The 72089-nt window shown below is 26.7% G+C and overlaps 1 protein-coding gene and 6 long non-coding RNA genes across 8 annotated transcripts; 1 reads left to right on the plus strand and 6 right to left on the minus strand.

The window, feature by feature from the left end:
* Window positions 1-8209: 8209 nt before the first annotated feature.
* Window positions 8210-11842, minus strand: LOC135927735 (uncharacterized). The gene is made up of 3 exons (XR_010572166.1): window positions 11822-11842; window positions 10076-10132; window positions 8210-8377 (listed from the first exon to the last, which is right to left on the minus strand). It is a non-coding gene; the product is annotated as an uncharacterized LOC135927735 (long non-coding RNA).
* A 7756-nt stretch (window positions 11843-19598) lies between these two features.
* On the minus strand, window positions 19599-20656 carry LOC135928113 (uncharacterized). Its single transcript, XM_065464467.1, has 4 exons — window positions 20414-20656; window positions 20135-20192; window positions 19936-20035; window positions 19599-19764 (listed from the first exon to the last, which is right to left on the minus strand). The coding sequence occupies exons 1-4, from the start codon at window positions 20654-20656 to the stop codon at window positions 19599-19601; spliced, it is 567 nt and encodes a 188-aa protein (XP_065320539.1).
* Window positions 20657-28293: 7637 nt separating this feature from the next.
* LOC135928901 (uncharacterized) lies at window positions 28294-29230 on the minus strand. The gene is made up of 3 exons (XR_010572404.1): window positions 29010-29230; window positions 28497-28601; window positions 28294-28399 (listed from the first exon to the last, which is right to left on the minus strand). It is a non-coding gene; the product is annotated as an uncharacterized LOC135928901 (long non-coding RNA).
* Window positions 29231-29346: 116 nt separating this feature from the next.
* LOC135928902 (uncharacterized) lies at window positions 29347-29562 on the minus strand. Its single transcript, XR_010572405.1, has 3 exons — window positions 29504-29562; window positions 29409-29448; window positions 29347-29366 (listed from the first exon to the last, which is right to left on the minus strand). It is a non-coding gene; the product is annotated as an uncharacterized LOC135928902 (long non-coding RNA).
* A 232-nt stretch (window positions 29563-29794) lies between these two features.
* Window positions 29795-35848, minus strand: LOC135927796 (uncharacterized). Of its 2 annotated transcripts, none has more exons than XR_010572183.1 (3): window positions 35666-35848; window positions 33867-33924; window positions 29795-29914 (listed from the first exon to the last, which is right to left on the minus strand). It is a non-coding gene; the product is annotated as an uncharacterized LOC135927796 (long non-coding RNA). The 2 variants fall into 2 exon arrangements; XR_010572182.1 differs by having other exon boundaries at window positions 35636-35848.
* A 2582-nt stretch (window positions 35849-38430) lies between these two features.
* LOC135927795 (uncharacterized) lies at window positions 38431-39980 on the minus strand. Its single transcript, XR_010572181.1, has 3 exons — window positions 39847-39980; window positions 39739-39799; window positions 38431-38756 (listed from the first exon to the last, which is right to left on the minus strand). It is a non-coding gene; the product is annotated as an uncharacterized LOC135927795 (long non-coding RNA).
* A 5926-nt stretch (window positions 39981-45906) lies between these two features.
* Window positions 45907-46894, plus strand: LOC135928994 (uncharacterized). Its single transcript, XR_010572447.1, has 3 exons — window positions 45907-46039; window positions 46112-46169; window positions 46784-46894. It is a non-coding gene; the product is annotated as an uncharacterized LOC135928994 (long non-coding RNA).
* Window positions 46895-72089: the final 25195 nt, after the last annotated feature.

Here is a 72089-nt window from a genome sequence, read left to right on the forward strand (position 1 = left end):
GTTTAATCTTTTTTTCCCATCTTACTCAGACTATTTTATATATTTTCTAAGTATTAAATAATTTGATTTAATAAATAATTTAATAAAAAAAGATTTGCATGATGTTAGAAGTAGTAATTTATATCGAACCGGTATCACAATTCCTCATTTTGCGGAACGTATTGGTGGCTGATAGACCTCTCAACCCGATCGAGGCTTTCGGATAATGATTGCAGCACAATAGGGAGATTATTTTAATTTACCCCGAAAATTTATATTTATTTATATTAACGACGATATTTCAATTAAATATCGAAAATGACTTAATCTTGATATTTATTTTCTAATTTCCCTAATAAATATAAGATTTACATTATCGGATAATAATTAAGTAAATTCTATATATAAATATTATATTACTTATATATATATAATAACGAAAGATGTGTTTTGTTTCCACAAACGTGTTTTTTTTTACCGCGTATTTATTTTAGATTTAAAAATGTTGGGAATGAGTTTTGGTGCAGTTAAACGGCTCGTCTTGCCCCGATTTTTTAAAACGGCCAACTCAATGTTTTAGCCAAAAAAAATATTGACTACACCTCGGGATTTCGATAAAATATGTCTAGACCTTTGTTCCTTCTATTAGAAAAATCTTCAGGCTTGCCTAGTATTTTTCTGGATAAAATATTGAGTTAGCCGTATACGTTATAAATATTATAACATGAGATTATCATACTTGAAAAATTGTTTGAAATAAATTTATTCAAATCTTCCTAATATTATTACCCTATGAATTCTCCACTTTTTTTTTTCGTAGTGATGAATTAAAAATTATTTTAGAATAAAGAGAAAGTTTATAAAATATTTAAATTTAAAATTAACTTCTTAAAAAAAAACTATAAAAAATTCAATACTATAATATAATACTAATAAAAAATAATTTCTCAAAAGAGTGCCTAACCTGAACTCTGCTGAGAAGGGGTTAGCTACCCGTAGCTGTCAAGTAGGTTTTCAGATCCTATCTCAAAAAATATTATAAAATAAAAACGGTTTGACTAAACTGCAAATGCTAAGGTAAACTGCATATGCCAAGGTAAACTACCCGTAGCTGTCAAGTAGGTTTTCAGATCCTATCTCAAAAAATATTATAAAATAAAAACGGTTTGACTAAACTGCAAATGCTAAGGTAAACTGCATATGCCAAGGTAAACTGCATATGCCAAGGTAAACTGCAAATTTTTCATATATTATCTATTATTTGTAGTGAGATTCATTTTCTTATGATATAAATAACTTATAAAAAATTAAATTATTAGATATATTCAATAATAAAGAAATATACATTAATAGTTGAATTTTTATTTTATCTCATAATAAATCGTTTAAATCCTTTAATATAAATTTTATTAAAAATATGTATTATTATAAAATACTATTATAAAAAAATAAAATCATTTAAAAATGTTATTTGTCAGAATTTACTTACTAAAACATTAAAGGTTCATTTTAATAAGCTGAATTATCATAATACGCATGGTGGAGGGCTATGTATAATATTTAAAACAAAGTCATTGGCCTGTAAAGTATATTGTTAAATATTACAATATAAAATATTATTTTGTGTCAAATGTTATTCAATAATACCAAGTTACTAATTAAATAAAATAATTTAAATATTATTTATCTTTGATTTATCTAAGTATTATAGTAAATGATTAATTTATATAATTAGAATCATATTTATATAAATATTTCACATGATGGCATTCATCCATTTACCTTTTTTTTAACCTCATTTTATTAGATTAAAAGATTAAGATCTTATAAATTTTTTTCTAATCGTCATATCTAATAATACACTTAATATATTCAATCAGAAATGGATAATCACGTAAGGAAATATTTATATTACATGGGTAGATCCTCAGGAATAAGAATCTAGATACAGATGAGAAAAAATTAAACTTAGATACAGATTCTAGTATCCTTTTTAAAATATCAAAAAGATACTTGCATCTAATTATCATAACCAATTAAATTAGAATAGTTTATAAAATACAGTTTTTATTAGTTATTTGTGAAGAACATAACATATTCATTTAAGAATTAATATTTACAATAATTAATAAAATATTTAATGATGAATTAATATATCAGGCATTTTGCATAGATAGGAAAGGGAGACTAGTACTTTTAATGGGAGTTGAAATATTAATTTGTAAAAGAGTATTTAAATAGATTTATTATTTTATAAGATAATCAAAATTTTAAAATAATTTAGTATTAGACCTTTGCCATTTTGGCATACATAGCATTGTACCAAAACTAAATAACCTTTCAATTGAAGCTGATGAAGATATTACAGTACTATATTTATAAAAAAAATTCCTTAATGGAAAGATAATGATTAAGCATTTTTTCAACTTTCTCATAATATAATTTATAACCTCCAGTTCAATGTTATTTGTATTATTGAACTCAGCAACACTTAAAGACCCTTTTTATGGTCATTTAAACAATTAAATTATATTACTTTAATGATTAGCTTAACCCACCAACAATTTTCATTAGATATTAGCCTACGTTAAAACCCCAAGTAATTATATCTCAGGATAGCAAATCAAAGTCTTTCGAAATCAACTGAAAATTCGAACAAATACACCTACCCCTCCTCCCTCTACATTCTTTACTTAAAAAAATACATCATTTAACAAAAATATCCGGAATCCCATATCTAAATCATATTTTCCCCCTAAAAATGGATCTAGATACAGATACACTGTCTAAAATAATATCTAGATACAGATATTTTAATCAAAAATCTATCTAGATACAGATACCACATTTTTATATCTAGATACAGGAAACAACTCTGGAATTTAGCTTACTAAGTAATAATGCAATATGATTTTAGAATATAATATAACAAAAAATAATTTTTTTAAAATAATACGCCATCTTGCGGAGTTAATATTATTGAAATTTAAAATTTAATTATAAATATTTTTAATAAAAATATATTAAAGGATTTAAACGATTCATTATGAGATAAAAGATAATTTAACTATTAAGGTATATTTCTTTATTATTGATTATATCTAAAATTTACTTCTCTTAAGAGAAAAAGGCAATGCACCATATAATATTATAAAATATAATATTGCTTTTAATATTTTATCATTATACCATTTAATGTAACATGCATTTTGATATTTTTATTTTATCATATTTACCAGCTGGTTAAACTTACTCACCTATAAATTTTTATTATGATATCCCTATTTACTTAATTTATTAATTAATTATTTATTATATTTTATCGAGTTAATTAATATTTAAGTTGATAATATGGCCATCGGCATATTTTTCTTAACCTTCAAAGGTCACGGTAAAAAAAATATATATGTGTGTATATGCACAAATTAAAAGAAAAGAAAGATACTTCTTCCTCTTCAATTTGGGGTTGGTGCGAGCTCAGGCTGTAAAGCAGCTGCTTATATAACTCGTATTTATGCTCAAAATAATACAATTGCTCAACATCTTGTAAAAATCGATATTACATATGCTTACGATAGCATTCACAGAAAAGTAATAATTTCACAATTTGCAAAGCATTTCCCAATTTTTACAAATTATATCCTCTCGTCCTATAAGAAACCATCACATTTGGTATTTGGCCATCATATCTTAACCTCTTCTGAAGATATTCAGTAAGGTTCCCTAGGCTTCATATTATTTTGTCTTGGTATCCATGATTTGATTACATAAATAAACAATGAATGCAGCTGCCCTTACACTTATGGTTGGGGTCATCTCTGGCGAATCCGCAGAGGAGATAAAGGCTATCAATATTATTAAGGCTTCTACTGATAGCCTCGGACTTGCAATTAATCAAATCAAAACTGAGTATTGCGATATCAATTCAATTCCACAAAATGTTTTTGGTTTTAAACATGTCCCCTTGAAAAATCTATCGCATTTGGGCTCTCCCATTGGTGAGGAGTCTGTGAATTCTTTTTTTTAGCGATATGGACGATATCTTTCAAAATTTAAAACGCTTTCTTTCTTGTCTTTCGGCTCACTAGGCATTTTTTTTTAATTCGGAATTTCTTCCACATCCCTAAAATCCTTTATATGCACCACGGTCGAGCCCATTATTTTTAGTGAGGGAGCATTTAGTGAGATTCTAAACCAGAATAAGAGTCATCCTTAGCGACTGTTTAAATAACAAATTTACAGACATGGCATCAACTTCCAAATATGGCGGCCTTGGTATAAGATCTTCGATGTCAATATGTGCGTTCATTGCTAGCTACCTTCAGGCACGTATATTAATTGACCAACATCAACAGGCTATGACGGTAATCAACCCAAAATATTAGGTACAACGCAAATCAATATAAATCACGAAGGTGTAACTAAAAATTTGCAAGATATCGTTGTTAATTACAATAAGAATCCGTTGCTCGTCAGAATTTGGCTAAGTGCTTTCAAGAATATTTTAAAATATTTGTAGGAAATGGATATATAGATGATGATTATTATAATGACAAATTTACTAAACTTATACAAAGTCGCGAATCTAAAATGACTAATAAACCTATCAAAAACCAATAGTAAACTTCTTTTAAGACAAGATGCAATACCAAGAATGATACCGCTAAGAAGAGTACCATAGTCTAGAATAGATATAGTAAAGAACTAAAAGATGAATACAGAATAAAATAATTGAGCCCGTAAAAAATGTACTTTGGGTCAGTCCGTTAACTCCAGTGTTTAAGAAAGATGGGAGTCTCAGGTTGTGTGCCGACTTTAAAGCCACAGTTAATCCTAGATTTTAAGTACCTGATACCAAGAAAAGATGACTTAATTGCAATACTATCAAAAGAAACTAAAATTCACCAAAATCGACTAGAGTGCATCTTTGCAAATTGCCATAGATAAAAACTCTAGGGACATGCTAACCATAACACATATAGGGTACTTTAGAATTACCAGACTATCCCTTGGTCTCAAAACTGCTTCTGCAATATTTCAATAGGCCATGGGCCAAATATTTGGAGATATGAAGTATGTGTGATATTTTATATTGACAGTTATGTGGTGAGAATGACGAAATACATACAGAAAACATAAATATAGTTTTTGAAAGAATATTGACGTATGGTCACAACCAATTTTGCAAAGCGCGTATTCACGCGAACCAATATCAGAAATTTAGGGCATAAACATAGGCGTGGATAGGTATACGCCCTAATCGAGATAAAATCAAAGCGGTAAAATGTGTCAGAGCCAGAATCTTATGGTGAACTTTCTACATTTTTAGGAATTACAAGTTACTACAGAAAATTTTTGAACATTTTTGCGGACCTAGCAGACCCTTTTACAAAATAGTACAAGAAAAATGGAAAATGGGAAGCCGAACATGTTTAAAGTTTAAATGAAATGAAGACATTAATCAGTCAACCTTCTACCCAACATACACTAAATGATTATGAACAGCGAGCGATGAAGCTAATGATGATGATCAAGTTAATGATATGACGATGATGATCAAGCATGACAGGAACGAGCACTACAGGAACAGCAGTGAAGAATCAATGGAGGTATGATTATTATTATATCAAGAGATTATTATATTATTAGAATATTGATATTCGAAAATTGTTTGAAATAGATTAATTTTAAGTCCCTATCGTTCATTTACATAATTATTTTTTATTAATGTATTCAATTTTGTGAACTTATATTTCAATTTAATTTGCACATTATAGAGAGATGAAGAAACATTGTAATATACTATTTTTATATTTTATTCAAATTATATTATATATACTTTAGTAATTTGAAATAGAGCGGTGAAATATTAAAATATTTTGAAACCTTTTCTTCATTGTTTAAAAAAAAATACTACCCCCTGTCTATCCCATTTTTCAATAAATACAAATTCATATCAATTTTGGGTATTACATAGAGAGTGAGCGGCTATTTCGCATCCCCCTTTAGTACTAAAGCATAGTTGATATGTTTGGAACATTTTTGAAGCATCAGGTTTGATGCGCTCAACGATTATCTTAGCTAATAGTCTCCTAAAAAAAGACTATATTGCAATTGGCCGAACTCCACCATCAGGCTTAGAAAAAGCAATTAATCTTGCGCCAAAAAGAATTTGGTGAACTTGACTAGGTAAATCATTGTTCAATTTTCACTAAGTATTACCAATGAATTTACAAATGAATCTTGATAAGGATTTTTAGGGTTAATTAAAAATTGGAAATAAGAGGGGCGAAAACCGTCAATTCCCCCTTCAGAGTTTTTATTAAAAGTTAAAACTGGATTAATTAGTTTTTCCTTACCTATTTCGATTAAATTAGATATTATAAGGATGGGAAGATCTTTAGGAAAAGCCTGGGACAATTCTTTTAATAAAGTGAAAGTATGTTCATCAAATGGAGCCAATTTATCATTAGATGAAGCTAATTTAAGAGCTCCACATACGTCCCCTTGGTCTATTTTTTTGGATATAATTTTGCATTTATGGGCAAAATCATATGTAGCCCTTACATCAGGAACGTAATATTCCATTTCTAAGTCATAAAAATGGTCTATTTTATACATGCATGCAAAATATTTTTTTATTTTTATTTGTAGGTTTAATTAAGACTTTAAAAGGAAAGGTTAAAAGATTCTCCCAAGCTTTAAGGGAATTTAAATTTGAATTAACTTCCATAATAAGTTGTTGCTAAAAAAATTAGAAATTAAAGACCTTGATTTAAGGGGTGGATTAAGGTTGGTGGCTTTTCCCACTTTAAAAAAATTATTATAAAAATCAGGATAAAAATTTTGAGTTACAATGGGGGTAGTTTACCAGAGTTTATCAGAGTTGTTAAAAGATACTTTTTAAATGGATCTAGATACAGATACAACGTCTAAAATAATATCTAGATACAGATTATTTAATCAAAAATCTATCTAGATATAGATACAGATACCACATTTTTATATGATACAGGATCTAGATACTTTCCTTTAACAACTCTGGAGTTTATACATGGTTTTGACCTGGGCCCATGTTTATAAAAACAAATAGCTTGGGTCAAGGTTATATTTCTATATGGCAGTCATTACAAATGATTGACATACCCATTTTAGAAGAGACAAAAAATCTTTATTATTTATTTTGGCAAGATTTATTGTTTTTTATATATATCAATTTGTATTTAAATTTAATCGGTGAAAATTTTATATTAATTTATCTTTATATATCTTTTTTTTTTAAAAACAATAATAATAAAAAAATAACTAATACAAATTGATGTCATCATTCGTTCTAACTATCTAAGCTTCATCTCTTCCATTGAATAACCTTCCATTTTATCTCTTATCCTTTCCCGTAAATTCTATTTCTACAATTTTTCACGTCTTTTTAAAAAATTAATTATTTGCTAGTAACCCCATGACCGGAAAAAAAAATATAAAATTTTCACCGATTAAATTTAAATACAAATTGATATATAAAAAAAAAAAAATTGATTGCCAAAATAAATAATAAAATAACATCGATCAAACATATTCAACATGGTATACATGAATGAATGACTTATTTTCTAAAATTCCAAAAATGTTATTTAAAAAAAAAATAATTAAAATTATAAAATTAAATATTAAAAATTTAATTTTTGGGTTTTAAATAATCGAGTAACGTTTAAATAAAAATTAAAATTAAAACTTTTTCATTTAAAAAATAAATAAGATATTTGCCATAAAATCATTATCAAAGTTCTGATGAGTTTGTATTACATTTTATCGTTATAATATTTTATACAAATATTAATATCAAAAACCAATATTACATCCCACGATACATATATATATCGTATGTTCCATATGGATTTTTCATATAAATTTTTTAAAAAAAATATTAAAATGTCCGTGGCTGAAATTGCCTAAAATTTAAAGGGTAAATACTCTAACACATGCTAGAATACACTTCCGGTTTAATAGGATTTCAAGATTTAAAATCAAGAGATTCCGAATTCCCATACGGAGACATTTATATCAAAATAGCGATATATTTAAGATTTATCTTTTATTTCTTCATATATAAATATTTTACAACCCATCATTTTTATTACATTTTTATACATTTAAAATTCCATCTCTCTCCTCGATTTAAAACTAGTATTGTTAATGGGCTCGTTTAGAGCCGATTTTAGTCCTATTAAAAACAATCCTAATCTTCTGTGAAAATATTGAAAAAACGTCCATAAATGTCAATTATTTAATCGACAGGTACAACAAGAGTAGTTGAAAGGGTTGCTATCTATCTATCTATCATAAAATGCGCCCCAAATTCCGTCAGGTGTAGAATGGGTCAGATATGTCTGGACATTTCCTGAACATTTATTTTTTTTATTAAAAAATTGTGAAAGAAATGTTAGCATTGAATAAGCAAGTGTATTGGTGGTGAATTTCCCGTTACTAAATCAAACAAATTTAAAAGACACTATTCTTAAGCCGACCCCCTCAGATTTTTTCTAAGATTTTTTACTGAGAGTTTTGCATATTAAATGTTTTTTTTAGCTTTTTCCAACTCCAAAGAGCGGCCGAGAAACGGTCCTCTAAAGGTTTAAAAAAATGGGGCATTTTGGGCCTTCTAATCCCTTTGAAACTTAAATATTCTTTGAATAGATTTGAGCTAAAAGCGTCATATAAATTTTTTGTTGTTGTTGTATAGCTTAATGGTAGGCCTTTAAAGTCATAAAAATGTAAAATATTGTTAAAAAATTATTTTTTAAAATCAAAAACCGGATATAGAAAACCGGATATGGTCCAAATCGGTATATTTTTCTTTTTTTTTCAAATATTTTTTATTATGTGCAAAATTTCAAATAGATATGGCGTTTTAATCATTAGCCTATTGCAAATATTCTTAATTTGTAATATAAGTCAAAAAAATATATAATAAAAAAAAGTTATTCCACAGATCATAAAGTAATACTGGGGGGGGGGGGGGCTTTGGTTAATTTATTTTATAAATTGAATTCTCCTCAAAAAAAAAAATAACTAAAAAAAATCGATTTTTTGAATCATACACAATTTTATTGAAATTTAATTTTTATATATTTGCAAATTCAATAATATTTCAAAATATGAAAATAATTTGATTTTCCCTAAGTGGCGCAAAAGTATGAAGAAGAGAAGAGAAGAAGAAGAAGAAGAAGAAGAAGAAGAGAAGAGAAGAAGAGAAGAGAAGAGAAGAGAAGAAGAAGAGAGAGAAGAAGAAGAAGAAGAAGAAGAAGAAGAAGAGAAGAGAGAGAGAAGAGAAGAGAAGAGAAGAGAAGAGAAGAGAAGAGAAGAAGAGAAGAGAGAAGAGAAGAGAAGAGAAGAGAAGAGAAGAGATTTTGAGTTTCGGGAATGGGTTTGACCTTTTTAAACAAAATATTTTTTTTCATATTCATCATCTTCCTACACATGCCTAAATTTCAGTGATATTTTCCTTATAAAAATTAAACTAATTCTGATATGCATAATATTTGATTCTCATATGAACGTTGAGCTTTCTGCTAACCTTTTGGTAATGTTTGTAGCCGAATAAAGCCGTGCTTCGGGCCTAAAATAATTTTTAAACCCGGGCCTCACCGGGCTTGGTATCTTTTTTTTTAGAAATACCAAAGTCTGTGCTCGGTCCAAAATTAAAATTTCGTACACTTATCAAATTCTGTAGAGAGGGGAAAAAAAAATACCGATTATGACCATTTCCGGTTTTGGACAGTTAAATTTTTTTTTAAAAAACAATATTTAGCATCATATATTTTTAAAAACCTGCCATTAGGCTATATAAAGAAATTTAAATGACGATTTTTAGCTCAATTTATATCCAAAGATATTTAAAATTAAAGGAAAAGAGCTTTGCCCAAAATGCTTCATTTTTTGACCTTTTAGAGACCTGTAATCTCAGTCGCTGTTTGGAATTGAAGCCTGTGCAAACTTTAGTAAAAATTTTAGAAAAAATTATGAGGGGATCGGGTTTAAAATTCATGTTAATTTGTCGTAGAATTCACCCACTATATAAATTATAACAATTGTTTACCATGTCTACGTAATGGACCCCAAGACGTCCATCCAGCTTGTCTAACATTGTCCGAATCTTCCATTTATTTTTTTTGTATCGAAATTGTAAATTTTTTTATTTAGCAATGATAAGTAAGTTATAACTACTAACATTTATGTCAACGAACAGCTAGGTCTATTTTTTAGGCTAATCCCAACTATTAGAATTCCCCTAAGAAAAAGAAAACAAAATAAAACCTAACGAGATTAACATGGGGAAAATTGAAAATGAATTAAGAAAAATATTCTAGGAGAAGAGAAACGAAATGGTTAATTTTATTTAAAAGCTTTAAACAAGATTCCCAAATATAATTTAAGCTTATTTATTTTTCATTTTGACTAAAAAATATATGCAAATAAATTTTTTTAATATCAAACTAAAATATTAATATTTAATTTAATATATTTTATAATGATATTTTAATTTTAATTGTTTTTTTTTAATGAAAATTACTTAAAAAAAACTTAGAATCTTTAAATTTATCGATAAAATTAATTTTTTTTTTAAAAAAAAATTACTTTTATATTTAGACCTCTATTTTACGTGTGGACCAACTATCACATATAGTTGTCCAAAAGTCCCGAAAGATATAAATGGGTATTAGTTGTTTTTTTTTTCAATTTAATTCTTAGCGTTTTCTCGCATATCAAATAGAAGATAATGAATTTGTTGAGATGATTTTATAGAAATAGAAGTAGAAAATTTGAGGGGAGTTGTTTTGCCATATGGATCTAGATAGAAATACAGATTACATCGTATAAAAAGTTATCTAGATACAGATACAATTTTTATACTCTTATATAAAAGACTTCCAAACATACATAATACGAATCTTCGTTTGATTTTTCTATTCAAACTATTAATACTTTTAAAAAATAAATTTATATAAAATTACCCCCTGGTTTACCTAAGTTTTAACTCAAATTATGATTGCAGTGTTGGGGATCGAATATTTTTTAAAAAAAAGTAATAGATTGTCACTTCAAATATTATGACTTTTAATGACGTGTATTGATTCCCGTAAGGTTTACAATGCATATTTTTTCGATTACTTTTAAACGGTGGAATGAGTGGCATGGAATTTTTTTCTAAGAAATATATAATATTCCAGTAAATTTTTTGAAAAAAATAGTTCATAAATTTTTCTGGAAGAATATCAGGATTATTAATGCAAAAATATAATCAATATTTTTTATTTTTTTCCCCATGATGGCTAGATTGAACGTCTAAATCTTCCAAAAAAAAATATTAAAATTATTTACATATATTTTCGTTATACGATATCGTAAAAATTGGAGAAAATTTCACTTTTTCTACTCTCAAAATTATTATATTAACTATAAATAACTTTTATAATAAAATTAGGGCTTTTTTTTGACAAAGTTGATTAAAATTTGGCAAAAAAAAAATTGTTATAATTTAAATTTTCTTCATCAAAAATGAAGGAGGTATATACTAATTCTATATCTAAGGAAATATAATAATATTTTATATATCTTGCCAATATATATATTTTTTTTAATATTAAGGCTCGTTATGAACGTGGGCCTGACACTAAATAATTTCTGTTTACTGAAGAGTTACATTCAAAAAAAATTGATTAGAGCTAAATGAAAAGTTTAAGCAAAAAACAGTGTTTTGGATAGATTAGGGGGGGGGGATTAGGGATGCGAGATTCTTAACCACCGATAAAAAAAAATATAATTAGAATTTGTATATATTTACCTTTAAGTATTCCGCACTGCGGCTATCGTCGAAATTATTAAAGTTAAAACAAGGAACATCTGTTTTTTTTTAAAAAAAAATAAAAGCAAATTTGTAAGTGTTTTAATTACTACACTTGACCCAAATGCACCTTCTAATCACACAAAGTCGATGCCCTCGCCTTCGAAGAATCTCGAAAAATCATCAAGTACAGTTCCTTAGACTCTTCTTTCTTATTCATACCCATCGCCTGCTCCATTCTCACCACCTTCGGTAGCAAAGCTCAGACGTTTTTTTTTAAAGAATTAGGCAAACGGATTCGCGAAAAATCCGATCAGCTTAAGGAATTCCTCTTCTGCTCCCGCCATTATTATCTCAAACTAACTAAGTTTTATCACTTCCATTGAATAACCTTCCATATTCTTAGCTTTCTTTTTTTTTTATCCCCTATCCTTTCACGTAAACACTCTATTCCTACATTATTCATTTCATCTTTTTTAAAAAAAAATTTAATTTATATGCTTATTACATTATGATGACATATTATATCAGTAAAATATACAAACAAAGTAACCTATGACCGGAAAAAAAAATATATATATATATATATAAATTACTTACCAAGAGGAACATAGGATTTGATTTGTATTTATCGAAAGTGTTATGCCTATATTTGCAGTATTATCGGTTTACGCCTCCATGCCCCCCCCTCCCCTTCACTACAATATTTAAATATAATAATTTTAAAATAATTTTCTAAATTTATATATTTTTTTTAAATATAAAATTTACGTTTTTTTAAAAAAAATGAGAAAAATTGCCCTGAAAAGTCATTTACAGACACAAAAAAAAAATAAAAAAAAAATGATGCAATAAATAATGGTTTTTGAATATGAAAAATATCAAAATTTGAGGATATTTTTTATGTCAACGCGAATTAACACGGTTATAATTAAACTTGAAGAACACAATTAATTATTCTTTCTGTTATCCAGCATAGCAAGTTGTGCCTTATAATAATAAAAACCATTTGCAGTGTTAAATCGATGTTATTAATCTTTTAAAAAATAAATTCATCACGATTACATTACATTATATTAAAATAAATTGTCTAATTTAAAGATTTTTAAAAATTTTGTATTATAAATATAGCTATTTTTTTTTTATGTATAATGTGAAAATTTATATTCTTCTAACAAAATATCAATAATTTTTTTTTTATTTTTTTCTCTTAAGCTTTCACTATTTTCTGGTGGTGAGCTCTCTCTCCACTTTATTATTCATGCTATCTATCTCTGATGCCCCCCACCGGAGTTTCCTTCTGTATTCCATTTGGATCTTCCGTCGGAGTATCGCTATCGAGACCGTTGTATCTTGTCCTCACACTGAAGTATCGATATCGACAGATATCCCACCGGAGTATTCTTATCGATTCAATCTATCATCCTTGAATGGCCAACGAGGTCATTCATTTTTGGTTTATTATACAAGTATCCTAGCAACCGGCTGTCCAAGCCTGTCAAAAACCGGGGTGGCATTTCTCAGCTCAGAAATTCTTCCTAGCATATGCCCTTACACATAAGTCATCAAAGAAAAACCTGAAAATTCCTGGGACCTTCTCCAAGCATACATCATAAACCAACTAGGCCACCTATCAATAATATTAATAATATCGAAATAGACTCGGAGTCTCCCATATGCATATTGAATAAAGATTTATATAAGAGAAATATAAAAGCGACAGATTAAAACCGTCTACTACCATTCAAATTGTGCGTGGGCCATGATATTATCATATTAGGAAACGATTACACCCATACAATCAGAATATGGAGCTACAATATCCTACAACAAATAATAATCTATATGTAAAGATTTAGGAAAGATATTTCCAATATATTTTCTCTAATATTCAACTAAATCTATTGGCAGATAAAAATAGCAATCTTTTCCAGAGTAAAGGATACCCAAATACAAGGAGATACAATTTTAAATAAAGACACCATGTTTACAAACATGAATGGTTATTTGTACAAAACATAAAACAAATATTGTTCCACCAATCCCCGCTGACTATCGTGTTGTATTTTATTGTTTTTATTTAACATCGATCATTTTATGTGCAAATTTATTATTTTGTGTTTTTTTTTCTTCAATTTTATTATTTTTCGACCTATTTCCAAATCTTATAAACCATTTTTTTTATATATAATAATTTATTTGCCGGCAGCAATCATTGAAAGCATTTGGAATCACGGGGAATGATAACCCCCCCTAAAAATCTTAGTAGATGTTTAGTTTTAAACCGAAACATTTCCAAAAACGTTCTTCTTTATTTTACCAAGTTAATTTTAATTTTGCTATCAAAAGGAGCACAATTTTATGTTTATATAATTATCTTATATTTTTTTTTACACCCTTACAATTTAATTTTAAGGTAATTCTGAGTTAGGGTGGAGGGGGGGGGGGAAGTTATAAATTCTCGATAATTTTATTTTTTTGTAAATTGAACGATAAAATTGTATTTTAATTTTTGAGTTACGAATAAATCTTAAAATATTTTGATAGACATCACTCTTACAATATTCACAAAGTTTGGATGATCCTTCAAACGACATTACCATGTAGTGACCCTCAGAGGACTTTACTCCTACCCTGGAAACCTAGTAATTTCTAACAGCAATTACTGAAAAAGAAGTTATTCACGCTAATCGAAAGAGATAATAAGAGTTCAGGAGTAAGTAATCAGATCAGGCTTGTCGCTGAGATAAAATATTGACATAATATGCTCAATGTTGAACGATTGTTTAGTAAAATAAGGCTAAGTGCTGTTTTTACAGTTGGAAATAGAAGAGGTTAAATGTCTATTCCATGTGCATTACAGCAGCTTTGGAGAGTGTACTGTTTCTCAGGTCTTTTCCATAATTTATATTAAATAGCTCCTATTTACCCGCTTCATTAAATAGAAAATAAGAAATTTTCTAAGATGATTTTATGGTAGATGTAGTAAAATTAAGGAGTGTGTTTTTATCAAATTTAAAATAAATTAAAGCAAAATTATTGCTAGATTTACTATAAAAAATATTATGAAATTGAGAAATTTTACCCTGAATCATATATTCCATGGTGAGTGTTTCAACTTCCAAAAAGCCTCTCCAAGCCAATTTCTGTTACTGTACTTATTAAAGTCACGATTTATAATTTTATTTAACAATATATTTTACTATCATTCATTTTCTTCGGTCATTGTGTGATTTTGTTTTTTTTTTGAAATTTTGTCATGAACCTTTGAACGTAATATAATTTATATTCGTTTTTTGAAAGAGTTTTTTATATTATATAAATTATAAATTATTCAAAAATTGGCAAAATTGTCCAAAATTGATAGAGTAGGTTTAAACATTGTTTCAATAAATTTTCGTAAATAATCATATTTTTAAATCATTTTTTTAAAAAAAAACACATTGGTAATAAAAGAAAAAAATATTAGACGTTACACACATATATATATATTAATATAATATTATATAGAATTTACTCAATATCATCTGATAAGGTAATAAAAATTTTAGAAAAAAAAATAATATCCAAATATCGTAGATTTTATAAAAAAATTTCGCAGTAAATCATATCCCCAGTATGCTGAAATGATTATCCTAAAGCCTCGTTGCGCTGAAAGATCTATCTTCCAAGACGATTCAATTGAGGAATCGTACTACCACTTCGAAATACGTGAATAATTCTAACATGATCCAAATCTTTTATATATTATTTAATCAAACCTAATTAATACTTAGAAAAATATATGTAATTATTTTAAGTAAGAAAAAAAAAAGTTAACACGTGTAACTCGAAATCTAAGCTTCCAACTCAGATTACAGCTGCCGTGCTATAGCTAAAATCTGCGAAAGAATAATTGTCAAGTGCATCCAAAATCTTACGCATTTTTAAATAAATGTATAAATATCCAGATGGTTTCTTGAACATGAATTTTGAGGAAAGATTATTATATCAAAAATGTATATTGAAGAAATCAGGATGATACATGCAAAAATATAAATCAATATTGTTAATTTTTTTTTACTAGATATAGTTGTTTCTCGATGATCGTTAGACTGAACTTCTAATTCTTCTAAGAAAATAAATTAATTATTAATTAGTATATCAATTTTCTGATGCAAGTGTAATCCTGAAAAATGTCCACCCTTGTCTTAAATTTATTTAATAAATACAATTACAAGGAATAATATTTATTTTTTTTTGACTAAGATGCTTAAAATTTGGGAAAAATTGTTTTTCATAATTTCCTTACCCAATTATAAAATTTAAATTTCTTCATCAAAATGAAGGTATTTACTAATTCTATATATATAAGGAAATATAGTAATATTTTCTATATTTGTGTCTTGCCAATATTTTTTTTGGTATTAAGGCTAGCAATAAACGCTTACAAGATAATAATTCTTGTCCTAATTAAGTTATTGAAGGATTACATAAAATAGGGGTAGTTTAAAAATGTGAGATCATTAACTGATAATAAATAAATTTACATTTATGCAGACATACCTTCAGGTACTCGGCATTGTGTTATAGATGAAAAAACGAAAGCTAAAACAAGGAACATCTGTTTTTAAAAAAAATTAATTAAGTATCTTAATTAGTGGGCAATATATAAATAGGATACTTACCATAAGGAATGTAGAATTTATTTGTACCATTTAATTATTCTTTATTTATCGAAAGAGTATACGCCTATTACTTGTAGTATTATTATTTTTACTCTACAATGTCTTTCTCCCTTCACTATATAATATTAAATAATAATTTTAATAAATTTGCAATTTATATTGTTTTTTTTTGTTTAAATTTTAAGTTTTTAATGAGAAAAATTGCCCTGAAAAGTCATTTTCACACATAAAAGTAAATATTATTTATTTATTTTTTGTTTTTGTTAATTTTTCAACTCTATAAAGGATATTATTTAAAAAAAGGATAAATATAGAATTATGAATATGAATATTTATTAGAATTATATTACTAAAAAGCTCTTAAAATATTTTTTTTATTATGTCCTGGCTAATGACATGTGGGTGTGACATTGTAAAATTGTATGAATCGAAGTAATTTTGATTCCAGAGAGAACCAGTAGTACCTAACCACGCTAGAAATTTGCGGCCACCGTTAAACCTTTAACAAATTTCATCCTGTTTAAGACCGACATCGAATATTATATCTATACTCATGTTCTTTTTTTTTACTCTAATTTTTTTATTTTAATTATTAAAGAAGCAGCTTTGGGTTCTGTGTTTTAGCCCTGCTCCAAACAAATTTAGTACTTTGGACACTCTATTTTAGTTTTTTATTTCAGTGTGTTTATTAAATAAGTATTTCCAAGATCCTTTTGCGTATGTTAATCTAAAAAGATTTTTCCTTATTATTTTATGTTATATAAATAGATGCTATATAGGCAGCTAAACAATCTACTATTTTAAAAAAAAATATGACAAATCACGTCCTGGTAAATATTAAAAATTAATCGTCACAGTAAATGGTAAGAACTCTCTTTCATTGTTATCATGACTACAACTAGCGTATATTATAAAGACCGAAAAAAAGTAATTACTGAGCTTAAAAAAACGATGGTTATTTTCCTTTAATGTCTTGAAATCAATCATTTTTTAATCTGTATTAGAATAATTCATTTTGTTAATGTATATCCCTTCCCACTACTGAGATATTTTATAAAATTAAATGTAAGAACGAACTCTCTGTCATTGCTATCATGACTAAAACGCGTATATATAAATACCATACCCGTCAAGATCAAGAATGAATGCTTTCAGTCAAAATATAATAAAATTAGCTATTGTTTTATACCCAGTGATAATACTACTGTAATTTTTTAGTGATCCCTTTAAAACCCGCGATGATCCCGGATAGCGGCACATATATTAGAATAATAGTATCTTTAGCATTCCCTGATGAAAACTAAGTGAATGTCAACGGGCAGGTTTCTGTTTGGATAAAATTCTTTAGTAATTAATTCGTTTTTAGCAATCAGTTTTAGGTTCAGAGCTTAGTCGTAATCGATAAAAGAATTTTTTTCAAAAATTGAATAACTATCTGTTTTAAAATTATCAAAATAAATATAAACAATTCATTCAAATTCGGTTGCTTGGGAAAATTGAATATCCAAAGAAGCTAAAATAAAAGAAATCGTATCAAGCACGATCTGTCATGTGTAATTGATTCATCTCTTAATATTATTTTTATCCTTATCTTAGTTAAGTTTATTTTTAATTTTTTTTTTATCTCTTTAGCTTTCACCTTTTCTGGTGGTAAGCTCCTTCAACATCTCTCTCCACTTTATGTTATTAATACAATCTCTTTTATCTAATTTATACTTCTTTATATTGGCTCTAACTTTATGGCCCCATTGAAGTTTTGGCCTACCTCTTTTACGTTTGCCCATCACTTCCAAACTCTTAACTTTATTTTCTATGTAGTTCATAGGCCTTCTCATTGTGTGCCCATACCACCTAAGTCTATTTACCATTAACTTAGTCTTAATAGGCACTACCTTTAAACTACTTAGTATTCTTGCACTGCGCACTTTATCCTTTCTTATTACCACAGCAATCATCCTCAGCATTCTCATCTCCATGGTTTGTAGACTTCTCTCGTCTGATTCTTTGGTTGGCCATGTTTCCGAACTATATAGAATAGTTGGTTGTATTATGGAACTGTAAATTTTTCCCTTTAATTTGTGTGGGATTCTTTTATCAAATAGCACTCCAGATAAAGATCTCCACTTTAGCCACCCTTGATTAATCTTACTCTTTATTTCTTTTTCTATTGTGCCGTTTGTTTGTATAGTGGAGCCCAAATATTTGCAGCTTGCAATTGCCAATATCTGCCATTCATTTATATCAATACTCTCTGTTTCATCTTCTCCTATCACCATATACTCCGTCTTTTCTCTATTTATTTTTAATCCCTGCTTTTCTGGGATATTTATCCAACTCACTAATCTTTCTTTCATTTCATCATTGGATTCGGCAAGTATCACAATATCATTTGCAAATATCATATTCCACGGGACTGTTTGAGGTATAGACTGTGCTAATACATCTATTACTGTAATAAAGAGAAGTGGGCTGAGAGCCGACCCTTGATAAACTCCTTTGGCTATTGTGAAGCCTGCTGAGGTACCTGTTTTGCTATGGACCATTGTTGTATGGCCCATATACATATCCTGTATTATTCTTATATATTTTTAGGAAACCTTTTTGTGGCGTAGCACCCACCAGATAAGTTTTCTTGGAATTCTATCGAAGGCCTTTTCTAGATCGATGTTCTTTTCCCTGTATTTTTCACTCATTTGCCTAATTGCATGGATAGCATCGGTTGTTGATCTTCCAGGCATAAAGCCAAACTGAGTCTCTCCGATTTCGATTATATCTCTTAATCTTTTTTCTATTATTTTTATAGTTTTAGACAGTGTGACATTAGTTTTATTCCCCTGTAATTTTGACTTGTGTGGATCTCCTTTATTTTTGAAGATAGGAACTAGATAGCTCTCCATTTTTGGGGAACCTCTTCATTTCCAAGTATTTTATTGTACAGATTTGTGAGGAGATGTATTCCATCATCTCCTAGTGCTTTAAGGCTTTCTATTGGAATATCGTCTGGACCCCTAGCTTTGTTGTCGAGAAGCTACAATATTCTTTCCATCTATACATTATTTCTTTTTCCTTTATTATCAATTTCCATCTTTATTTTTGATTACTTTTGGAGCTCAGTTTATATCCCTAGAGTTCTTTTCTCGCTGTTTGGCTAATCTGTATATTTTATTTTGCCCTTCTTTGGTATGTAGTTCTTTAGACATGTCATCGTATGCCATAGATTTGGCTCTAGCCACAGCCTTTGTAGCTATTCTGGATTTTTGTAATTTGTCTTGTAATCTGGGTTTTTAGATTTGTACCATATTTTATAAAGGGCTTTTTTTCTCCTGTATACTAATTTGTACCTCTTCATTCCACCACCATAGTTCTTTGTATGATTTGTTACCTCCCCTTGTCAAGCCTAGTGTCGATTTGGCAGTGTCGATTAATCTGGATGAAAGGTCTGTCCACATTTTTTCACTGACTTTTGAGGAATCTAATGTTTCAATGTTTGCATTGATTCTGTCATTGTTTTTAATTTGCCCCATTTGATGCATGGTTCCAGTTTTATCTTGTTTTGAGTGGATTTATTTAAGATGTGTAAATCCACGACTAGTAGCTTGAGTTGTGCGGTGATATCTTCTCCTGGGATGACTTTGCAGTCTATTACATCTTTTAATCTTCTGCGAGAGATTAGCATGTAATTTATCTGTGTTTTCCTTGTACCACTTTCGTATGTTATTAAATGACTGTCTTTTTTCCTATAATAGGTGTTAGTTAAGGCAAAATCGAAGGCTTGCGCAAATTTCAGTACGTGCTCTCCTTTATCATTTCTTTCTCCATATCCAAAACCACCATGATGCCTTTCGTAGCTATCTCTTGCTTTCCCCACATTCGCATTTAAGTCACCACCAATTCTTACTAGGTCATCCTTAGGGATTTCCATTACAGCTTCATCAAGGATAGCTCTAAGGTCATCTTTTTCTTCTTCCTTGCAACCCGTTTGAGGAGCATATACTGATAGGATGTTTAGTATTGATTGATTAATCCAGAGTTTTATGCTCATTAGGCTATCAGAGATCCTGTTGACTTCTACTACTGAGGAGGTTAGATCTTGACTGAGGATGATGCCGACACCGTTCCTATTGCTAACAATTCCATTATAGTACAATTTATACCCATCTCCAATCATTAAAGTCTTCTGACCTTTCCATTTTGTTCTCTTGCATGCACGCTATATCATCTTTTCTCTTGTTCAACATTGATGCCAATTCTCTCGTCTTACCTTTAAGCGTCCCAATATTCAAACTTGCTAATCTTATCTTCTTTGCTTTGACCTTATCTTTTCACAGGATGGAGGACTACACCCTGCGCGTCGCTTGGAGCTAGCTTTCATATGCATATTTCTATTTTTTTCCATCATTTTGTTTATTGGACAGGTATCCTTATCACCCGGCTGTCCAGGCCTGTCGGTGACCGAGGTGTCATCTCTAAGCTCCGAAATTCATTTTACCATATGTCTTTACACATCAGTCATCGAAGAAAAACTCGAAAGTTTTTTGCTCCTTACCAGGATTGAACCTGCGTCCTTGTTCGTCATTCTGTTTCCAATCATACATCTAACCCATTAGGCCACCCCAGCGATAGTGTATATATATATATACAAACAAAATCAACAATATATGTGGAATTATTGTCATTTCTCATTCGAATAATATTCCTTTTTACGATTCGTAATAATAATCTTGAGTATTAAATTGCGATTAAAATTTTTTTTTTGAATTATTAAATATTTGTTAGGACCACTTAAATAAGTTAGATTTTTTTTTAAAATTTTATTAAAAAATTATTATTTAGATTATGTTTTGATGGGTCAAAACATTTAATAAATAAATTTTAAAAATAAATTCAATAATTTAGATTAATTTATGAAAAAAAATTATCATACTTTTAGGTGTATACTGCACTGCGTTATCAGGGAGGATATGAATAAAATAGCAATTAAATATCTGAATTGTCATTATAAATAATATTATTAAACATTATAATGTAACTTAAATTTATTTTTGAATACCTACCTATAGGAATAGAGAATTAATATTAGATTTTTATAAATATAGGAAAGACTGGGGTTAGTCGAACCAATTTTACAAAATTGGCTATAGCTCTTGTTGTTCTATAGATAATATAAAAAATAATATATGATTGGATACCTAAAACTATACTCTATAAAGGTGCCTAATGTAAAACTAGTCAATATAATTATCTTACGTTTTCTTATATAACATGAAAAATAACCCTTATCATATATAAACGCAGATTAGTTAAAGACAAAGCGAATATATATTTTTTTAAAATGTATATTATTATTTTAGAATGGTATCAAGTGCCCTTTTTTCCTTAAAAGTATTAATCTAAGAATTGTTTAATTGAATTACGTTTAAAATACCCACGCCTATAAATATGGCAATTTTATTTAAAATGAATCTAAGATAAATAATTAGTTTGTTTCAACCACTCATATGATAAAACAACACAAGCTATATATATATATAAAATCATAGATTCAAATTTTTCATAATTTTCCACGTAGAAAGTGTAGTCACATTTATAATTTTATCTTCATCTTCGGACAAATTGATTCTCAAATGACACGTTATGCTATAAATTATACAATTATTTATCAAAGTAGTATCGATAATGTTATTTTGATGATTTTTAAGGGTCAGCGTTGCATTGTTTTGTTCGATGATTGCCTTAAAAATATAAAATAGTAAAGAAGATTTATATGATTTTGAAACGATAATTCGCAGTTAATAATATATTTATAATTACATATTGATTCCTTCCTAAGTTAATCGTATATTTTAGACCATTATTGATGCTAAGAAGCAGGAGAGTGCAAAGAGCAGATCTATTGCTGTTCACCTGGATTGTCAACTTATTTTATATTTTATTAAAATCATTTTTGGTATTAGAAATTTTGAAAATAAATAATATTAGAACTAATTCCTCTGAGAACTCTCTAATATAAGAAATATGAATGAATAACTCGGCTTAAAAAATGTATATGGAATATATAATATAAATTTTTGGTGGCTATTACATAATTGGCTTAAAGAGTGATAGGAAAAAAATTACAAGGAAACCTCTCGCAGATAAGAGATGTAAAAATAAATACATTGAAAATAATACGAATTTTTCAAATTAATTTATTGGCACTATTTTTGGGGAATAAATTTAGAAATGTATGCTTTTTTAGTTACAGCAAAGATAGGTGGGTCATATCACGAAATATATACCGAATGAACATCGAAATTAGATGAACCTCAAAAAAATTATTAATTTATTGATGACCTTCGTATTTTGTGAGATCGAAAAATTTCCCCAATATTTTATCGCGTTTTTCATATCTTTAAGAGGCATCTCAAACATTTTCAATTTGTAGGTAAGCGGATAATAGTAATAATCAATAGCTGACGCGTATACTAAGTCAGTAACGCACAAACTTGAATAGGGCAAACGAATGCAAGGATTCAAGGGTAGATTTCTGTAAAATGAATAACAATTTTAACGCTAGTTTTTATATTCTTATTTTTATCAACGTATACTTTAGAAAAATTATTGAATTCTCTTCAGTGAAAACTAAATTATAAACTCCTTGAAATAACACGTAATCGCAGGCTGCTTCTCGGTGAACGTAAATTGCTGTAAAAATAATTAAATTAAATTATATACAAAAATTAATATCTATCTAATTTTTACGTTTTCCGAAACTGAATTTAAAGTTGGCCAAACCATAGCCTATATAAAATGAAATTAACAAACATTTTAATAAAAATTTGAATTGAGTTAATTTTTTTTTTACTTTCAGTATTGTTTTGACAATTTTTAAGGATGATATTAACCTTGGGCCTGTCCTTGGCAAAAAAACTAAAGCTATTGTTCAATATATTGGAAAATGTGACAGTCAATTTAAGGAATGGGTGGTCCTTCAGCATCAAACCTCTGTAGATTATGTATGACTCGTGAAACTCATAAACATTAATTGATCTCTCGAAAGGTTGAACCAATCTTAACTATAAAAATATTGAATCTATTTATATTTTGTATACTTACAGCAGTGACACCATCGTCAGTAATGTATCTGTTATAGTTAATATTATAAATGTGAGAATGATTTACTCCACTAGTTGGATTCAAATTAATATCATCATGGGCGAGGATGGCTTTTAAGGTCTTGGGATTAGTATCTATATAAAACTAAGCATTATAAAAATTCTAAAAATTTAATAAGAAAAAAAAATAAATTACCGAAGCATTGAGAGCACTAGTAATTAATCTCAAATCATTTATGTATTTGTCATCAAGGAAATAAACGTAAGTTGTGAAATTGGAATAAAAAAAAAGATTTTGTGGCATCTCCCAAATGATTAAACCATCGACCAAATTCAACGAAGAGTTAGTTAAATAGCTGTTATAAAAAAATAAGTAAATTTTTTTTTATAAAAAAGTATAGATATCATATAATACATAAATAATACTTAAAATAATAACTAACTAATTCACTAATTTATTAACAAATTATTTTCAATTTTTAATTCTTAGCAATAAATATTGTATCTAATTCATAATCTCTGTTTTAATGTAACAATTATTAATAAATGTCTAACTCGGAAGAGTTGAAGTGTCGATTGAAGTCGTAAATTAGTGGATATCGCATATGACAAAAGTCAACTATAATATGGCATATATATTTATACAAATTATATCCTTTTTTTTTACCTGTGGAAAATGTTATTTGTACCAAAGTAATTGTCCACAATAAAATAAAAATCATCCTATACTTTTCAGTTTTATAAAAATTTCAATACGTTATCAATGTTGGAATATTTAACCTTTTTATTTAAAAAAAAAAAAATTTTTTATAACAGAAAAAGAATTTTTTTTAATATATATATAAAGTTTCTTCAACTTTAAAAATCAACTACGAAAAATGTTTGGTAAAACATAATATATTAACCCCGTGTTTTTTTTTAAAACTATTTTAATAACAAGTAATATAAGATACATAAAAAAAGATTATTATATTATTTTATTATTTTTTTGAGTTAACTATCGCCACGTTAACAACTAAACATTCTATGAGTTGAGTTAGAGTTTATGATTATATTTTTATCCAGCCTCTTCCAGCTTTGCTGGATTTGATATAATCACATCGCTTTCATGCCTACATTTAGATTCGTTTCGTATTCACTCTTGACCCTGTTAATGATTAAGGTCTAATTGTAGCCACTCTGGTATTGTGCTTCAATTTAAAATCTGTTAACGAATATTATGCACACTTGAGGCCCATGTTCTCGAGTTTTAATTTAAATGATCAATAGGCAACCTTGAAAACGCTTTGATCAAATTATATACTCTTCCAGCTAGATATCTTATACACATGAATAAAGGCCCATGTTTGAGCCTATTTTTTCAAAATGTTAAAATTCATCTTCAAAGAAATTGTCCACTTATAAACACTAATTAATCCTTATGGCAGGTAAAGATATAGAATTACTACCCATTCCTAATGCCTCATTGTTTTTTGTATATTCCAAAAGCAAATATTATTATTTGATTTCATTGCTGAATTTAGAATTTATCCAATAACATCAAACTAAAATCCATGTCCGAGAAGAGTTTCTTAAAGTATCTTTATTGTTTCTTATAAGCCTCAATGGCAATATTATTTACTTGTTTTAGCCATATCACCCAATCTGTTCCAATTTTAATTAAAGAATATAAAAGTGGAAAAAGTTTCTTAAATTTTCTCTAATCTAAGACATCACATTTATCTTCTTTCTCAAATTATGTGTCCAGCGAATATAATATAATATGAGATATGGGTAAATCACGTATTTTGTCACTCCAGTCAATAATGATGATAACCTCATACCACTCTCCTATTCCTTCCATTTGCATCCTAACCTATTCTACTTCACTAACTAAACAAAAATAAATAAAATAAGGAAATTAAAATTAGCGTTCTTCACTCATACCCCTATATTAATTATATTATTTTATATATAAAATTAAATATAAACAAAATCATGGAGAATGTGTTTAAAATTTCGGGGGCGTCGCTAGCATATACAATCTCAGGGGGTTCAACTAAAAGAATTTTTATGGGGGCAAAAATCCCATGTCCCCTAATTTGTGTCGGTCCGCTTTTCCCCGGCCTTCGGCAGGCTTTATATTAATATATTATACTTTTTTAAAATCAGCTAACTCCGAACAATTATTCTCAATTCCATATTTTGTCATTTATTATATTATGCATACAAATAATAAACTGGCATATAAATAATTAAAGCCATACAAGACATTTCTAAAAATAATATTTTTTAACACAAAATCTATTTTATTACAGTATAAAGTATTTTCGATTTCTGATATAAAAAAAAATTTGCGTCTAAAGAATTACAAGTGATAAAAAAGATTAATTAAATCATACATATGCCTCAATTGATAATGGTTTTCTAAAAACCACTTAATATAATATAATTTTTAGCAACTTATATTGACAAAAAGTTTAGAAACTAATATAACTCTCTGTTACCATTTTAGACAATGTTTTATAGAATGGACTAATAAGGAAAATTTTATAGGCCTTACCAAATCAACAATTCTTGAAGAAGAGATTATAAACGACCAATTTAAATCATAAAACTATATTGTGGTTAGCCTCTCAGATGATATGATGGAAGCTAGATAAGTAATCGAGATAATTATTGTGAGATTTTAAATTTATAAAAGATTATCTTCCATTTTTAATACATAAACGACACAATTGACCATTATTGCTTATCCAAAATATGCAATCATATGCTCTCAGCAGCTGTAGTAATAACCTTAACTTACATTTCCACACAAAGCTGGTTAATTTGCAGTCATAGTCATGATCACGATGTTAACTTATATCAGAATTTATTATGTTAGATAAATTGATAAAACAAACACACTAAAAATCTTAACAGAAATAATGTAAATTTATTGAAGCTTTAAGTTATTTACATAAAACATTTTGACCAGTGTGATGAGATGATGAAAGCAATCAAGATTTTATTATTGCCACACCACCTCGAGTTGGTATATTATATCTTAAGATAATAGTAGTTTGTAATAATATCAAAAATATACTCGTATTGAAAATTTATATCGAAACTGTTTTTCAAAAAAAGAAAATAATAGCTAACCTAAAAATACGTAATAAAGAGAAGAAAAGATATTTAATTATTACATCCATCTTGTGGGATGAATAGTAAGTGTTTAATTTTTACTAAAATTTTTAACTAAATAAATATCGTCAAAGAATTGAATGCAAATTATTACTAATTATCAAATTTTTTTATTATAATATTAACTTTAATATTTTATATAACTGTCAAATACGCCTGTAAAAGTGGCATTTACCAAATATTTTATTACCAATTGTATATAATAAAGGATTATAAACTATATGTCTACTTTTTATAAAGAAATCTCCTATTCTTATTTGGAACTTAAAATAATTTTTAGGAAGAGGGCTAATTTAATTTAAAACTGAATAATATAGTTGATTTGTAATTTTTAACTCGGTTATTTACAATATTAAATTTGTTAATTTTAAATAATGATTATAATTATTTAATTAGTATTATTTAATAATCTATAAAAGTCAATTATACTTAAACTGTTAAAGCTAAATTAATATTTAGTGAGTTATTGATATTATATTATATAATACAGAATTTGATTGCAAGCTGACATAATGAAAATATAATTTATATGTATTAATCTAAATTTAATAATTAAAATAGTATTTCATTTAATAAAAATTTAAATAGTCTTATTAATAAATAATAAAATTAAATCTATATATTACTTAATGGAATTATAAAAGAAATCCAGTAGGGGGCAATCAAAAAAATTTATTTTTAGTTCAAGGGGATATTAAGGAGACATTAAAAATAAATTTTTTGTCAGGGGGCTATTCAAATTTTTCAGGGGGCTCACCCCTACCCGCCTCACCCCCTCCCTATTAACGCCACTCCCTTGAAAGATTCCTTTCATAATTCTATTAAGTATTACATATATATATTTGATTTTATTATTTACAAATAATAAGACTATCTAAATTTTTAAATGAGGGGTTAATTTAATTATTTGATTAGATTAATACATATAAATTGTATTTTCGTTCTGTATTAGATATGGATATTCATTTAGCATTAACAGTTAATGATTTTTTATTATATAAATTATTTTATAACCCTAATTAAATATAATCATTTATTAATTGAAAATTACTGTATTTTTTGATAAAGGAAAAAAATATAAGGACAACGTAAAAATTTTAATTTCTGATGATCGATTGTTTTGTAATTGATAATTGAATAGTGATAAATATTGCCAAAAATTTAATTTTGAAGAATATTGTCATTAATTTAACCTTAGAAGAATATTGTAGTTATTTGTAAATTAGAAGAATATTGTAATTATTTTATATTGTAGAAATATACTATTATTTTAATAAATAGTACTTTTGGATATTTAATAAGGCAAACATATAAAATAATATATATATTTAATGATTTTCTTTTTAATCAGACATTAAATAGGAAGGCGAATGAAACAAAAAAAAATTTTATTATCAATTTATTAACATTGAATAAGAAAAATTTAAATTGTAATAAAAAAATAATTATAAAAATTATAGATACAAACGCTTCATAATTTTCCATGTAGAAAATGTAGTCACTTTTATAATTTTATCTTCATCTTCCGACAAATTGTATCTCAATTCACACGTTATGCTATAAACTATAAAATTATTTTTCAAAGTAGTATCGCTAATGAAATTTAGATGATTTTTGATGGTAAGCGTTTCATTGTTTTGATCGATGATTGCCTTTAAAAATATAAAATAGCGAAAGATAAAAGATTTATATAATTCTTTGGTTATTTCACAGTCGATGATATTTTAATAATAATATATTTTTCATTACATATTGATTCCTTCCTAGGTTAATTTTATGTTTTAGACCATCATTGATGCCACGAAGTCGAATAGTGCAAAGTGCGGACTTATTGTAGTTGACTTCTATTGTTATCTTATTTTATATTTTATTAATAATTGGTATTCTCAATTTTTTAAAACAATCAGATCTAATTCTTTTGCTAATTGTTCTAATATAAGAAATATGAATGCCTTACTTGGCTCAAACAATATATGTAATATATTATACATTATAGCTAAATTTTTGGATTACTAAGCGTAATAGGAATAAATTACATGGAAATTCCTAAAATAAATAATTCTTGGGTGAAAAAAGTGTAGAAAAAAATTACCTCGAAAATAATATATATTTTTTTAATAAATTTATTTGAATCATTTTTGGGGAATAAATTTAAATGTGTACCTTTTTATAAAGATAATATCATGACATAAAAAACGAATGTATATCTAAATTAGTAAACCTTAAATATAATTTTTATCCAAATTTATTATTTATGATGACCTTCATATTTTGTGAGATAGAAAAATTTTCCCAATAATTTAATGCCAGCTTCATATCTCTACGTGGTGTCTCGAACATGGTCAAATTGTAACTAAGTTCGCCCTTTTGGTATTGAATAACGGATGTATATATTAAATCTATGAATAGGTTGGAGTTAGTGTCTACATTATTGGAAGGATATTAGGGTAGATTTATGTTATGATTATTAATATTTAGGACAGGTATTTTATTTATGAGTCTTATATATTTTTTATAATAACTTTATAAAAATTGTCGAATTTTCGTTGGAGATAATCAGATTGTAAATTCCTTTGACTAACACATAATCAAGAACAAACGGTTGATCTATGTAAAGGGCTAAAAATATATGCATTTAAATTTTATTTAAAAATATTTTACTTTTTTCCAAAATTAGTTTTAAAGTTAGATAAGCCAAAGACTACAAATGATAAATTTCAATATCAGTATTAAAAATGAAATTTAGATATATTTACTTGTGCTATTATTCTGACAATTTTGCAGAATGACATTAACTTTAGGAATGTAACTTGAATCGTTGCTCAATAAGTTGTAAAATATGGATCTCAATTTTTTGAATGGATTTTTCAAGAAACCTTTCACAATTATATATGATTCGTGGAATTCATGAATTTGAAGTGAGTTTCCGTAAGGCTGCCTAAATCTTAGCTATCGAAAAAGATTTAGATATGTTAGAAGATAAAAAAAATTAAGATCATTTAGATACTCACATTTGTGATATTATTATCAGTAATATATCTATAATCGTGAATATGATGAATATGAGAACTATATGATATTGATAGCGTCCCATAAGATAAGCTCGAACTAACATCTTTATCCGCGATGATAGCTTGTAATAACATAGGATTCGTGTCTATATAGAACTTGTTCATTACAAAATACAAAACTCAATAATAAAAATAGATATAGGTATTACATGAGTTTTTATTTATTTTTAAATATATTTTTTTTTACCGTAGTTTTAAGAGCTCTAGTAATTAATTTTAGATCGTTATAGTATTTTTGTTGAAGGAAATAAGTGGAATATAAAATGGGATCATGATATAAAATTTGTGGCATCTCCCAAATGACTAAACCTTCTACCAAATTCAATGAAGCGTTAGCTCTATATCTTAAAATATTTTATTTGTATTTATATATATATTTTAAACAAATACACTGTAGAGTTGAAATGGCGATTGAAGTCATAAACAATTGGAAATTCCATTTGACAAAAGTCTACTAAAATGTGATATATATATATTTATAATATTATCGTGAATAAAATCATGTTACATGTGGAAGATGTTATATATATCTTAGCAAGTATCAAAAATAAAAGCATCGTGTATTTAGATTTAATAATGAAATTAAATTTTTTAAAACTATTCTTATGATGTTATTTTAAAATTTTTTATATATATATAAATTTCTTGTAACTAATCAATAAATTTATTAGATAAAATAACTTCTTATTTAAAATTGTTTGAATTTTTGTAGTATATTAACTCAAATTTAATCAATTAGATAAAAAATAATAATTGTTTAATAAAGATATAAAAACCAAGAAAATACTAATTGAAAGACCATAATTGAATATAAAGCTGAAATGATAAAATTTCCATATCAACTTCCATTCCGTTAACATTTGGTATATTATTGGGATAAGGAATTTTTCCCATAATCGAAATTTAATAGTTTAAAGAAAATAATCTCTCACTTTAATTAACAAACAAGCATTTAAATAAATAAATAAAATTAAAAATTATTTATATACATCCACCTTATATGATTATTTATCCAAAGCAATTTGTCATAAATTTAGCTTTAAGTAAATCTCTCATGTAGGATTATTATTTCTTACCACTAACCCAATAAATGTTATACTAAAACAATTATTTGAGCAGAAATAAAAAAGTAAATAGATAGAAAATACTCACGATTCTCCTAAAACATTCATTTTATTTAAAGATTTGACTCATAAAATAAGAATCAAGGCATTGGAGAGCAAAGATTTACTCTATTTAAGGTAAGGAAAAAAAATACAAAAATATTTATATATATATATCGTTTCTTTTTAAGCACTAATTAATGTAATTACTTAATTGAGAATCCACCCCTACCCCATTTTTTAGCATATTGTATTATATATTTTTAATTATATTCTATATTTTACCCTCTTTTTAACACAAAATTATTAGCAAAACTCCCATAGGGATAATTTTTAAGCCTTGATTTAATCCCTGTCTTCGTGAAGTTATTGTACTAAAAGAGATTTTACTCGATTTTAGCATAATAAAAAAATTTAATTTATATATCGTGCCGAACCTTTAGATTTGTTATAATATATATATTGTCCTTATTTGATATTCATAAAATTTTTCTATTTTACGTATTTTTAATTCAATATATATATAGACCTTGTTTAAGTATTTTTATTATTGCCCAAATATTAAATTAAAATAATCTTATTCCAATTTTTTCTTTAACCTATAAAATATTTTTACGAACAGTAATCAATTTAATGTACAGCGTTAAAGTTGAAAATATTGAATATAACTTATTGTAATATAAATGTAATTGTAAATTGAATTTATATTGAATATAATATTAACTTTTAGTTTGTAAATTACATAACCTGAAGGATTGAATTCATTATATATATATACGTGATATTTTGTATTAAAGATACTTTTACTTACTTTACTTATTTTACTTATTTAATAAAACACTTTATTGGCGACGATCATAGGGATAATTTTTAAGCCTTGATTTAATCCCTGTCTTCGTGAAGTTATTGTACTAAAAAGATTTTACTCGATTTTAGCATAATAAATAATTTAATTTATATATCGTGCCGAACCTTTAGATTTGTTATAATATATATATTGTCCTTATTTGATATTCATAAAATTTTTCTATTTTACCTATTTTTAATTCAATATATATATACCTTGTTTAAGTATTTTTATTATTACCCAAAGATTAAATTAAAATAATCTCATTCCAACAAATTTATAATTTTTAATATCTTTAACTTATAAAATATTTTTACGAACAGTAATTAATTTAATGTACAGCGTTAAAGATGAAAATATTGAATATAACTTATCTTATACTCAAATATTATGGGGATAAGTAAATTATAAAGAATTTTCAAATATGAGATTTAACATAAAAAAAGAAGGCTATTTACTAAAACATGTAGTTCTAATCACGATAATTAGATGAGTTTAAGAGTAAGCCAATAGCTTGTTTAAAGTGGGCCTGGATAGTTTTTGAGTAAATTTAAAGAATAATTTATAATAGAATAATAATTTAAATTGTATTTTTCATGATTTAAATAATATATATTTTTGATTATAATTTATAAATTAAAAAAGGTTTAACACCTCAGCATGCATATATATATATATAAATATAAACAAGTAAAGTTATTTTTCTTCATCCAAACTATTTGTAATTAAATAGTTTAAAATGAACGTACTACCTTTAAAATAATTTTATAAAATTAATTTCTCTAAACATTTTTGTTGATCAGTTTGAAAATTTATTAAAAAATAAATATATAAAAAAACTTTATCATAATAATTTATGTTTTTTTTATGTTCCACTTTAAAAATCTAAATTACACGATGCTATTATTGTTGATAATTACTATGGTAAAGGTAAATTTTCTACAGGTTTAAATGATTTTAAATACATTATAAATATACTCGTTATATTATATTTAGATTTTTGTAAAATGCGATACTCAATTAGTTATAACTTCAGTCAACATTTCAACTCCTCTGAGTATACTTTATATTTGATTTTATTTCTTAGATTGTATCATTATTCGGTTTTGATAAACATATAGTAACAATTTTGTTAATTTTATATTTTCATAATGGTGTTTGTTAGCGGAGATAATTTTTATAATATTAATACGTTGTAATATAAATCATTATAGTTGCTAGAACATAGGTCAGGAATTACATATCTAAATTTATAGAATATTTTGAAAAGATAGTATGGTATTTAAATTATAAATTACAGAATAATTATTTTTAAATTTGAAAAAAAAGAAATTTAAAGTGGATTTTAAAGATGTGAATAAATGTTTTATAATTCACATTCAAAACGGTTTAATTTGAGTGAATAAAATTTTTATTTACCTATATTTATAAGTTTATTATTATAAAAATTAAGTTATTTTAGTGAAACTTCATTGAAATTGGTGTATGGTTTAATGATTTGGAAGATGCCATAAACGCTCTTTATCGATTTCATAAATTCTTTGTAAAACTTGATGAAATTTACTCAAATAATTTGAGATTAATTACTACTGCTTTAAAAGCCAAGGTAACGTCCTGATAAATCCCCCACCTAATTCAAAAAAATGTATACAATATATTATTATAGGGAAGAATTTGAAAATAGAAATCAGTAAAAAATTAAAAAATTTTACAAATAACCATTACAATCCAAATATTTAATAAAATAAAGAATAGTAAAAACCCCAAATTATATTTTATAAAAGTCTAATATATAGATAAAGGCCCACAATAAGTGGACGTAAAGATCTCTAATAAAATTAATGGGGGATAAAACATCATTCTAACAGTGCTTCCTTCTCCCTTCTTAGCAAAATCTTGAATACTCCTATGAACCAGCTAAATATCTTCTTATTGGGGGTTGGGAAGGGGGGGGGTAAAAAAATTTTTAACGGTTGGCTGCCCGGTTTAGGGTAAAGTAGATAATATAAGGGAATAGCGGTTTTGACTCCGGGGTTATATGGAAAATTTGAAATGATTACTTGTTAAATAAATTTTAATATCAATTATATAAGCATACCTTTAGTTACCCTGCATTGAATTATCGGCCAACACGCTAAAGTGACAACGATGAGTATCTGCGTGTCGTTATTATAAAATTGAAAAAAAAATAATTAATTTTTATTTAATATATCTTTAAAAAAAGCCATTAGAAATCGAGAAATAATTTGAAACATTTTTTATATAATTCAACCCAGAATTTTACGAATTTTATTAAAAAATTTTCGAAATATTTTATGAATTAATGTCCTTTATCGTCATAATAAATTATTTTGACATTATTTTATGTCATTTGTTTTGTTACGCTAATGTAAGTCTGCTGTCCTAGAAGGGGAATTTATAAAAATTTGTATTTTTTATTTAAATCGTAAAAAATGTTTTCCAAGGATTTTTAATATGGTTCTCCAAAGATAGGAAAAATTTTAAAAAAAAATAAATATAAGTGTTTAATACTCCTACCTCAAAATAGATAAGAAATATCCAAGAACCTGAAAAGTTTCGAACAGCTCAAGTGTAAGATTGTGGAATCACTTACCATTGTAGAGTTACTATTGTAGTGATATTTTGCTATTGTAGAAATTACAACCACACTGATTATTTAAGAGATGTGTTTTATTTAGAAATAATTTTGTTTTTTTTTAAATATAATTTTTATAATATTTTTTTTAAAATTTATTTCATGTTTTATTGGATTTTGTAAAAATAATAATTATTATTGGCGGCCATTTTAGATTTTGTTAAAAACTATATTAGTAATAATATTTCATTAATTTTTTTTTTTGGTTTAGTGTTGCAACCGATATCCTAAAATTACCAGTAAAACCTTTTGAGAATTATATTTAATAAATATTGTGATTATTCCTTAAAAGTTTTGGTTCGGTTCGGTTATAAATTTTGACACTACAATAGATCAGCTAGAAATTTTGATATTTAAAAATAGTTCGAAGAATAAACAAGTCGATTTGGACTAGTCGTCGCTAATCCAAGCTCTCAACTCTTTGAGAAATTTTGAAAATTGCGATTGAAAATACATACCTTTATCAAAATTGCTGTCTCCATACCAATTAGGGTTTGGTTTCAAAGGAGAGTGTGGAACATCTGCCGGCCACGCAGCATAGATTATTCCGAATATTCCTAGCTTCAGAAAGTGCTGCAATTCATCATACTTGTCAAAAAAAATGCCTTTCAATACTTTAAATGCTTTTTAGAAATTTATCCAGAGAATTATATTCAATCAAGCTACAGTACCTAACCGTATTAACAATAGGGAAAAGAAACTATTTAATATCAGCACAAGGAACACTGCAAATGGATCTATTCGGTCTGCCTTTATTCGGCTTAGCTATAAACAGCATCGTTCAAAATACAAAAATCAATTCTAATCTCGACCTCAATATTATTTGGATAATGTCATATTATTATCGGGTTCTATCAGTAAAATAATTACAACCGTTTTAAATTTTCAACAACTAAATTTATCATTTTTCCCTAACATTTTTACTAGTTAGTCAGTGTAATGGCACGCAAATAGAATGTTTTGTATATACAACTCATGGTAATTCACCATTCCAAGAAACGAACGTTAATCTTTCACATTTGACGGTGTTTTGCAATTTTCTATGCCCAATATCTTATCTTCTGAAAGGTGAATTCCGAATTCGTCAATAATATGACTCAAATAAGTAACTGACTTTTAGCTCCAATTTTAATTTTATCGGTTATCGTTGTCAGTCCAGCCTTATCAAATCTTCTTAATATTTTTAAGTTTATCATAAAAATTATTCTCACCCGTAATTACGTCGTCTAAAAATCACTAACCGTAGGTATTCCATTTAATAGGTTTTGCATGAGGTGTTGAAATATTATCAGAGCGCTGCTCAACCCAAAGGGGAATCTTAGACATCAGTAATAACCGACATGAGTCGAAATTACTAAAAGATTCTTTCATTCTAGACTAACTCCGAATTGTAAAAATGTATCTCTTAAATCTATCTTCGAAAATATTTCACCACCCGCGATCCTATTTGTCAGGTCGACGAAAGTTGGTAATAAATCGTTATCTATTATCGCTAAATATTTTTGTTAAACGAGAATCTCTGCATATCCTCACGGCACCGAATTCCTTTAAAATATTAACCGTTGGCCTACCCCAAGTGATTGGAGTTGTTGTTGGATTCACCTATCCGCTAAAGCCCTCGTCTAAATGTCTGTCCAACTCAGCTTCAGCTGAAATGGAACTCTTCTTGCTGGTAAAGCTATCGGTAATCGTTCGGTTGTATACGGATAACTGCTTGTTGGAGTTTTATTTCTCCTAAATTTTTAAAAATAAACTAGAGAAAATTTCGTTTGCAATAGTATTTAAAGCGGGAATTCATATTTATATTATTTGTCCAAAATTCTTCCGGAAGTCTAAGAAAATGCATTCCAAGAATAAGGAAAACTCCTTTAACTACCCAAATAAGTAAAAATTTAGAAAAGTTTTTTACTTCGACTTTAACTGTACATTTACTCAACACTTCGATTTTGATATTGTTATACCCAACTAGTTTATACGCAGGAGTGATGGTTTACCTATACGTTCCAGGATACTTAATCTTACATTGCACTTAACGCTTGCATCGAAATCTATTGTAAATCGCTAACCATTTATCTTTGCATCAATGGTAGATTTATTAGAAATTGACCATCGAAGTGTCCCTGATAGAATCATCTGTATGGCATGAGTTCTGCAATCTTTAGTTATGTAGTTAGCCTTGCCGTAACGAAAGCATATAGGTTTAAAACTAGATTTATAATTATTGGATATAATTATTATGATTGAATTTGTTGTCATTTAACTATTATTTCAATTGAATTTATTATCTATAGCTATTATTTTTATAATAGGTGTTTTGGGAAGCTTGCGTCGGCTTATGTTTAATGAGTTAACTTCTACCTGGGTCCTTTGCCAAGGAAGAGAGCGCCATTGCTAAACGCACGGTATCTTCAATGACCTGAAGGTCTTTATCCAACTCGGTCAGTCCTACTCCTAAGATAGCATATATCTCTTAAAAGTTCAACAACAAGAGATTTAAAATTACATAGTGAGCAAATACATTTTTTAATTGGATCGAAAAATCTGTCCGCCTCATTTTAGTATGGCATAAAAATTATTTCGCTATAGGAAAATATTAGAGATATTCTTAAATATTTTCTCCAAACTATGGAGTAACGAATAGTGAAGGTCACGGTCCGGTTTTTGGATAAGACCGGACCGATACCCTCGGACCGGACCACGGTCCTAAATAAAAAGACCGGTCCAGGACCGATCTTTATTTAATTTGTTTTATTAAATATAAGAGTATTATATAAACAATAAAATTTATCCAATGGTTTTGAAGAAAATGATTTTGTGCTTGTGGAGGGAATATTTATATTAAGAGTAGATTGTGTTTTTTGAGATATTTTCATTTTCATCATTAGAAGTGTATATTTTATGTTTTATCAGATGTCTGCTTAAGGTACCTAATTATTTTATTAAGAATAAGGTTAAGTTATTTTGACAATGAATTATTGAGACAGTTTCTTAAGAAAAAATAGAACTATATTATAAATAATAACCAAAATATTTTAATAATAATATTGCTTATTTTGATTAATTTATTGCTTAAAAAATTATAAACAATTATTTTGTTACTTGTTGCTGTGCTGACGATACATTAAATTTAGTATCAGTGAACACATACTCTATGTTTTTTATTGGGATTATAAGTAAAATGTTTCTTGGACAAACTTATGGTTTTCATATTGTAAAATAAAAATTAACAAAATCTAAAATAACTCATCTAGAAAAATATCATAAAATAAAATATACAAAAAAATTATATTAATTGAATAGTAAAGCAAACTTAAATAATAATAAAAAACCGGTCCGGACAGCGGTCTCGACCGTGAAAAATAAAAAGACCGGTCCGGACCACGGTTTTCAAAAAAAAGATCGGTCCGACAATCGGTCTGGTCTGGTCCCGGTCTAAGACCGATAGGACCGGACCGTTGACCTTCACTAGTAACGAACAAAACTTATTTTATTATGATCGACAATATTTTTTATTTTAAAGATGAGTTATTATAAATTATATTCATAGTCCTGAATGTTAACTTTTCGATTTAAAGATCTCTGGAATATACCTTTTATATTCAGAACTATCTTGGAGTCATCGTTAGACATCATAATACGATATCCTTCGTCTTTTTAACCTTTTTAATTTAATACATACCTCTAAACTCAATCGTCACCAATGTGGCGTTTAAGATATAAGCGATTTTATAAGAATAAATTTTAAAAGATAATTTTAATAAAAATAATATGTTTTAATATCTTCATCGAAAAATACATTTGCGATATGACCTAATTGTATACCTTAAAACAAAATACAAAAACGATCGTTAAAACATTGGAAAATAAATAACTAAAATTCTGTGCAATTTTAGTTGAATTCTGAGAGAATTATGTAATAAATATTATAATTAGAATCATTTGAGTATACTAACAATAGTTTATATAATATTTGTATCACTATTATAAATAAATAATAAATAGTTTGTAATGTAATGTAATTAATATATGCTTCTAAAAAAAAGAAGAATTGTTGGGAGATGTAGTTTTATTAATAAATAAATAAAATATCATAATTTATATTATTTAAAATATTTTTCATATGCCCAATAAAATTCATAATTATATATAACGTGAGAGAATGTGTATATATATATATATATGTATAATATATTTTCAAGAAAAAGTGTTAAAAATAAAATTTTATTTCCATCTAGCCACATTGTATGCCGAGAAAATATCATCCCCTTTGACGATATACATAGTATGTAGTACTATGTCCATGTCTAACATATTCTAAAACGTCATTCAATCCTTTCCAAAATATTATTATTATAATTTATAAATTTAAAATATGGAAATAATAATGATAAAACCTTGTGGCAATCTTTGAACTCGAATATTTCCTAATTTCTTTCTTTCTTTCTTTCTTTCTTTCTAACATTATTTTGCAAATTATATTATGAAATTATATTATTTTGCAAATTATATTATTTTGCAAATTATATTATTTTGCAAATTATATTATTTTACAAAATAAAATGTTTTTTTTTATCAAATCAAACTATATTCAAGAAAAATGGAGAAATATTTGTATACACGTCTAGACTCTACTTTGGTTAGCCGGTCAAATAGTTGATTTCAAAGAAAATCTATTAAACTGATATGGGGGGGGGACCAATCAAAATAGATTATAATTTCAAAAAAATGATTAAAAAATTTTGGAATATCATAAACTTAAGACAGCGTCTACATGACAGGATATTCACTTGATGCAAACACCCCCTCAAAAATCTGTATCTACCCCCCTCCCTCCTTAGAAAATTCCCGCCTCCTCTGGCAGCAATATTTTCAACATTATTATGGTACTCTCTATTACTATCAAAATAATATTGTGAAAGCAAAAGAGTTATTTTTTTAGTAAACTTAATTCAATTAAAAACCCTCAGAATTTACATAGAATGCATTATCATAGTACAATCTCTAATCCTGACCTTAGTCTACTCCTCTTAATAGCCTACCCCCTACCCCACCCCCTCAAAAAAAATTGGATGCAAACTGTTCCTACCCTCACCCACCACTCATGTAGGCTCGGAAACCGGGTAAGATAAAGAAATCAATTCGTAAAGGTTGGCTCATTCGAGTGGCATAACAATTCCTGTTCGGTTTTAGTTTGATACTGATAAAATGGCTTGGATTCAGATCATGGAATTGAAATAATACTTTAAAAATCTTAATTTTAGCATTAAAGATCAAGCAAAGCAAACATTTTTTATTTTTTACATATAAACAATACCTTCAGAGGAGACCCCGTAATTAATTATCGATGAACAAACCACATATACAGCTACGAATATCTAGGTATTCATAAAATTAAAAAATTATTTAATTTAATATTACATACCATTGATAATCCTGGAATAATATGCCACATTTTTTTTATAAAACTTTTATAAAATTCGACCAGCGATTATTTGTTATTAAATAAATATATAAATATTCTAATTAATTTTAGTTAATGTCCTTCGATTGTCATCAATTACTTATCAATAATTTTGACATTACTTTAATTTTTTTTAAAAAAAATCCTTGTTTGTTACAATAATAGCCAAGGTCAAGATCTACTAGTATGATATTTGTGTATATATATATATATATATATATTTAAAAAAAATATAAACCGAATTATTGGCAAAAGGTTATCGTATAGTAATTCCTAATTTGTAATTTGTAAAAAATACATCTAGGATTTTAATTGTTGAACCAAAGATCGGATGATGCGACATATTTATAAATCCTTCTTAGAAGCTCAGATCAGATCAGATACTCTCAGAACAAAAATTCTGAACAGAATTAAATCTCTCAAAGCTCAGTTAAATAAAAGAGAAGCTAATTGCTCACAAAGAAAATAAAAATAAAAATAATAATAATTGTTCAAATATATAGAAAAATGTATCACTTGAGATTTGGAAAAATTAATTGCTCAGAAAAATATATAAAAAGCTAAAGAATTAAAAACAAAATGTATCTATAATTAGTATAAAAATCAATCTATAACCCCAACATACGGATTATAAACAGGGATTTTGCCAGGTCAAAATCCTCAAATTGCATGATCAATTTGGGTAAAAATACCTTTTTTTTGGGAGAAATATGGAAAATTTTGCCGGAAAAAATCTTTTTGATGATGGTTTTTGTTCCAGGGTAATAACATACACACGTTTGTAAACAGATGTGTTAGGATAAAATTTTTGTAAGCTAATATAGTCTCTGAAATTTAAAAATCCAATAATTAGGGCCACATTTAAACCATCGAAAATGGCATTTTTTAACAACAGAGCCGAAAAATTGATTATCAATTTTTAGTTGTGAATCCGAATTGACAAAGATTATTCTCGGCATATGGATTTTATAAATGTGGAATCATGCCTAAATGAACTTCCGGCTATTCGAAAAATTCTTGTAAAAATATTTGGACAGCCCTTTTTACAATTTCAAGAGTTGTTAAAAGATACTTTTTTAAAATGAATCTAGCTACAGATACATAATCTAAAAAGTTAACTTGATACAAATACAATTTTTTTTAAAAATGTATCTAGATACAGATAAAATTTTTATTATACTCTTATATAAGCTTTGGACTGACCTAAATTTAGGAATTTTAATTGTGAAAATGCATGAAATGAGCTAAAATTTATTGACTCGATATCACAATTATTAAAATGTGACTAAAATAATTTTAGATTTGAATGTAATATATAAAAATGTATGATTAAAATGATTATAAATAATTATTAGATTTCAGTGATAAAATATTTTCAAAATTTTGGTCATTAAGGCATCAGCGTCTATTTGTAAGACATTTCTCACTACACTAAAAAGTCTTTCTATCAGGTCGCTTGAAGGGGATTGTGGTGTTGTATTTTATGAATAACAATTTTATATCAGGATATTCTTTAAATATAATATAATATTGAAATTCGTTTTTGAAAAAAATTATTTAAAATTTGTATTTGCTGCTGTGGTGTGTACTGAAAAAAACCGGATATTAAAATATTTGTTTGCCATTAATTGAAAACATTGATAATTCATCAACTAATCTTTGTATTAATTGTTTGTTTTTTTCATTAACAGTGTTTGATTTGATTCTTTCTCTTAAAATTTAAAATTATAATTGTAAAACATTTATTTAGTATCTCATACCCTTAAATGTTACAATGTTTCAAGTTGAGGCAATGCTAAGTGAAATTTTCTTATTTTTTGGTAGATATAGCAAACATTTTTACTATCAGAGATTTGTTTTCTTTATTTTGATATATTATTTCAAAATATGCTCTCATAAATTGGCCATGGTTATACAATGTCTGAACTTTTTGATGCTTCACTGATTATTACTTCTTCCTCTTCCTCTTCATCACTAATAATATTAATAAAAAAAATAAAATTCTAAATTAGTATAATAAAATAAAATTACATTGAAAGTAAAAATGGCAGATTCCTTGAGTTGCATTGTAATATCAAAATTTGCCTGGTTTATTGATAAACTCTGACATACTATTCAATGGATATCTATATATATTTTTTTTATATAAAAGTTTTAATATTTTTTAATATATAAATAATAAATATATATTTAAATTATATGCTCATATGAAATAATAAAAATTGTATATCAAAAATGTAACTTAGAAAGTGTGTGAAAACAGATGATCTCTAAAATAATATCTAGATACAGATACTTTGATTAGAAATCAATCAAGTTACAGATACAGATACCACGTTTTTATATCAAATTTCCATTTAAAAAGATATCTTTTTAGAGGTTCACGATATTTTAAAATTCTCTCAATGGCGGGTATCAATGATAATCATCTGATAGGTGCATGTCGCAATAACCTATTCCATATCATATGTGATGCTTGGCTTGATATTTGTTGAAATAGGAATCAATTAATGATTGTTTCTTCGTAATTCGAAAATATTGAGGAGCGTTAGACAATGCGAAGTTTTCAAATAACTGGTTATAAAGATAATGAATTGCCGTTTCTTAAAGTTTGAACCCTTATAAATAAAATAATTATCATAAAGAAATATGTAGGATATAATTTATAATTATGTTAGGTATTAAAATGAATATAATGATACAGTCCAGGCAAAATTTTCCCTAATTCCTAAAGGTAAGTAATGCAAACACATGGTTATTATGATATTGAGTTAGATAAAACATATTAAGGAAGAAGGAAATTGAAAAATTGCGGGAGATTTCCCTTTGCTGAAGCTTTGAGTAATGGGAAATGTCTGCGTGTGAACTAAAAAATTCAGGAACTCTCCAGCTGATAGCTCTTTCATTTCTTTCTTTCTTTCTTTCTTTCTATCTTTCTTTCTTTCTTTCTTTCTTTCTTTCTTTCTTTCTTTCTTTCTTTCTTTCTTTCTTTCTCTCTCTTTCTTTCTTTCTTTCTTTCTTTCTTTCTTTCTTTCTTTCTTTCTTTCTTTCTTTCTTTCTTTCTTTCTTTCTTTCTTTCTTTCTTTCTTTCTTTCTTTCTTTCTTTCTTTCTTTCTTTCTTTCTTTCTTTCTTTCTTTCTTTCTTTCTTTCTTTCTTTCTTTCTTTCTTTCTTTCTTTCTTTCTTTCTTTCTTTCTTTCTTTCTTTCTTTCTTTCTTTCTTTCTTTCTCTCTTTCTTACCAATTTTTAGGGTCAGTAAAAAAAAAAAATTATTATTTTGAAATCAAATTTCCTTCACTCCCGTCCTCCTATTTATGGATTACTCTCTTTTAAGGATAAAATAATCATAGTCATGTAAAGATGGCCGTAAGGGATTCTACAAATCAACGTCAGTTACCGTGAATGACACATTCATGCATATCAATCAATTTATAAAGAATCAAAATAATTTTAGTAATCATTGTTTTGTTATTATCGCTTCCGTTCTTATCACTTGCTATCTGGCACCAGGAATATGTCACGCTTATAAAAAGTTATTGAATTTTTAAAATTATATTCAAAATTAGTTTAAATCTATCAAAAAAAAGGGAAAAACTACAATATATCTATCTAAAATAAATTTTAAAACGTTTCAGTGAATTGTCTAAATGTTCCAGGGGGTTTTGAATTCCCCTATGATTCCTCTTAAACGTCAAAATTGGTTTCAGAAACCTTAACCCAAGATAAACGAAATTCGTATTTCGCGTAATATCTTTTTATTTATAAATGAACCTAAAAAAAGGGAGTGGAACTGAAATTTCTATATTCAGCATTAAACATTTTTAAATTTTATTAACCTTTATATATAATCTATAATTTTTATTTATTAATTTAACGAAGATTTCATTAATAACCAAAAAAGGTAATATTAAGTTTAAATTGAAATATTTTTTTGATCCATGAATCGTAAAAGAATATTAGAAATTCGGTTGGAATACTTTTTTTTTATGGAATATTCATAATTCGAATCGAATACTATAATATATATTTTCAGAATACAAAAGGCGAAAGTTAGATGATATATGTGAGCCTACAAGGGTTTAACACTTTTGAAGCTAAGGGAAATCATTATCTACTCATTCGGATGATCAATCACATCTATAAGATTATCGTCTCAGTCAGGTTAGTCTAAGGAGGTAAACACTTTTATAAAAATTTAAACATTAAATTTGTTACATTTTTCTCAGATATTTGAAAAAACCTTATCAATGACTCGAACATTAAGAACCTTGTTTTTAAATTAATCTCTGCTATTCTCGGCACCCATTGGAAGGGTGTTCGGTACAAGCGTGGTTCCTGGTATAAGCGATCGATAAAATTTTATAATTCTACACATCTTATAAGCCAATTAATTTATAATATTCTTTCTTAAATTTCTTTTATATAATTTAAATTTACCAACGAACCAAGGGAAATTTAAAAATAAATATAATGTTCGAAATATACATTATGTGTTATGCGATAAAAAAAAAAATTTGTTACATGGAATTTTTATTCCATTTCAACCACATTATAATTTCCGAAAATTAATATCCTCGTAATTCGTGAGCATCAAATACATAACGTAGATTTTGATGAAACTTATAGGAACTCCTTGTAGGGGGTGAAATTCTGTATCCATTTTATTAAATCGATTAAAGTTTAAAAAACGATAATGAATTTTATTTGTAATTCTTTTGTATATATACATTTATATAATTATCCAATTTAACTTCTAATAATATGCAACCTCGATAATATAATATTACCTGTCGGAAAGTTATAATATAATATACAAATAACGTCCTTTTAAAATATATAACGTGACCTTTTAAAATATATCTTAACCTTTACAATAATAAATATTTAGATGTAACACATTTCTAACATATATGATGCTTCATTTATTTTTATCCAATCAAAAACAATTTGTAAGAAAATTATTAGTTATAATTTATAAAAATATAAAATGTGGAATGGAAAATCATAGTTAATGCCACTTTGTGGCAATCTTTAAAAACTCTGGGAATATTTCCCTAAAATAAATCCTTAGCAAAGGGGGTAAAGGATAATTATTACAGGATACAGCTTGGAAACCTTTGCATAAATTAGGGAGTTGATCTCACATTATTCAGAGCAAAATTATGAAAGCTAAAAATTTTAACACTGATTTTTTTCTATCTATTTCATTAAAAATATTTTTTTTTTGGTTTAGTATTGTAAACGATATCCTCTAATAAAACAACCAATAAAACCTTTTGAGAATTATATTTAATAAATGTTGCGATTATTCCTTAAAAGTTTTGGTTAGGTTCGGTTATAAATTGTGACAATACAATAGATCAGCTGGCAATTTTGATATTAAAAAAATAGTTTAAAGAATAAACAAGGCCGATATCGGACCAGTCGTCGTTAAATGATAAAAATAAAATTTTTAATTTTTATTCGACAAATCTAATTTAAACAAATGAAATAAATTAAAAAAAATATATAGTAAAAATTGTAAATTCTCCTTAAATAATCAGTAACATTTGTAGAATTCTATAATAGTAGTAATTCTACAATGGGCAGTGATTTCAGAATCCTGCATGCTGAGCTTGGACCTCTTCAGCTCTTCGATATTTCTTATCGATTTTTGGAGGTATCTAGAGATACAAGATCTTTTTGTATCTTGTACTCGGTTATCTTTTTGACATTTTTAATAAGATACTAGTAGTATCTGTATCCAAGATACATTTTCTTTTCATAAATAATCTGTATCTGTATCTAGATTCTTTTTTTATGAGGACATTCCCAACTCTGTCGATTTTGAGTTAGGAGTATATTACCACTTATATTTATTTGTTGGATAATTCCTTATTTTTAGGTCAAGATTTAAACCCTTAGAAAACAATTGATGTAAATACCTTCCAGACCAAATGACAAAAAAGAAAGAAAAAAAAAATTATTGTCAAAATGATTAATTAGCCTTTGTGTCAAATAAAAGACATTTATTTACTACAAAATAAATTTAAAGTTTTTTAAAAATTAAAATTTATGACATTTATTTTTAAAAATATAATTATATTCGTCAAAAATTCTGTCTGGGTCGAATTTTTTTATATAAAATGCTGCAAATTATTTCTCGATTTCTACTGGTTTTTATATATAATATATATCAAATAAAATGATTATATTTTTTCTCAATTTTATATAATAATGACACTCAGGTAATCATCGTTGTCACTTTAGCCTGTTTTTCCATAATTCGATGCCGGGAAACAAAAGGTAGGCTTACATTATTTGGTATTAAAAATGTTTGTCTATGCTTGATATTTACGATTTATTTTATGAACATGAATCATTTCAATTTTTCCAAAAACTCCGCAATCTAAACCGTTATAACGGATATTCCCTTAACAATAATTTATTTTAACATTGTTTAAAAGAAGACGCATAACATTATTAGTTAGACGCTATTTATTCTGTTGGTAGTTTTTTATTCCCAAGACGCCATATTTTCTATCAATCGATAAATATCCAATAGAATTTTTTCAGTTAGAACAATGTAATCTTTATTTTAGGGAATTTCTTATTTTATTTTTAGTAATTCTAACATTGTTTTCTTAGTCACGAGAGAGAAAAATATAGGTATTGAAATTTTAAATTTCCATAATTTTGTTCTGAATGATTAGAAAGAATTCCCTCCAAGGCTGCCTCCTGTTGATCATGCTTTACCTGCTAAGGAATCATTTTAGGAAATATTTAGAATTCTTAAGATTTGCCACAAGGTGCATTGCTATGATTTTCCATTCCCTATTTAAAAAAATTTATTAAATTATACAACTAATAATTTCTTATAAAATGTTTTTCGATTTTGGATTAAAAAATTGTAAATGAAGCAGCAGAGTATGTTTCAAATGGACTCAGGACCACTTTACCCCGTTCAACTAGACCCTATCTAATTCATCAAAATCTGCGTTACAATTTCGATGCTCCCGAAACTTGAAGGCCCATTAATTGCCGGAATTACAATGTGGCTGCAATGGAATACGAAATTTAATACACACACACATATATATATATCAACATTCAATTTATTTCAAATTTTCTTTATGCGCTTCCGTTGATATATTATATAAAAGAAATTTTTTGGCTTGTAAAATGTATCCATATATATTATTAAAATTGATCATTTATTTAGTTACTTAACAATTATAAGTATAGTGATTGTAAGATAGTTTATATCAGGAACCGTGTTTGCTGTACTGAACACCCGTTGAAATGTGTGTCCAGGATAGCGGGAATATCTGAGTAATGATAAAGTAGTTCTCTGTAAAAAAAAAATTTTTGATTTTCAGCTAATAAATTTTTAACTAATTAATTTGCCAAAAAAAATATTATAACTATATAAAATCCCAACGCGATTGAGACGATAACATTATAGAAGTAATCGAATTTCTGAGCAAGTATTCTTCTTCACCAAACCCGGGTTAAGGTCACAAATATTATCTAGAACTGTAGATCATTGTATTAAAGAGTATTTGAATTATGAATAATTCTTGTGGAAATTAATCAGGAATTTTAGAAATTTCAAACCCAACAATCTAATATTATTTGTGGATCATGGGATTCGAAAAATTATTACAATTTAAAAATTAATTTTAACTTTTGGTTTGTTTATAATGAATTAAATTAATAATAAAATTATATAAGATTATCTGAAAGGTTCGTAAGATTTGTAAAATATTTAATGATGAATATAGAAATTTAGGTAGATTCTACCCTTTTTATTTTTGGTTCTTTTATAAAATTAAAAAAGATATTATCACTATTACGCAAGATGATAGGAATTTAGTTTGTCGGGAGTGGTGTTAAGGTTTTTGGAGCCAAATTTTGACGTTTATGAGAGATCGCAGGAGACTCAAGATCCCACCCCCCCTGTAAAATTTGGACAATTCCACTGAAACATTTTAAAAAATTTATTTATCTTAGATGTAGTTTCTACTTTTCTTGACATTTTTATTTAGATAGAATTACTCTTTTTTTTTTTTGCTAATTTTGACTACTTTTTGAAAAATTTATATCCAGCCTTTTAGAGAGACATATCTCTGGTGGTCAGGCAGCAAGTGACGAGATCGAAAACTATTTCGTATCATTTCTTTTCCCTTCTTTCTATATGGAAATTTAAATTTTACAAAAGAAACGGATGGATTCTGTAATCAGGGGCTCCGAATAACGCCTTTTAGTACGGTTCAGGCTCAGATATTTTGGGTTATAATATCGATGATTGGTTTAAACTGGTCGAGTTATTCTTTCGCACATGCATTTTATTTTACAAATTTGTATGGAGGATCATATTTTTTTGTAAAATTTTGTCTTTATTAAGAACTTGTAAGTAGAAGTGATTGACGTTTAATTTTATTTTTTAAAAGACACACACGCCCTAACAAACTCTAAAAACCTATTTTATGTTCTATACCAAATAAGCAGAATTATTTGAAAATTTGATGGATCCCGGCTGTAGTTTTGATGCTCTTATAATCTAATAGTGCATCATTAAAAAAAAGCTGTCAAATAGATTGGCCTCTTTAGAAAATTTAAATGATACATGATTTTATGCTAGTAATGCACAAAATAGTTCCATCTGAACCCATTTTTCTTCTAAAAATAAAACTACCAACTCGGTATTTTATACGGAAGGAAGGTAGGAATACTCAGTCCTGAAGATTTTGCTCATAGATGTCACTCCTATTCCCTGCCTTAAAATTATTTTTATTTTATTTTTTTAAATTATATAAATAATTTAAGCCGAGTTTTTATTTCACATCAACCACCTAATTCCTTCATTTTTTATTTAAAATTTTTCTTTGTTAAGTTTTCAGTCACAAGATTCTTAATGTAATATAGATTTACATTCTTATTTATATTATATTTGTCAATTGTAAGAACATTTTCTTCAGTTGAAGATGTTAAAGCCTGCATTGCCTTGAAAAATTTTTTATACCAAACTAAGGGTACAAAGTTTACATTTTGCAAATGTAAATTGTGACCAATTGTGAAATAAACATGGCCATCTTCCAAACTGTGTTGCCACTTTTAAGGAAAAGATGTGATAACTGATTAAACTGGTTATAACAAGATAGAACTCTTTCTATAATTACTTGAAATTAATTTAGTCTAATTAAGGAGAATGGACACAAACTTGAAATTGCCATAAATTCAAATTACAGGGATTATAAGATAATGACAAGGGATGAATATTGTGTGCCTATATATAACAATTTTATGTATTAATGCATTTTGTAATATTTTAATCGTTAACCATTCTAAAACCAACTTACTAATTACAACAACAATGCACATGCATAATATTATTGGTGACAATTATTATAAAATTAAAATTATACAAAATGTATTTTTACTATCGATGAAATATAACGTCAAAGACATCGCTAAATTATTTTTCTAGATAGGATATACTATTATTATAAGTAAGAAACAGTTTATTGGCATAAAAGCTACTATAGTAAAGAAAATTAAATTTATTATAAATTTATAATCCTTTTTGGCTAAAAATAAATTATCAATTTTTATAAAAAATATTTAACCTATGCGATATAAATATGTTTATCACAAAATGTAGATAGACTATATTATTGGAGAAAATATTGACTTAATATACTATTATTCAAAAAACAAAAGATGATAAAAATTATAGTAATTTTCTGAAAGTCACGGACATTGGAAACTATAATAAAGTAAAAATATTTTGGAAATTTTACTTAGAAATATATTATTTCTTTACATTTTGCGTACTTTAGTTTAATTTAAATATATGGGAGACTGGGGTTAGGTAAACCCCAGGGCTTGGCAAACTACTTAATCTCATTTTAAAATTAAATACACCAGAAGGTTAAAATTTTATCCTAATATAGTTTTCATTAATATACATCCATAGACAAAATACATTTTGAAATAATTAATTACTAAAAATTTTATTTAAGAAATAAAATTTTGATGAAATTTTCAAAAGATTTTTACATGACAGAATTTTAATTTTTATTAAGTTATTAAGTTATAATCATTTATATGTAAATTAAATTTTTATAACAAAGTTTAAACATTCTTCTATAATTTGGATAAGTTTTATGAGTATTTATCAAATCTAGATATTATTTTACAATGATTTGTCAATTTAGAGCTAGCGGACACGTCAATTATCGCAGTTAGTAATGAAAAAAACTTCAAAATCTTGAAAAGGCAATTTCATGGTTGTTTATGATATGTATTTAGGATTTATGCTAAGAAATCTTAATCTCTCCTTAAAATTCATATTTTTTTATGTCAAAAATGTTTATTAAAATAGTTTTATATTTAATTAGCTTCAATTTATAAGTATTATGATATTTTGAACAATAAAATTATTCTATACAAATCATTATTAATAAATAAAAATGCATTTCAATTTATTATGGCCTAAAAAACCAATGGTTTAGGATGCCCCTTGAAGTGGTTTGCCTCACCCCGGTATTAGGGCTTGTTGAACAAAATTTTCACTTTTACAAAAAATAAAATTTAAAAAAAAAATGATTTTATTCTTAAGATTAAACCAAAATAAAACAAACATTACTAATATTCATAATTCTGAGCTAAAAATCTTCACACATCTTTACAGATTTAAACATGAGAATTGCCAAAATATTTATTTACAGAAGAAAAAACAAATTTTATTAGATAAAATGATTACTTATTCAAATCTGATATTTTATATAAATATTATCCTTATGACATTTCCAAATAAAACGTTTTTTTAAAGCGATTTTCTAGCCATGTTTCCAGTTTATTTTTATTTTAGCTTCAGAATTAATTTTTTTTTTTTGCATAAAGCCCACAGACCTAAAATAACTGAAGTATCCTTGTTTTAGATATATAGCCAAATCCATGAAATAAAATAGATATAGACTTAGCAAGTTCATTGGAAATATTCAAAAATGTTGGAAATACTTTGTTTGGGAATGAACTCTGATAAGGCTAAGGTAAATTCTTTTTGAAAATTTAGAAATAACCAAGCAAATTGTCCCAGAAAATAGTCCATAATATATTTTATGAATGTCCAGTTTAGGTGCCAATCAAAAAACATTGTTCTCGCACACGCTATGAGATCGAAAGACATTTATCTCGCCACTGGATATAGTTTATCAGTTCTGAGAATGGAGAATAGACACCCTCAGAAAATTACTGGTAGGGGGGATGCGAGCATTTTTAGGATGTTTACCCTATAAATTATACCTGGAGTGTAGAGATTTGATTATGTCACATTTTTATAAAATACAATTACTTATTCATATTTCAAATTGTTGCTTATAATGATATATTGTCTAAATATTATGAGAGGATGAGTGTGGGGGGAGGTGTCGTTAAATATCGGATAATAATTTTTTTTTAAATTTTTTTATTTTATATCCACTAGGAAAAAAGCAACTATATTATAACTAATCTTTATTAACCTTACTTTATAAGTTTTAGTAATTATCTCAAATTATTTGAGCATTTCTCATCATGATTGAAATGTCTAAAATGAGTTAAAAGCTGAATCAGTGTCGAATTACATATAAATTGCTAGAACACCTCTTGAAATTGAATTAAGATCCACGTATATTTATTGATACATAATTATATCACATTTTATATTGATTATAATTTTATTTAATTTTTTATAATAATTTGCATTTTATTTTCTTTTCTCTCGGATTACATTTTTTATTCTCCTTATTTATTTTTTTTTCTATTTGTGTGAAAATACAAATTGACATTAAAAAAAAATGTAACGTTAAAATGATTTAAAAAAATTGTTAATATAGAATTTTCACCGATTAAATTTAAATACAAATTGATATATAAAGAATAAATTAATTGCCAAAATAAATAATAAAGTAATATCGATCAACATATTCAACATTCCACCCTCCAAAGAAATTCGGCTTATGATTTCCTTGGATAAGTTGAGTGGTAACGTCATTAAAATTCATGATAACCACGCAATACGCCACCCATGTTCATGATGCAGTCTTCTTTTCAAACCGAACGATGGCTTGGTAAAGTAAAGGCAGCCCTTAGCTAACTTTGCAATCAGATCATTTTTGCATGGCATCGGACATCTAGATTCCTCTCGAGCAAGGTTTATGTTGTCCTTCAGCCAGTCATCCAATTCACGAGTCATCGCATCAACCCTGACATATGGAACTCTCCTCGGATGTATGATCTTAGGCACGGCACGGAGCTTCAGGTGAACTTTCTCTTGTCTGATCATGTTGGGTTTGTAGAAGTTGATTCGAGGTCTTTTTTTGTCGTCAAGATTACCTTCTCGAAATCATTCTCTACGTTACCTACTAAGAACATTTTTAATATGTTGTTGAAGGCGTGGAACCACATACGTCCTAGCAGGGGGATCTTGTCACAATTCACTACAATGGCCTCCAGTTAATGTGAGTTTCCTTCATATTTAAAGTTCACATTGGCAAGACCTAATATTTTGATAGCGCTGCCGTCCTAACCAGTGAGTTTCATATCTGTCTTACGTATCGCGGTTATGCCTACAGTCTTAGCTGTCAGCTTCATAAGTATACTTTACCTCGTACCGGTGTCAACTTGCATCAACGTGGGTATGTTGTTGATGCTCACTGTCACGTTGTACGCGTCATATATGGTATCCTTGATTCCAAATTCTGCAGATTATATTCTTTAAGGTCTGTGTTTGAGTCGTCGTCATCATCCATTACTTCGATGTTCATAGCATGGTTCGTATTCAAATGACAATCACGATCTCTGTAATCAGAAGATCTGTTGTAGGTATTATTGTCATTTTTGTACTGGTTGGGCCTCGACGAATATTTCTGAAAACCATTAATATTTTGAGGGTTGTGTCTGTGCTGACCACGACGGGAATAATTGGTTCGGTTATCACCCCTATATAATTTTTTTATTATAAGGGTGTGGTATTTTATAAACTTGCTTCATAATAATATTTATTTTTTATTACATGATACAAAAATAAATTATAAAATTGATATAATATCGCTATACGCCTGAAAACTAAGAATAATAGAGAAAAGGTGTTTTATGGTAAATCAGTACTGTTTCTGTATAAAAAATAATTGATTTTGTCAATTTTTTTAAAAAAACGGCTAAATTAAGGTTTTGGCTAAAATACTAATACATAAGCTCTTAACGTTTGCTCGCCAAAACATGGTAGTAAGTATTTGTCCTCTTTTAGTAAAATTGTAAAGAAGGTAGATGATCATTTTGATTTAAATTTTTTAAAATATTATATTCGATCTCCAAAACTTTAAATTTAAAATATAATAATAATATTTAATATCTTTTAATTTTAAAATAAATATTTATAATAAAGCATTATAATTACTCCCCTTGATTTTGATAATGAAAATGATAGGTATTGTATCGATTATAAGATTCAAAACTATAATGAATTTTATTTGTATTTCTTATATATATATATACCTTTATATATATATCAAATTTAACTACTATAATTATCTAATTCAATTGTCCTTAATAATATAATATTAAATATAAGGTAAATGTGAAGTAAGTAATTTATTAATTTTTAGAAATCAATCTATATAAAATGATATTTTACATGTAAGCAATTTATTATTTAAAATTTTAACAGTTTAATGTAGCCAAATAATAATCTTTGATTAATTAATAATTAAGTTTTCTCATGATATTTCATGTATTTTTTAAATTTATTCCATTAATTCAAATTATATAATAACTAAACAAGTTTAATATATAAAAAAAAATGTAAATTTCTATATCTAAATTGAAAAGATAGGAAAATAACAAAGGGTTTTCTAAATATAATTAATCTCTCTTATTACTCTTTTAATATTGTATTTATATACTTTTAGAAACTAAAATTAGAATATAAATTCAAAAGGTTAAGTTATAAAACGAAAAGCAAAACAAAAATAAAAGTATAATTTGAATAAGTTAAATATATCAGAATTAATTTAATGAATGCGCGTTATATAAAATTTAAACGTATTACTATTTAATAACCAAAATATATAATATTTAAATTTATTAATTCCTATTATATAACAAAAATACATGGAATTCCATTTATTTGCGGATAGGAGAAGATAGAGAAAGTAGATTAAATGGAATATGAATACTATGTAATACAAGATTTAATATCAGCCATAGAGGATTGATGTAGAAAAAACATTCAACAAAGGAAAAACATCTTACCAATTTAAATAATAAGAATTATCAAATAATATCCAAACATACTTCAAAAACAATAATTTATATGATGATAATCCTGCAAAAGTCAAAACGGCAATCATCTATTATTCGATAAAACATTCGTTTAGTTAGCTATTTACAGATTGCGCTACAAACTTTCCTACTAAAATAGCCGAAAGCGTAAAATAAATGTAGAACAAAAGACTCTAAATAATATTAAATATCTTGGGCCCTGAAACTAAGAAACATATTTTTGAAGATTTGAAGAAAAATCATCCGTTATCTTTTTTAACTGAGGCATCAAATAATGGAAATATTAAAACATTCCCAATATGTTGCGTTATTTAAATAATGAAAGAGGTGTTCAAGTGAACTTCCAAAATTTTTTAATCAGACTTGGAGATATATAAGGATACCTCGTTAATGCCTGTGCACCGATTGAAAATTGTTACTATACTATATAATGTAAAAATTGTGCCGATAATGTAAGTGTTTCAGAAAAAGGCTTAAGCTAATGACAGAATTGTTAGTTTTAAATTGAACGAAAATATTATCCTCATTGGTGGCCAATTGCCATACAATTTACAATGCTGAAAGCATAGAAATAATAATGTTATGATTTACATAATAATTTACAAATAAATAAATTAGGAAGTTTGAAATTTTTTTTTAAAATTAAAACGCCATTTTATCACTTCGGAAAATTTCATTATAATGACCGATATCCGATATTTTTGAAAACATGAAATATCTGACTGATCCGTTAAAAAATATTGATTTTTTTTTAACTACTGATAAATATTTTTAAAATGCTTAAAAAATTTATGATTTGTTTAATTTTAGGGTCAAATATCAACAAGTTAAGAATTTTATAAGAATGAATAATTATTGATATTTCAGGAATATGGTTCAACAAAATATTATAATTTGTTTTTCAATTTATAAATTAATCAACATTTTTTCTATTCATATAATTAGAAATACATGCATGAAATATTTTTAATTAATATAATAAAGATTTAAAAACTTAATATTAATAATCCTTCTTAAGTGTTTAAATTTAAAAATATTAATTATTCTGAAGGGTTAAAATTTAGGAATATTTATAAATATTTGAAATTGAAGTAATATTAATCATTATTGAGATGTCAGGAGTATAGATCATCATTTTTTCTATTCATATAATTAGAGATATTTATGCAATATTTTTAATAATCTGATTGAGATCTAAAAACTTGATAATATTGATAATCATTATTTTAAGATTTACGAATATTTATTTATTCACTTAATTATATTATAAAACCAGATATTTGCTGTGTTACATACCTATTTGATTTTACTACTACGTAGCTAAGGTTCTCCCAAGATGAGGGTTAGTGTTTATATTAGATTAAATACTCATTTATTAGACACCAAACCCACTATAATTGTCAAAATCGAAAGAATAATACTTAGGGGTACTGACCAGCGCGAATTAGCAAATAAGTTTCTTCTAATTTTTATGGAACTACATGGTTAGACACAAACCCCTCACATTAAGTAAAATTTATCTTAAGTTATATTAAAGACCAGTAAAATTAAATAAAATATATGACAATTTAATTTAAAGTTAATTTTTATTGAATGCATAATATTAGCAATATATATGTTGTTTTAAATATAAATACCGATTCATTAATTAATTTTTAATGAATCATAAGCTTGTGGACCACATAATAGTTTAACTTAGAGCTATGGAGCAAAGATAAGGGTTAATATTAGATTATGAAATAGTATAATTTATTAGCCACCCAACCTAATACATTTGATAAAACTAGGATACTTATTGACTGCTTAATGCTGGTTAAGTCATAATACCAAAATGGTTAACTGTGTTAGCAGCTGGTTTATGGCTATGTTACAAAGATAAAGGCAATAGCATCACTAGGAAGGTGCGAGCAGGGCTTAAGCCTAATAAAAAAATTTGAATAGCCCCCTGAAGCAAATTTTTTTTTTTACTGGCTTCCTAAAATACACTGAACTAAAAATAAATTCTTTTTGATAGCCCTTTGAAACAGGGGTGTCGCTAGCCTTTACAATATCACGGGGCTCAACTAAAAGAATTTCGGTCCGCTTTTGCCCAGCCTTCGGCCAGGTTTATATATACTTTTTTAAAAATTGTTAACTCTGAACATTTATTCTGAATTTCATATTTTGTCCCTTATTATATTATGCATGCAAAAATAAACCTGGCGTATAAATAATGAACAATACAAGACATTTCTAAAAATATGTATTAATTACAAAACTTAAATATTTTTAATTGCCGATATAAAAAAATTTTTCGTCTATAAAGAATTGCAAATGATAAAAAAAAAAGGTTAATTGATTCATTCATATGCCTCAATTGATAATGGTTTTTTAAAAAACCACATAATATAATTCAATTCTGAGCAACTTGCATTGAGAAAAAGTCATGAAACTAATATAAATCTCTCTTACCACTTCAAACAATGTTTTATATAATGGACTAATAAGGAAATATTTATAGGTCTAAGCAAATCAACAATTCTTGAAAAAGAGAATATAAACGACCAATCCAAATCATAAAACTATATGGTGGTTAGAGTTTCCTCTTAGATGACATGATGGAAGCTAGATAAGTAATCGAGAAAATAATTGAGATATTAAATTTCTAAAAGATTAGATAGTGAAAATTATGCTGAGAAACTCTAACAACAACCTAAAGTGCCATTGTCGACCTTTTTAAGGGGCAACAAAATTTTGAGTTTCTCGCCTTCCAATCGGATAATTTTGGCTTCAATATTTATGGGTCATAGATTTGATATATCATTTTTATTCAGTATTTTGTTATTGATTAAAAATTTCCTGACCCTCCAAGACCTAAAGCTCATTTAGAGCTTAATTATTATTACAATCAAAAGATATTTAATTACCTTTTATTTAATACCCATATCAAAAAATACAATTTTTTACACCTCCCCTACTCCATCCACTCCCCCCCCCAATCAAGTCTCACCCATCAAGATCAAGAAGGAATCCTTCAAGTCAGAGGATATTTCAATTAGCTATTATTTGATACCCATATCTATATTTTGTTTTGATAAATATATTCCTGACCCCCCCCCCCCCAGACCTAGATTCGCACATTTAGGGAGATAGATTTACCTCCAGTTGAATAGATTTTTTGAATAGCTATCGATGGATACCCTATATTAGACATAACTTATTTCATAAGGCCAGAAAAAACGACATTGAAAATCTGTATCTAGATATTATTTTAGAGATATCTGTATCTGTTCTTAGATACTTTTATAGATACATTTCGATATACTTTTATTTATCGCTTTTTTAAAATATTATATATTTTACATAAGAGCATACAATTTAAATTGTATATATATTAAAAAATATTATGAGTACTATAATTAAAAAAAATTATATATATATATATAAAATATTAAAATTTATATGTAAAAATATATATAAATAAATATTCATTAAATATTACGTCCGAGTTTATCAATAAACCCGACAAATTATGATATTATCAAGGAATCTGCCATTTTAATTTTCAATGGAATTAGTTAATTTTAATTTTTATCATACTAATTTTTAAAAATTTATTTTAGATTAATATTAATGGTGATGAAGAGGAAAAGAAGTAATAGTCAATGAAGCATCAACAAGTTCAGACATTGTTTTTCCATGGCCAATTTATAGAACATATATTATAATAATATCTCAAAAATAAAGAAAACAAATCTATGATAGTAAAATGTTGACATGTCTACCAAAAAATACGAAAATTTCAGTTAGCATTACCTCAACTTGCAACATTGTAAAACATTTAATGGTACGGATACTAAATAAATGTTTATAATTGTAATTTTAAATTTCAACATCAAACAACTGTTAATGAAAATAAAAAAAAAGGGAAGGAGATTAAATATATTAAAGAAAATATTGGATTAGGCTCTTCCACTAATATTTTTACCACCTCAGACCTGAATCCAAATCACTTTAGATGATTTAATAACTGCTTTTATTATTAACTAGCATTCCGTCATGTAGAATTTCCCCAAAAGATGAGAAAATGAAAAGATAGAAATCATAAAAAGTTCTGATAGAACCATCGCTAATATACACAACAGCAGATTGTTGGAGTGCCTATCGCCGGTATAGCTAACATTTAAATTTGTATAATAATTTATTTACGAATTAAGAAATGTTAATTTTTAGTTCATACATAGGAGTCACTGCACACTATATAGATCCAACAAGTTTGGAATTGTAAAAGAAAGACTGGTAGTCATACATATGATATAATATCAAAGAATTTACAAGATATAGCAAATGATTATTGCATTCAAAATAAAATCTCAAAGACCATTTACTGACAATGCCAAAAAAAATTTCAAGGCTTTTTAGGTTTATTTTATTATATATTATAAACATAATATGAGGTTAGGATTACTTATTTATTATGGAGTTTTCAAGCTAATTGAAAATACTGGCGAATCCATGGATGATCTGGAAGATGAAGAAGCAGTTACACCAATATGAATATCAAGTCTTTATACTGTTGCTCAGAATTTTAAAATATCTGAATCATAATAGTTTACCTAATTAACAATGTTTTGCCAGTCACACATTGTATTTTGTTGCCACTGTGGATGCCAATACTATAATTGGTAATAATGATTAAAATTTTCCTACTCAACAAATTTTAAATAATTTTTTTTCAAAAATGAAAGTCGAGATTTTAGTAATTTTTAAAAAATATCCCGATATAAAATTGTTACATAAAATATAACACCACAATCCCTTCAAGCAGCACCCTGGTAGAAAGACTTTTTAGTGTAGCTAAAAATGTCTTTACACATTAAGGAAGATGCCTTAATGACGAAAATTTCCAAAATATTTTATTACTGAAAATCTAATAATTATTTATAATCATTTAATCATATATTTTTCATATTATTATAATAAAATTTAAAAATCATTACGAGTCAATAAATCTTTTAGCCCATTTCGAGGATTTTCACGGTAGAATCCTAATATTTAGGTTCACTCTAACCTTATATAAAAGTACAATAAAAATAGTATCTACATCTAGATGACTTTTTAAACCAAGTATCTGTAACTAGTTTTACTTTTCGGACGATGTATCTGTATCTCTATTTAGATCCATTTAAAAAGTATCTTTTAACAGCTCTGAAAATTAATAAATAACGAAAATTAAACTAAAATAAAAACGCAAAACGCAAAACGCGCGTATTTTTGGTTATCCCTTTAAAAGCCGTGCCGTGATGGTCCCGGATAGTTCAGATCCCTTTAAAAATTACGACAACACCCTCTGAAAAATCAGTTTTTTTTTATAATAACCTCTTCCCTTGACGTATCATTTACAATATTGAACTCCATTTTATTAAATCTATTTTCACTTCTATCCCTCATTCTTAATACTCTTCGGTGACATATTCAACCCCAATATTCCTAATACAAACAAATCCACTCCTTCCAATTCTGTAACTCTTAATATTATTTTCTTTATTTATTTCTAAAAAAAAATTCCAAGCAATATATTGACCTTAATTAAAAATTTGGTGACAGGAGCTTGCTCCTGTCTCCCCTGATAGAATTTTATGATACCCTTAGCATCAATCTCGCTCAGTGCTAAAAGATTTAATCAAGTTATAATAAATTACAATATCATATTTTATTATAAAAAAAATATAAACATCCAATGTATTATTTCACTTAAGTAAATATAAAACTTAACGATTTCAATAAATTTTAATTTAGAAAGTAATAGAGATACCATATTATATAAGCGCATGTTCTCTTACCTATAATTCATCATTTCTTCCTCCATATGTTGTATTCTTTTTTAAAGATAAGTATTATATCCGGATCAAAGAACAGATGAACATAGACACCTAACAAAGGATAACTCAATTTTACGAATTCCACCATTATTTGCGAGCGTCTTGATTCCAAAGATATATTTTTTAAAGCTGTTTGAGATCCGACATAGAAGAAATATGACATATAGGGTACATTAAAACATATTATGGCCGCGCATTGTGCCATTATTAGCTTGTAAAATCTGAAGGAAGTTTTAGACCGGTTAGAATTTTCGTGGGTATTTTGCCTTACCTCCTCAGCTGGATTTGTAAGACTATTACAGTAAGGACGGATCTTTTTATTTCGTTTATGAAGAACAACTATCATGGTGAGGTTGCCTATAATGGCAATAATTACTGGCAATAAATACATTGAAAAGAGTACAATGATATCGTAATTATTCCTCCAATTTCTTTTTATCGGCCAGCGATAGTACATTTTATTCTTGCACTCTGTTATGTTGTGATAAGAGTAGTTTTGATTTGCAGGGCTCCGTTGACTATCAAAATTGATGTAATCCAGACAAACAGATTGTATCTTGGAGGTAACTGTGTATGGTATAGCGATTAGAATATTGCAAATGGTGAGAGATACAGTAATAATCATTACACGTTTAAAGGTGAAGTATGTTTTGTACAAGAATGGCTTGCATATGGCCATGGTCCGATCGATCACTTGAAAAACTGTCATGTAATTGACATTAAAAGAGCACAACTCGTCGATGGCCCATATAAAGTTTGACATATAAAATGTGATCCCGTATTTGCGGGATAAGCCCAGATTTTTAAAATCCAAAACGGGACAGAAAATATAGTTGACGCATGACACCACGTCAAAAATAAAGATGTAGTACAAGTAAATGTAATAATGGCTTTTCCGCTTCAGTTTAAAGCTGGTTACAAAGTAAGCAAGGTTACCCAACCAACCCAGTGTTAGGTTGACCATAATCAGGTCCGTAAATATGTGCACAATTTTATCATTCTTTAGAAAATTGGAGTATTCCGAGATTTTGCTGTACATGACACTTAGATTGTAAGCATTTGATTGACTTAGCATATTTTATTTATTTATTTTTTTAAAAAAAAAGTAATATATATTTCTTTCCACCAACTGAATTTATGTTTCGAAAATTGATTTTAGCAATATAGCTACTATTCAAATAAAGTAACTTATGACCGGAAAAAATAAATTTAATTCATTTTTATAAATGTAATTTTAATTATAAGATCAAAAGAACACTTTTAAACATTAACATGTTTATATAGACATCTTAAGTATATTTTCGAGTATCAATCATCAAATTATTATATTAATTGCATAAATTGTGTATCCTAAAACCTAAATACCCAATTTATTTAAAGTTTTAATACATTACATAAGTTCAAATTATTTGTATATATATATTTAATAAATGAATCAATTAAAATATAGGTACAAAAAAACTGCATTAGTCTAACATATCATAATAATTTTAAAAAGTTTTTTTTACAGGATATAAAAATATTTATGTGAGGCGAACTTAATTTTTACTACTAAACTTCTAACACTCCAGCCAAAAAATAATTCATTGTTTAAATCATTTTATAAAATTAAGGCCTTTTATTTCACTTCTTTTTAAAAACGTTTAAATGATTGAAGGCTATTAATATAGATATAAACTATTATATATGACGTGTGTTTGGATAAGGAATCCATGGAGATAAGAAATCATCTCTCTATATTAAAGCATTTAGGACGATATTTTAGAAAAAAATTTTAAAATCTCAATTAGACCGGAAATTTAATTTTAGCATATTACAAAAAATTTCGAATAATCTTGCCATAGAAACTGCTTTTAATTTATTTAAAAAAAAAATACTCAAAGGTTTATAGGTTAAACTGTCCGACATTCATATTGCAGATTCGATTAAGGAGTGGCGGAAAGCGGAATTAGAAATTGCTAATTTATTGTTACAAAAATTACTAACTTACTCTCAATAAGTTGGGGGTTTTTTTTTTCGAGAAAAATATATTTTAATTTATATTTTTGAAAAATGGGGGATACTATAATAACACCGGGGTAATTATAAGCCATTTATTGGTAACTAACTTGAGCCCATATACTTTTTAAAAATATTTATTTCAAAGCGTATTCATCAATCTCATTTATTAATTGTAATTTAGGGCTAACTTGTAGGTGATAGCGTTGTTGATCAGCTAAGCCGAGTCGGCTCAAACAGCTGACCCAACGACTTAGTTTTAAGGTCTGGGTGTTTTTTTCTAGTCCACTCAAAGTTTGGACTGTTTATTTGGACAGATTTAAAGTTCGGGTAGTTTTTTTTTCGACTCCGACTATTACTTCAAAATATGGGGTTTGGGTGGCTTTTTTTTCTCACCTGACACAAATATCTAAGTCAATTTTGTTGAAACAAAAGTCGACTAAGGTCGATTCCAGGAAATATATAAAATATAATAACTAGATATCAATATCATGGTTTTGGAAAGTTGATTAAAGCTTCTTTTAATTTTAAGACAGAGTCACTATAAAATCTTATTAATGGGCAGGGTCTGTATTTTGAGGAGATTAAAATTTCTAAGAAGATGTACCATGTAAAAGTGACGATTGCCATAATCGTTATATTAAAACTTTTTCCAATTTTTTCGACGTAAATGGGTAAAAATATACATTGTAAACCAAGTCTAAAATTTCAATGAAGATGTGCCATAGCAAAATGACAATTGTCATAATCGTTATTTATAAACTTTTTTAAAATAATATTGAGGCAAATGGGTAAAAATATAATATGTTAACATGTTAAATTAAAATTTCAGTGAAGATATACCATAGAAAAGTGACAATTGTCATAATCGTTATTTATAAACTCTTTTGAATATTTTAGAAGCAAATGGGTAAAAATACAAGTTGTAAACATGTTAGATTAGAATTTCAATGAAGATGTACCAGAGATCTGCAGACAGAACCCCGGCCCCGGATACATAGGCCGAGCCGTATTCTAATTTTTTATATATATACCCTGGCTGGACCTAAAAATATTTTCATTAAAATACCCGGACCGGGCCATATATTTTAAAACCAAATATTTTAAATAGCCATTTTGTAAAAAAAAATCCATGCTAAATTAAAATATCGGTTTAATATGTAGCAAAGAAAAGTTCCAATTGTCATAATCGTTATTTTTGAATTTTTTTCAAAGCATATAGGCATAAATTTAAATTAAAATTTCAGTGAATTTGTACCATAGAAAAGTTCCAATTGTCATAATCGTTATTTTTAAATTTTTTTCAAAGCATATAGGCATAAATTTAAATTAAAATTTCAGTGAATTTGTACCATAGAAAAGTTCCAACTGTCATAATCGTTATTTTTGAATTTTTTTCAAAGCATATAGGCATAAATTTAAATTAAAATTTTAGTGAATTTGTACCATAGAAAAGTTCCAACTGTCATAATCGTTATTTTTAAATTTTTTCAAAGCATATAGGCATAAATTTAAATTAAAATTTCAGTGAATTTGTACCATAGAAAAGTTCCAACTGTCATAATCGTTATTTTTGAATTTTTTTCAAAGCATATAGGCATAAATTTAAATTAAAATTTTAGTGAATTTGTACCATAGAAAAGTTCCAACTGTCATAATCGTTATTTTTAAATTTTTTCAAAGCATATAGGCATAAATTTAAATTAAAATGTCAGTGAATTTGTACCATAGAAAAGTGACAATTGTTAATAATCGTTATTTTTAAAATTTTTTCAAAGCATATAGGCATAAATTTAAATTAAAATTTCAGTGAATTTGTACCATAGAAAAGTTTCAACTGTCATAAACGTTATTTTTGAATTTTTTTCAAAGCATATAGGCATAAATTAAAATTAAAATTTCAGTGAATTTGTACGATAGAAAAGTGACAATTGTTCATAATGATTATTTTTGAACTTTTTTTGAATTTATTTTTGGAGCAAATGGGTAAAAATATAAATTGTATACGCGTTAAATCGATATTAGAAGAAAAATAAGATTCTGTCAAAGTTCTTATGAGATTGGACCTATAAAAAAATATCAAATAAATTTTATGTAAACCCCGCTAAAGAACAAAATTTAAAAAAAAAATATGTATTATTAAAATATTTGGGACATGGAAGTGCTATTCCCTGAGATAGCATCTTTAAGACCGACAACGCATTCCCTCCTGAAAATTAAAGACAGGACGTATCTTTCCAATTGCGGAACGTGGAGCGTTTATGAAGTAAGGCTAATAATTTTTTTTAAATTCAATTGGAAAGAATAAGAGAATACAAAAATAAAAATGATAGAAAGAAAGAAAATAAGTTATATGGTTAGAAAGCATTAGTTATCTTCGCTGTTGTTTTTTTTTCTTCTGTCATTAGAAACTTGTTTCTTAATTTCTAAATAGAAGTCTTAACAACGTTTCTAGAAAAAAAATAAAATAAATACTAGAACATACTTCGTATTAATGTTATTCGGAAGGTCATTCAAAATTAGTGATCTATATCGGGCCTAATTTTTTCAAGCCAGGCCTGAAATCGATTTTTTAAAAAAGTTTATCGAACCGGCCCGGCCCGAATTTATTTAACATTCGAAATTAATTTTTATAATTTACTTCAAAATAAAAGACATATGTTTATATGTCGTTTTTTAGTTTAAATAAATGAATAAAATCAAATATTTTTATTTTACATAAAAAAAATCGATATAAAATTGATAAATTTAGAAATATTTAAAAAAAATTTCCAAAGCCCGACCCGACCCGGCCCGAATTTTTTTAAAACATATGTTCGGACCGGGCCGGACCTAACTTAACCGATCTCGATTCAGAATTAGATTAATTTATCTTTTATATAGTCTGAGGATTTAGATTGTAAAATTATTAAATTATAATAAAACGACTTTAGCTACCAATTTTATCTTGCTGGAAAGTTTTTTTTTTAATTTTAAATTTAATTAAGACAGTTAAATTATGATAGACATATGAAAAATTCATTTTTTTTAAGTAGCGAAAATCAATATTTTTACCATCTTTTTAAGTGTTATGTTATCAACCCCCTCAACAAACAAAATTGTTATTATGATCAGGGTTGCCATGCCTCCCCCCATCAGTGGGAGTCTCCCACAATTTTTTAGTTTACACACATACATCTCACTCCCACAAAACTTCCACAATTCGAAATCTCCCACAATCTCCCACAAAAATCTCCCACAATTTTTTAATTTCTCCCACAATTTTTTTTTTAGCATTTTAATGTTTTTAATATATAAATAATAATTTTGAGAAACAGTATTTGATTATTTTTATATTTTTAAAATAAATTTTAAATATTTATTCGAAAAATATGTCTAGTTCTTTTATTTTATTTTTCCGCTAATTTTAAATTCTCCATCCAATCCAATCCATTCGACATTTTCAAAATTTGAAGTTAGAATAGTATGTATAATTATTATAAATATATTTTAAATTTCTAGATTCTATAATTGCAGTGCTCCACTCAACATTTTCATAGAAGAATAGAACTTTTAGAAGTGGATTACTTTGGTATTTCTGCAGCATAATTTAGTGAGCCTTTATTAAATTATATTCTTCTGATTGCAAATGCATATTAACAGCATATAGTAGATTTCCTATATGTAAAATTCCTAAATATACTTCTGCCATTTATTTTTGAAATTTTTTTTCAAATAGGACAGCTTTTATAATCTATTTATTTTTTAAAGGTTTGTAAAATTTTAAAATTCTACGATGGCGCGTATTAGGAGGAACCTGTCAACCAACATTATGCTGACTCAATTCTGTAAATACACTATGGTTTTTGCCAAATTCACTGAGGAATTATCAGATCAGAAAGCTGCCATGCAATTCATTGGTAATGCCAAATCTGCCATATTTACCATTATATATGGTTAGCTATGTCTTTGGATATTTCCTATCCGGAGAAAATTTTTTTAATAGTTTTATTGAAATGACATTAATTTTGTTGAAATAGGGGAGGATCAAGGGAAATGTTTTGATATCTCCTTATTAGATGCATCTGTTAGAATTGCATATGTTTGCACATCTTTCAAATCGTCAAGAATTGACCTTCTGGATTTATATCCTAAAACATTGTTGATAGCCTTGCTCATTTTGTGTTCTACAAAGTATACTTTTCATTTATATTAGTCGTTAAATATTATGGGGAAAGATTCTACCAACATTGAGATGTTGAGTAACTCTCTGAATGTTGTACTGCATGATAGGTATTTACCATTTCCGCAACTGTAGTTCCATCTATATTATTTCTAATTTTTGAAGAATATTTTTGTTTTGCAATAGATGTTGATAGAATGCCCTGTACTGATTTATGCTTTGAAGATTTTTGATACCTCAAAATATCATATTCCCTTCCCCCATTGTATTAACTAAATACTGTAGAACAACTTCCCCGCACTGATTATAAATATTTTTTACATTGTAAATTTAAAATTGTTTGTTTTTTTATAAAATCTTATTTATACATTTATTTTTTTACATTGTAAAATTACAATTTTTTTATAAAATTTTATCTTGTTTACATTCTTTTGTAATTAAAAAAGATCGTTGGTTATTATTTTTAAACAAAATTAATATATTATTAAATATGTTATTTTAATAATAAAGATAGTACTCTAAGAAATTTTGTGTCGTACAGTAATTACCTATTTTGAAAAATTGTTGCGTATTTTATTTTGGAAAATAGTTGGATATTTTATTTTGAAAAATAGTTGGCTATTTTATTCTAAAGAGTTACCTATTTTATTTTGAAAAAGAGTTGGAAATTTTATTTTGAAAAATAGTTGGCTATTTTATTTTGAAAAATAGTTGGCTCTTTTATTTTGAAAAATAGTTGGCTATTTTATTTTGAAAAATAGTTGGCTATTTTATTTTGAAAAATAGTTGGCTATTTTATTCTAAAGAGTTACCTATTTTATTTTGAAAAAGAGTTGGAAATTTTATTTTGAAAAATAGTTGGCTATTTTATTTTGAAAAATAGTTGGCTATTTTATTTTGAAAAATAGTTGGCTATTTTATTTTGAAAAATAGTTGGCTATTTTATTTTGGAAAAAGTTAGCTATTTTATTTTAAATAGTTGGCTATTTTATTTTGAAAAATAGTTGGCTATTTTATTTTGAAAAATAGTTGGCTATTTTATTTTGAAAAATAGTTGGCTATTTTATTTTGAAAAATAGTTGGCTATTTTATTTTGAAAAATAGTTGGCTATTTTATTTTGAAAAATAGTTGGCTATTTTATTTTGGAAAAAGTTAGCTATTTTATTTTAAATAGTTGGCTATTTTATTTTGAAAAATAGTTGGCTATTTTATTTTGAAAAATAGTTGGCTATTTTATTTTGAAAAATAGTTGGCTATTTTATTTTGAAAAATAGTTGGCTATTTTATTTTGAAAAATAGTTGGCTATTTTATTTTGAAAAATAGTTGGCTATTTTATTTTGGAAAAAGTTAGCTATTTTATTTTAAATAGTTGGCTATTTTATTTTGAAAAATAGTTGGCTATTTTATTCTAAAGAGTTACCTATTTTATTTTGAAAAAGAGTTGGAAATTTTATTTTGAAAAATAGTTGGCTATTTTATTTTGAAAAATAGTTGGCTATTTTATTTTGAAAAATAGTTGGCTATTTTATTTTGAAAAATAGTTGGCTATTTTATTTTGAAAAATAGTTGGCTATTTTATTTTGGAAAAAGTTAGCTATTTTATTTTAAATAGTTGGCTATTTTATTTTGAAAAATAGTTGGCTATTTTATTCTAAAGAGTTACCTATTTTATTTTGAAAAAGAGTTGGAAATTTTATTTTGAAAAATAGTTGGCTATTTTATTTTGAAAAATAGTTGGCTATTTTATTTTGAAAAATAGTTGGCTATTTTATTTTGAAAAATAGTTGGCTATTTTATTTTGAAAAATAGTTGGCTATTTTATTTTGGAAAAAGTTAGCTATTTTATTTTAAATAGTTGGCTATTTTATTTTGAAAAATAGTTGGCTATTTTATTTTGAAAAATAGTTGGCTATTTTATTTTGAAAAATAGTTGGCTATTTTATTTTGAAAAATAGTTGGCTATTTTATTTTGGAAAAAGTTAGCTATTTTATTTTAAATAGTTGGCTATTTTATTTTGAAAAATAGTTGGCTATTTTATTTTGAAAAATAGTTGGCTATTTTATTTTGAAAAATAGTTGGCTATTTTATTTTGAAAAATAGTTGGCTATTTTATTTTGAAAAATAGTTGGCTATTTTATTTTGGAAAAAGTTAGCTATTTTATTTTAAATAGTTGGCTATTTTATTTTGAAAAATAGTTGGCTATTTTATTTTGAAAAATAGTTGGCTATTTTATTTTGAAAAATAGTTGGCTATTTTATTTTGAAAAATAGTTGGCTATTTTATTTTGGAAAAAGTTAGCTATTTTATTTTAAATAGTTGGCTATTTTATTTTGAAAAATAGTTGGCTATTTTATTTTGAAAAATAGTTGGCTATTTTATTTTGAAAAATAGTTGGCTATTTTATTTTGAAAAATAGTTGGCTATTTTATTTTGAAAAATAGTTGGCTATTTTATTTTGGAAAAAGTTAGCTATTTTATTTTAAATAGTTGGCTATTTTATTTTGAAAAATAGTTGGCTATTTTATTTTGAAAAATAGTTGGCTATTTTATTTTGAAAAATAGTTGGCTATTTTATTTTGAAAAATAGTTGGCTATTTTATTTTGGAAAAAGTTAGCTATTTTATTTTAAATAGTTGGCTATTTTATTTTGAAAAATAGTTGGCTATTTTATTTTGAAAAATAGTTGGCTATTTTATTTTGAAAAATAGTTGGCTATTTTATTTTGAAAAATAGTTGGCTATTTTATTTTGAAAAATAGTTGGCTATTTTATTTTGAAAAATAGTTGGCTATTTTATTTTGAAAAATAGTTGGCTATTTTATTTTGAAAAATAGTTGGCTATTTTATTTTGAAAAATAGTTGGCTATTTTATTTTGGAAAAAGTTAGCTATTTTATTTTAAATAGTTGGCTATTTTATTTTGAAAAATAGTTGGCTATTTTATTCTAAAGAGTTACCTATTTTATTTTGAAAAAGAGTTGGAAATTTTATTTTGAAAAATAGTTGGCTATTTTATTTTGAAAAATAGTTGGCTATTTTATTTTGAAAAATAGTTGGCTATTTTATTTTGGAAAAAGTTAGCTATTTTATTTTAAATAGTTGGCTATTTTATTTTTAAAAATAATTACCTATTTTATTTTAGATTAGATTTTATATTTATAAAAAATAATAAGCGGATAACTAAGTCAATTCTAAATCCTGGTCGCAGGCCGGGCCTTTGCGGGCCGAAGCCCCGCAAAAAAATTTTTTTTAGCAATTTCTCCCACAATTTATATATTTCTCCCACAAAATACCTAATTTCTCCCACAATTTGAAAATTTTGACCTGGCAACCATGATTATAATACAAGTCTAAGGTAACAACTATACAATGTTCCAAATATTATATATAATAATAATAATAATAATGATATTATAACTTAATCCGTAAAATTAAGCCTTTGTTTACACTTATAAACAGATTAATATTACCTCCCCCCCCCACTTCCCTATTATCAATGAAAGTCATTATCAATGAAATTACAATATTGCATGACAAATTTCCCCCAAAAAGAATTAAAATAAGAAATTAAGGATTGCCAGCTATATTGATAAGAAGATTAGTTAATTATAGTAATATATTTATAAAATTATAGATTAAATTTAATTAAAAAATCGATATTAACCTAAATTTGAATTATTCTAATACTAATTTGGGAATAAAAACTTAGAGCCAATGACTTTATTTATTTTCTATCCATGATTGGAATTATCAACAAAACGATAACGGGGGGAAACGTAGCCGAGATCCAATCGAATATTTTAAAAGATATCATCGGCGCGGAAGGGGAACTTAACGCGAAACTAGCAAAATATCTTTGCGTCATCATCTCGTTCGGGATCCCTGGCAACTTCATAATGATCTTTTTGGTGATGGCTTCGAAGCTCAATTGTCAAGTTCAAAAAAAGTCCAAGTTTTATTTTGTGACACTAGCACTGGCCAACGTATTAATATTAGTAGTAATTTTGATTCCTTGGGTCGTTTACGATTACACGATGTTGAAAATACAGTACTCGCTAATTTCTAGTGTATGGTTCGGGAAGTTTGAATGGTTCTTCGAAGACAGCCTCATCTGTTTCATCAATTATCTATTGATGTTAATGTCCATAGATCGCCTGTTCGCGATTAGATATCCCTTCCTATATTCTAACATGTTCAAATTTCAAAATGTTAAAAACTATGTGTACGTTATCATTGTCCTTAGCATAATAATAGCGTTGCCATTCATAAATTATTATCAGGTAAAAGAGATACATTGGTTTTACCGAGCTGGAATCAATTCTCCCTCTTTTAAAATATTGGGTAACAAAGTGATAATGAATGCGACAATTGTCAACTTAACAGATGATGTCGCCTTATATATACATTCACCCCCTGGTCACCATCATTTAAACGTTGACCCAGTATATAGATACGTATTTAAAGAGAAAATGAAGGAATTCTCTTTGATATACGATAAATTTGAGGCCATAGTCACAAATTTGATACCTTGTGCCATCATATTAGCCAGCAACACAACGACAGCTATCCTTTTTTACAAATTGTCCTTGAACAATCTTGCGAAATTAAAAATACCTACACTCAGTTACCCCCAATCAATGGATCAAGAAAAATCCAATATTTCATTTTCAGAAAAAAACTGGCATTCAGAAATCATCTCAATTTCTAAACCATGCGCAAGTTCCAAACCGTACGGGAATCGTAAACACCCTAAGAACAATTATAAGATGACATTTACTAAAAATTACGTGACTTCTATTTACCAAAAAGACAGCGTAGATAGCGAAAATAATGCTAAGAAGTTCCGTCAACAACAACCTAAAGCGTCATCGCGGACTATTTTAAGGGGCAGCAAAATTTCGCCTAGTTCATTAGTAATAAGTACAACGTCCTCCTTGAAAATTAGAACAATAAAAGCGAGAAACAGGGACTTCACGATACTAACCGGATGTTTAAGTTTGGCGTCTCTAATATTTTCCCTTCCTTGGATCATATTCATATTCCAGAAGCCCCCGACTTGGGCAGACGACATTTTGGAATCTACTCTTGACCTGCAATTTTTCGTGTATGTCATGATGTACAGTCAATACGCGGTTTATCCTTACTTGATCATTTTAACCTCGCCTCTTTATCGAAAAAGTCTTCAACCGAGTCATCTTAGGCGAAGTATATATTTATGGACCAAGAATATCATCTCTAAATTCTCGAGGGGTTAGCATGATTTGTAGCATATTATACTGAGGTAGTTGTTTAAAAAAAGTACTTCTCAAATGTATGTAGACAAAGATGCACGCCTTATAGAAAGTATCTAAAACCGTGCCTTAAAAATGGAGCTACTTCCCAATACAGGGAAGACGAGGAACAGTGTTTGGTTAAAATAACCGTATTTTTTTTATATTAAAAATTACATAATGAATAATTCTTCATCAAAATTCTTATCTTTATTATATATATAAGATATACAAAATTTGAATTGATATAAGAATGCAATGAAGTTATAAATATCTGACCAAAAATACAAAACATTTTAACCAATAATATTATATAACATATGTAGGATTTAATATATACACTCTCAAAGATTTGTAATTATCAAAAATTATGCCCATAAGGGGGAGGGGCGAAAGAGGATATTATTGTAAGGATTTCGTCAAGGTATAGTCAGGAAAACATTATTTCGCGACATCATTGTCGCAAACAAACTTTATACAATAAATACCCTAAAAAACGTTAAGAAAAATATCATATTTTTAAGTTCTTTAAAAGGTTCTCAAATCGGTTTCTTGTTATAAACCAGATTTGAACAAATAGATTGAAAATTTTTTTTATATTTCAC

Source organism: Gordionus sp. m RMFG-2023, chromosome 4, assembly GCF_954871325.1.
Source record: "Gordionus sp. m RMFG-2023 chromosome 4, tfGorSpeb1-WG-v2, whole genome shotgun sequence".
NCBI classification, from domain to species: Eukaryota; Metazoa; Nematomorpha; class Gordioida; order Chordodea; family Parachordodidae; genus Gordionus; species Gordionus sp. m RMFG-2023.

Coding starts and splice junctions, on each gene's coding strand:
- LOC135928113 (XM_065464467.1), bottom strand. CDS start 20,656: ATGATTGGAGATGGGTATAAATTGTACTATAATGGAATTGTTAGCAAT. Junction 20,193..20,413: donor GAGCTATCCTTGATGAAGCT/GTAATGGAAATC, acceptor AACATACGAAAG/TGGTACAAGGAAAACACAGA. Junction 19,765..19,935: donor TCAAAAGTCAGTGAAAAAAT/GTGGACAGACCT, acceptor CTAAAAACCCAG/ATTACAAGACAAATTACAAA.